Source organism: Peromyscus eremicus, chromosome 16_21 (genome assembly GCF_949786415.1).
Source record: "Peromyscus eremicus chromosome 16_21, PerEre_H2_v1, whole genome shotgun sequence".
Lineage (NCBI taxonomy): Eukaryota > Metazoa > Chordata > Mammalia > Rodentia > Cricetidae > Peromyscus > Peromyscus eremicus.
The window spans coordinates 53,849,691-53,904,803 of NC_081432.1; the positions used below are offsets into that span (position 1 = coordinate 53,849,691).

The following is a 55,113-nucleotide window of genomic DNA, read 5'->3' on the forward strand; positions in this document are numbered from 1 at the left end:
CACATGCTCCCATCCCTAACTCAGAAGCTATCTCCAATTGAGAACCACTTGCCAATGAAAATTTAGTTTCCTCCAAGGAAGTCTCACTAGGAAAACAAACAAGTCTTTGGGGTAGACTCTATGCCCAGCAGTAGATGGCCAACAGAAAATGAACTCAATGGTATTTTTAATCTCATAATGTTTCCAGATTTTTTTATTATTTTATTTTTACTTATTTTTTCTCATTTTTACCCTACAGTGCCTTTGTGTATAAATTATGCCTTCCAGTTTAATGTTTTTATAGTATCTTGAGTGTGCAAGTGAGTGGATCTCTGAGTCTGCGTCTGTTTCTTATTACAACAACAATAATAATTATGTTTTTATTATAGTAGTAACATAAATGTTCAATATATCAACATTATAAATCATACTCCTAGCTGTTTTATCCAATTTAAAAATTATATAACTAAACCAGGTATAATGCTGCATGCCTTTAATCCCAGCACTTAGGAGGCTGAGGTAGGTTAATCACTATGAATTCAAGACTAGCCTGGTACACATAGCCAGTTCTAGGACAGTCAAGGCTATATAGAGAGACCCTGTCTCAAAAACAAACAAACTAAACATTATAGAAGTGGGTTTGATAGCAGAGCATAGTGATAGAATATTTGCAGTGTGTATGCCAGGCCCTGGGTTTGATGCTCTCCACCACTGCAAAAACAAATAAATACATAAATGAGTAAATATGTGATTAAAAATAAAATATCACACAAGTAATATGTAGAATTATCTTTTCCTATATTTGAAAAAAATCACTTTTTCCATGTATTTATATGCTAATTTTGTTAATATGTGAGGTTTCAGAGAAACAAAGATTTCATCATGGAATAGTTATTAAAATGTTCAGTGCCCATTCTCTAATAACAATGTGGCAATATTTATAAAAATGAACTTGAACCACTCATTTATCTAGCTAACATGTATCTGAAGGCATCTATTCTTTACTAAAGCTGTTTGTTTGCTTTTGATGATACATAGATGTAACTAAATATACATCCTAAATACATACATCCTAAATAAGTGCTCTATCTCTGAGCTGTATTCCCAGCCCATATTAGGTAAGCATTAAGTGACTCACAAAATATATCTCACTTTTTTTTGGTAGAGACCCATTTGTACACTTTTGTAGGCAGCATCTCCTTCTTTAAAGAATTTCCAACACAGTGCAGAACCTTCTGTGTTAATGCTCAATAGGAAAGATTTTCTCCAAACAAAACAATTATTTCTGTATCTGTAAACCAGAAGAGGGACTTCTCTTGACTTCTAGTAAGTATTTGTGGAATTCAAGTAACATCAGTACGTGATACTCAACTTTGAAGACTCCTAATATTCAACTCTGGGACCTGTTGGGGACCCTGCAAGCCTTGTGGCCTGAATGGAGACGATCCATGCAAGGCAAAGAATGAAACTTGAGTTAGCATCACTTTTGCAGACACTGGGTCCAAATGCCCAGAGTTTGACCTTGTGGTTTATTTTTCTTACACATTGAAGCATAGTAAAATTTTGGGGAAAGGTTTCCTTGTGATAATGATGACAACTAAGCTTTAGGCATAGATACATAGGAACTCCCTAGCAAAGTAGTAAAGCACCTGTGACCTTCACAACAAGAATGAGTTTTATTGACTGATAAACAGTGCTCAGGCCAAGGCCTATGGAAGAAGGATTTGTAATAAGCATAAGGTTAGATTCTGTTGGTGGAGGATGCCAAGTACACGGGACCTCTTTCATGAGATGGGCTCTATTCACTAAGAGACTAAGCTCAGGTTTAGGGCCTAAACGATGTCCAGGACTGGGGGATTCAGGAAGGCTGGCTCCATAGAACAGTAAAAATATGACCAGATTGTCTGACAACATCCATTCCAGTCTTCAAAGTCACCAGACATCAGTCTATTTCTTTGAGGAAAATAGGCCCACATGTTTAAGAAGCCTGGTTCTTCCAATGCTTTCTTTAAGCTGTGCCTTGTACCTGTTCTTTCACTTTTATCTATGGCTTTCGCCATTATTTCAAGTGCTTCCAAGATTGCCTCTGACATAAATGCACACACACACACACACACACACACACACACACACACACACACACACAGAGTATCTCTGCTCCTTGTATCCATTTTTGTTTAACTTCCCATTAACTCCCAATTTCCTTTGTCTGCTTATTTGAGATACATTTTTATAAAGGAGAAGTGATTTATAACCACGTGTTTTACTACTACATATGAGTTTTACAAAATAGTAAGTTTTACTACATTGCTATATGTAGATGTATTTAAACCATAATCAACCCCTCGCTTACCTCCTATTACCTAACTTACAATAGTGCCCTTCTCTTACTCCCTAAGACCCTATTTATATTCACATCTTTTAAAAATCTGGATACCGCACATATAGAAAATATGCTCATTTTTTCTGTATATATCTGTTTTATTTATTTTAATATGTTGATCTCCAGTTCCATCCATTTCCCCCTGTGAATTATCAAGTTTCATCTTTCACATTTCATCCTTTTAAAGGGTACCCACACTTACTCCATGACTTCACTATTGTGAATAGAGTTTCCGTAAACATGGGTGTTTAGCAATCTCTATTGTAAGCTGATTTTGATTGCTTTATGTACATATCCAAGATTGGTATATCTAGGTCATATAATAATTCTAGTTTTGGCTTTCTGAGGACCATCTACACTGATTTCCACAATTTGGAAATGACAAGTTTACATACCCACCAACTCTGCAAAAGTGTTTCTTTACCTAAAAGTACACACAATCCACATAAGTGTATGTGCATACACACACAAATATACATATATGTGTATATATATATATACACATATATGTATACACACACACACATATATATTTATATATATGATCAGGGTAGTCCAAGTGATTCCCAAAACAATAAATACTATGGCAGTTGCCCTTGCCCTTGGTAACCACACAGTTTGAAGATAAACCCCTATTGCTGAAGACAACATACAATTAGGATGTAGAATTTTAATGATTTGAACTGGCTCTAACCTGAATGTCTTCTTACTGTGATCTGGCTTCCATAGTACCAGAAAATACTATGAAAGCTGCTAAAGGAAGGAAGCTATTAATAATCCTATCCAGCTATGACTCCTATGAACCACAATAATAACCAGCATTGCAAGATATCTGAAAGGTGGCTTGAGTGCCATTCAAATGTTGGTGGTAATCAACAGTTATCTAAATTGGAGTTAAGGCCCTCTCAATGGGAGGAAAAAAATCATACCTGGTGTGAGAAATCCAGCTAGCCTCTTGGGCAAATGAGTTTATGGATCTTAAAAGAGGATCCACTACTGCCATTTTGTTATACTAACAAAAATTAGTAACTGCATTTTAGACTTAGATCTTATCTTTATACCCATAGATAAGTGTAGAACCATTCCTCCTCAAAGAAGCTTGTTCATAACAAATGGAGATTATCACCAAGAACTTTAATTGCATACCATGCAGAGATCAGCAGATGATGGGGAGCCCATCCCCCATGGACCTATCTTCATCACAGTTCCTGCATCTATTGCTCAAGAAATATCACAGAAGAGAGGGCAGAAAGGTTGTAAAAGCAAGATACTAGGAAGACTGAAGGGGAAAAACTCTCATGGGGGTGCTGTTTGTCAATTCTTGCTTTATGGCTTGGGCTATTGGAAATCTGTTCAAAAGCCGTTGACAATCATTTATTATGACAGGGTTTTCCTCTTTTTCCCCTGATGGTTTCAAATTTTATATTAAGATCCTTGACTCATTTAAATTGACTTTTGTACAGTATAAGAAATACTGTGTGTATGTGAGTTTTGTACCATATAAGAAATAGTGTGTGTGAGTTTCTTGTGTTTTTTTTTTCTCTTTTTTGTTGTTTGTTCACCTGTTTGTTTTCTAAAAAAAGAGAAAGAAAGAACCTGCAGTTGGGTAGGTGGGGAAGTTAGGAGGGTCTAGAAGAACTTGGAGGAGGGAGAAAGCATGATCAGAATAAATATTATATGAAAACAATTTTAATTAGAAAAAGAAATAAGAATCTAGTTTTATTTCATTTGTGACTATCCAGTTTTCCTAACACCATTAATTGAAATACCTGGTCCTTTTTCAACCACATGGTTTTAATATCTTTGTCAAAAGCCATGTGACCATTTCAGTGTGGGTTTTTCTGAAATCTAATATTGTGATAACTTTAGTATTTCTGATAAATTTGGCTGTCCAGTGCTTTGAACTACTTCATGAATTAAAGAGGAATGTTTTCAACTTCTAAACCAAACTCACATCTAATTGCTAGAACAATCCCACATTTCCAAAAATACTAATGTTAGAATTATATTCCTTAATATAGTCCATCTTCCTATAACTAGGTCTATAAGCTGAAACAAATACTAACAAATTGTAGCTTGACTAGTGATAGTTATTACCTAGATCTTTATAGGGATGAGGGAGCTCTTACCAAAATCATAAGTTTAGTAGCTTACTGCCTGGAATGAGATTCTTTTTGACTGAAATCCACCAAAGGGAGTTTCTGCACACAGCACATTTGTTCTAGCCTACACTTCTGTATATTTACCATTAGAATCAGCTCATTAGCATAAATGGAGAATTGAAGACTTGCTTGCTTATGTGTTAATGAGAACTAGAGATTTGAGAGGGGTTTTCTAGCCTAAGTCAAGGTTAACAAGCCTTGTTGCCAAGTCTAGTTGGGAATACGACCTGCCACTGTGTCACCACCTCACATCTGCTAGATGCTGACAATAACCCATTTTGGGGCTGAGCATCCTGATGAACAGCACTTTCTTGTGATTTATTTTTGGCATGTCTTCAAGTATTCATGAGTACTGCCAGAAAAATATCATTTGTTCCTACAGGAATTCTTAGAATAAAAATTAATTACTTCCTTAGTTATGGTTATTGTGTATAGATATAAAGTAACGGAGAAAAAGATTTTGCAGGAAAATACACCCTTATTAATTGAGTAGTGTTGTAAAACACTAGCTATAAATTCATGGCGTTCTGTTCAAATCATCAGGCAATGAAAGCTCAGAAGAATTGCATTAATGAGAGATAAGGGAACAAGTGATTATGCATGACTGTATGTTAGACAAAGTTATAATTACTATTATAAGCAAACAGTGATTACTTCATTGTTCTTCATTTAACCTTGTATAACAAATTGTATAACCTTGTATAACAAAGATTCAGCTTCTATCTTGCTAATTTGTGACTAATGTGAACTTTATATCTGGCTCTCCTTTCTTAGATTAATTTTTTTATTAATTAAGTTTCCTTGAAAATTTTTCACATGTACATGATGCATGCTAACCACTCTCATCCCCAAACAGTCTCCCATTTCCCACCCACTGTCTCCTCCACCCACTTCCCAATTGCTCTCTAAATCTCTGTTTATACCCACATAAAAGCTATATCCATTCCTAATCAGAGAACTCTAATACTTAAAAAGAATAGGTAGAAACTTCAACTCTCTGAATTAGCCAATTGAGTTCATTTTTTTAAAGTCAGGGATGTCAAAACTCTTTATATTATGTGAAAGCAAATTAATTTACAGTTTTCTGTATAATATATGGATGTATAAATGATTTCTTTCTTTAAAAGTCTGTTGATGAGTACTATTTAGAAAGTAATAATCCATTAGAAAAATGAAGCTGGGGGAGAATTAAATCATATATATAGCCTAAAGTTTCTTAAAAGTTGGATTGAATTATTTTTCCCAACAAAAATCTTCCATAATTATATATACTTTTGACTCAACTTTTGGAATTGTACCAGGGATTTTTTTTCTCTTTTTAGTTCATTATTTTATTATTTTCTATGTGTACATATCTGTGTATGTACAACTGCACATGCATTTGAATGCCTGGGGGTGCCAAAAGGGAATCAGATCCCCTGCAACAGGAGTTACAGGTGTTAGCAGATGCCTGAAATTGATGTTGGGATGCTACTCTTGTAGATAACATGGCTCCTCACAGCCAAATCCGGGTCCCCTTCCTACAAAGGCAGTAAATGCCCTTAACATCTAACCCATATCTTCAGCCCAAGATTTTAAGTGTAATTTGTTTTTTGTTTTCTCTGTGTAGTTTTGGTGCCAGTCCTGGATCTTGCTCTGTAGATGAGGCTGGACTCGAACTCACAGAGATCAACCTGGCTCTGCCTTCTGAGTGCTGGGATTAAAGGCGTGTGCCACCGCCGCCACCACCACCCAGTGTAAGTGTAATTTTCTAATACTTATTTTTTCCATGTATGCACATGTGTCTGTCTGTGTTAAATATACATGTGTATGTCAGTGCCTGTGGAATCCAGAAGAGGGTGTCAGATCTCCTGGATCTGGAGTTGTAGGTGATTGTGAGCCACTAGGCATGAGTGCTGGGAACAGACCTAGTATCCTCTGCAAGAGATTCAAGTCCTCTAAATTGTGAAGCCATTTCTCCTGGTTCTGGGTAAAAATTTAACTTAAAATCATTTTTCTAAAGTCTAACACAATGTGAATTACATACAAACCGTTGTCAGACTGTATTGTGCAGGAGATAATGGTAAAAGAAAGGAGTCTGGACTTGTTCTGTCAGCTGTACTGTGTTTATTGAGAGTGTCTTCCATTTGAAGTTAGCTGAATCCGTAGTTGTGGAAACCATAATTGGTGCAGTTGGTGGCTTAAGGAGCCCCACTGTGACCTGTTTCAAATGGTCAGCACTGAACTTCTGGAGGTAGAACAAGGAAGAGGTGTGCAACAACAGGATTCCTTTAATCAAAGGCTCTTCCATTTGTAGCAGGATTACAGTTTTTTTTTTTTCATCACAAAGATGACCCCACCTTAGACTACTAGCAATAGTCGAGAGGGTGCCTGAACTGGTCTACACCGGTAATCAGATTTGTGAATACCCTGTCATCATAGAACCTTCATCCAATTACTGACGGAAGCAGATTCAGAGATCCATAGCTGGGAGCCAGGCTGAGCTCTGGGAGTCAAATCAATGAGAGAGAGGAGGGATTCTACAAGCAAGGGACATTGAGATCATGATTGGAGAATGTACTGAGACAGCCAAACTAGTGGAAACCAATGAACTGTGGACCAATAGCTGGGGATTACAGTTCTTAAAATGAAATGCTATAATGTGGAGCAGCATAGGGTAGAGAGAGAAACTCAAGGTTAATATAAGAAAGAAGCCAGTTGACAGAAAGCCTGGAGAATCTTTCCACCAGGACTGCATGAAAGGGACACAGCATTCTGGAAAAAAGAACTGAATTTACAAATAGGGAAGGAGATCAGTGCTGTGTAAATGATTCATTGAGGGTCAGGACACTACTAGTAGCTCAAGGTATTTGATCTTCTAACCTTCTCCAGTTCTCTGGCCAACATCCACTTTTGGAAGCATTTTCTTGATGAATTGTCTCTATTTTTACCATGAGCCCCTGGTCCAAACCTTTGTTTCAAATTGAATGTACATGGAATTTCCTACAGGTGTCCTCTTGACTCTAATCCACACATTTAAGGGTCAGTCAGAAATGCACTAAATGATTCCAATCTACAGAGGCTCCTCACTCAGCTGCACAGTCCACATGGCATATCAGATACTCATCCTCATGATAGCATGGTTGACTGGAGCCTTGTTCACTGCAGGTGAACTATAGCCCATCATCCTCACCGAGTATCATGAGGTAGCATGTTGATAGCCCAGGAAAGCATCAAAATTCAAAACTGGAAATGTAGCCTTTACTGGATGTATATCACTTTTATATTCTTCCAAACTTGAAAACCATAGTCAAACCATTGCAAATCAAGGACCATCCATATTGTAATTCTACCATATATCCTTGCTACCAATGGAAACAGTTTCAAGAGTTAATAGTGAAATGTCATAGGAAGCCACGAGTTTTGAGTTCATATTACTTTTCTTTCCAGACAAAATTGAAACAGTACACGTTGGTGTAAGCCTATAACCCAACACCAGGAGGAAGAGACAGAATAGTGAGTTCAAGGCTAGCCTGGAGAACTGTGAAGATCTTGTCTCAAAACAAACAGGAGATATGACCCTTGATTTAATTGCCAGTCCCACAAATCAAATGAACAAAAATTATAATAAAAAATAAACAACTAAAAATATAAATGAATCTATGGATTCACGTAAACTTAATGATTTTTATGATGGTACATTCTTTTCTCTTATTTGAGAATTTCATACATATATATATATATATATATATATATATATATATATATATATATATAGAGAGAGAGAGAGAGAGAGAGAGAATGAAGTTTGATCAAATTCACCACATTCCCTCCTCTTCAAATCCTCCCACCACTCTTCTCTCCCAACTTCATGTGCTCTTTCTGCAAACACAGAGTCCATGTAGCAATGCCTGTACATGCAAGGATACGGAGATGTCTGGAGCATGAGTAAGCCAAACAGGATCTGCATCCCTGAAGAAAACCGACTCTTCCCCATCCCACCCCCAAAGGCCACAATCTATGCTATGATTTTTGGCTAGTTTGACCTTGTGCAGGTTGTGCATGAAAAGCCACTGGTGCTGAGAGCTTATGTGACCAATGGCCCTGTCATGTCCAGACGTGACAGAAAGCACTGTTTCACAGCTGTCCTTTGTAGCTTCTGGCTCTTGTACTCATTCTCAACTAAGAACTACCTTCTAGACCTTCTAAAACTTAAACACTCAGTACAGTAAGCAGGTTCAGCAGGATCTAGCACACTACAATCAATTATCAAATGAAGATAGTAGCACATACTTACAGTCCCCGAATTTTGAAATCAGAGGTAAGAGGTTCACCACAAATTCAAGGACAAATTACATAGTGATTTCTAGGCTAGCCAGGTCTACACAGTAAAATAACATGATATGGGGTAACGATAAGTTTGGGGAGACCACAGAAAGGACGGAATCTATGAAAATACAAATTTCCTTTGGGGATATTTTAAAACATTTTTATAGAAATTTGCACTCCTAATTTATGTATAATTCACATCTCCATCAGCAGTACTGGGTGACTGTTATGGGTAGTGTTGCCAACATGACAGAATCTAGAACCACCTACGACAGATGGACCTCTAGTTGTGCCTATAGAGGAGTAGCTATGAAGATCTGACTACTGTGAGGGGAACCATTCCCTGGTCAAGGGATGCTGGGCTGTACAAAGTGGAAACGTATGATGAACACCAGCTTGCATTCATCTCTTTCCATTTTCTAATTGTGGGTGTGATCAGCTACTTCAAGCTCCCAATAACTTGACTTTCCCTCCATAATTGACTAGACTTTAAACTGTGAGATAAAATAAACCCTTTCTCTCTCTCTAAAATATCTGTAGTAAGTTGGGCAGTGGTGGAGCACACCTTTAATCCCAGCACTCGAGAGGCAGAGCCAGGTGGATCTCTGTGAATTCGAGGCCAGCCTGGTCTACAGAGCGAGATCCAGGACAGGCACCGAGACTACACAGAGAAACCCTGTCTTGATAAACAGAAACAAAAACAAAAACAAAATCTGTAGCAATAGATTCAATACCCATTGCATAGAAAATATTTTATTGTTTAGGCCCATCCCCACCACGGTCTTATTTAGTTATATCAAGGCTTGTTCTAGTTTCTAGATTGCCATGCTTACTCACTTCTTGGCCCATTATACTAGCTTCTTTATGAGGTCCTTCTCCATTGTAGTCCTGGAGATTCTTGTTTCCCAAGAGCAGCCAGGTAAAAACAGGGTCACTTTCAGAGACCACTAAAGATTTGTTTAGAGAATAAATCTTCCAGGTCTCTTGAGAGAGGTGAAGTAGATAGAAGCCACTGAGTAAGCACTCAAGAACCTGGACACTGCCATAGATGAAGCCCAAATCATATTGTCTGACTTCCCATATACAAAAGCAAAGAAAATACAATTTCTTTCACTTGTAATTAAAATGATTCATATTGATGTTATATTTTGTAAAATTTTCCTCAATTAAATTTAGGTGGGGACTCTAATCTAGTGTCTGTGGGTTCATAAATCATTTTGTCAATCACATATTTCTGACTTAAGTGCTTAGGGAGTAAGCTTAGGAACTGGTACTTCTTAGAAGACATTCAATAGTACAGTCATGTGTCTAAACATACCATAACAAAAACTGGGCAAAGGATTAAGATATTATATCTTTTGATAAAGCTTGACAGTATCATTGCTAATGCATGATGTAGCCCTTAGGTCTCCTTGTACTCTCTTCTACCTACAAGTTTACACACATTGAATAATACTTTACTAACCTAAATTACAGAAAATATAAAATCACTGTCTATTCTTACAAGGTATCCTCTTGCTCACTCAATAGTTATTGGTTGTTTTTGGCTAACACTGAGCACCAGTGCACACTAACAAATGATCATTGAAATTAATGACCTCATATTGTACTAGCTTCAGGACAGCTGTTCCAGAATCTTCTAACGTGAACTTATTATACTTCTTGCTGCTAAGGCTGACGTGGCCTGTGCCATTGCACCATCTGCTCAGCTCTCACTCACCAGCATCTGCTATTCTTGCCTTGGCACCATCTGCCTGGCTATCTCCATCCCCATCTGCACTGCTCAGTGGTACTTCAGAAACTACAACACATTTCACCTACTCCAAAACACAGGGATTCCTGAGTCCTGAGTCATTTCTCCTTTCAGAGTCAGGAAAGCCCTTTGTGAAATATCTATAAGGTTTGCTTTAAGAATCTCTTCACTCTCATGAACACAAATTTCATACTATTTGTGATTTTTTTAAAAAAAATTGGAGGGAGTTCTGTATGGTTGGCTATAGTAGGATACATGGAGTTTCATAATTACAATTATAAAAAATACTTGGCATACTTGGCATTCAGACAATGTCCTGTCTTTATATTCAGAAAAAGTAGAACAAATACAAATGGATTTCAGCAATATTAGGTGTATAAACATGTCTGATATGTTTGTTCATCATATAATTAGTCAAAAATCAAATGTAAGAAGCATGATGTGGAAAATATTAAACTTAAAAGACATTTTCATTCAAATTTGGTAGCAGACAAGTATCTGAATGATTGAAATAGGAGGCTTACAGTAATTTGTGGAAAGTCTGCATTTAAAGGTTTAAGCTGCTACTACCTTTTTTAGTGACTTTCTTTATATACATATACCAATGAACCCTGCCCCTGCAGAAAAAGGGATCTGATACTAGAAAAGCCTTTGAGTTCAGAAAAATGAAGCCCAGGACAATGAAAAGTTGGCAAGGAAAAACCAAAAGCAGTGAGACTGAATTGTATGACAATCTTTACACACTGGATCAGTATACTCAATTTTGGCTTTCTACGCTACTAGAAGACCATGTCAAGACTCATCTCTTCACTGACATTTTTTTCTGCAGTCAGAAAGAGGGGAAACTTCCATCAGTTTCCATTCGAAGTGTTTAGAATGTTCAAAGGGGAATAAATCATGATTTTACTACAGATAAAATATAAACTTGTATCACATGGTTTATGTCTGTAAAAAGAATTCAGGTTTAGTGGTTACACACTTTTACAGGAAGGATCATTAAAAGGAGAGAAAGGAGCCATAATAATAAGAAATAAAGACAAGAAAGATGCCTGAGCTCAGTTACACCAAAGCAGAGGGGGCTACAGGGCTACTAAAGGCTGCATGAAATAGTGCAGGACTTGAAAGCATTAGAAAAGAGCCAGTCAATGTCTGTCTTTATTCATTAGATTTTCCAAAACAAAATCAGATCCTCACATCTGTATGACAAAAGGCAATCAGAGCAAGAAGCACAGAATCTAGGAGCAGAGCTACTGTTTCCTTTAAAGTAGTCAGAAATAACTCTTGTGTAACGGAAACCTTTGCTATATAAGGACATTACCTAGAGTAAAAGGTAATCTTTCACATGGTGGGGAAGATATTGATTAATCGCTGGAGCAAGTCTACTGAGAAATATATATATATATATATATATATATATATATATATATAATGCATATATATATATCATGGCTAATAAGTAAGAGTTAGCTTGATTAAATAATTCTAATGCTACCTGTATACATTAAGTGATCGTCATAATTCTACAACAAATGACTACTTTAAGTTAATAAAAGCATTTTGCTTTCAGTGAAAATAAAGGACATAAATCTGTATTCCTGTCATTATTATTCTACCTAGAGATTCAATTTCAATAGTAACTGCTAATTTTAACTGAATCCAGCATAATGTCTCTTTCATAAAGAGCAGTGGGTAGATCATTCAGTAGCTGCTCAGAAGTGCTGTTGTTGGAGACCACAGTTCCAGGCATGAAATTAAAGTCCTGAAACCTTTCATGGTGAAGGAGGAAGACCTGGAGCAGAATGATACTGATATTCTGGAAATGCCTTTTAAAAACAAGCTTGCTTATGTTGGTGTTCTTTAACTAAAACATTTAAAATGCAAAATAAAACAAAATAAATCAATTAAATTAAAATAAATTGAGAAGGCATGTTGAATAAGGACATACAAAAAGAATTTTTTTCTTACAATTGTGAAATGTATGTGTGTTCTATTATTTTAAAAAGGTTTAAAATGTTCAAAAATCTTAAAATTATAAAGTAATACTAGAATCATAAGCTAAGGTCAATTTTTCTTTAAAGAAATAATTATGAATTTAGCATCTTCCAAATTTCACTGCTTATAAGTCTCCATTAGATACAGCCATGCCCTTGGCCTTCCCTGTCACTGATTAGTCACAGTCACCCTGAGAAATTTCCTGTTCTAAGAACTTCATTCTTAGTGTTCCTATCTTACAGGTGGAATTGTTTTCCATCTTTTACACAGCACTTTTCTATGTTGAACTAGGCAAACACATTGTGTTGATGTAGCATGAATCTTAACAGGTCTTATTAATGAAATAAAACCTGGGACCAGGTATTGGGGTGAATGCTGAAAGATCAAAGAAGCAGAACAAAACACAGCCACCTCACCTCACCAATCCCTCAGCTGATCTTGTTTCCTCAGACTGGAAGCCTCTGAGTCCTCATCCAAATGAATCTCAGCTGAAATGTGCTGCTCAAAAGCCTAAAAGCTTAACCAGCCAAAAGTTTAACCAACCTAGTTCCTGGTTTTCAAGCCATATATACTTTTCTGCTTTCTGCCCTCTCTTTCTAGGATTAAAGGCTCACTTCTTGGGATTAAAGACGTGAGTCACCATGCCTAGCTATTTCCAGTGTGGCCTTGACCTTACAGATGGATCTCTGTCTCTGGAATGCTAGGATTAAAGATGTGTGTGCCACCATTTTTTGTCCTCTGTATCTAGTGGCTGTTCTGTTCTCTGACCCCAGATAAGTTTATTAGGGTGCACAATATTTTGTGGAACACAATACCACCACATTTACAGTTGTCTACTATATTCAATACAATAGTGTACTGCTATGTAGCACAGAATAGGCTACCCTATAAAGTACAGGGTTGGGGTGGGAGGTGCAGGTTGCACTGTCATTATTGAAGTGTACTTTATCATGATCATACAAGAAAACCCCTTCATGATACATTTCTCAGAGGGACTCTCATTCACTAAGTAATACATGAGTGCATTTTGTTAATGTGATTATATCTTTTTGTATCTATGTGTTTACTCCTCTCCTCTGTGTTGTGTGTGTGTGTGTGTGTGTGTGTGTGTGTGTGTGTGTGTGTGTGTGTGTGTATGCATGTCTGTGTGTTGGCATGGCATGTGTGTAGAAATTACAGGACATCTTTCAGGAGTCAATTCTCTCTCCTTCCACCACATGTGTCAGTTTGATCCCTCCGGCTTGGTGGCACACACTTTTACACACTGAGACATCTAGTCAGCCCTAATGTAACTGCAGCTAACACACCAAGCATCATGGAACTGAGTTACTGTTGCTAATAATCCATACTATTTTATCTGTTTTTTTTTTTAATTGCAGATGAAAAAATCTTTTTTTAAAAAAAAATCTATACAAACTTGAAAAAAATTATTCATGGGTCCCTTCTTTATTCCTAGTGACTTATTTATAAATTAGTTAGACCTATTATCCACCACTAAAAATATGTGAGAGAAACATTATTTTCATTTATATTTTTTGTCTGAGTCTACCAGGTTGACCTCAGTCCGCGGGGGAGGCTTTGCCCTGGAGGAGGTGGGAATAGGGGGTGAGCTGGGAGGAAGGTGAGGGGGGTGGGAGGGGGAAGAACAAGGGAATCCGTGGCTGATATGTAGAACTGAACTGTATTGCAAAATAAAATAAATAAATAAATAAATAAATAAAATCATGTGGAGCCCTAGAGGATAATAGACCCTAAATTGTCTAAAATTAAAAGGCCTGCATTCCAGTTTATCTGCTTAAACTTTCTGAGATTTGAAGTTAGCTGTAAAATGTAGGTCATCCTAGCTACTATCATCCAAAAGTATTAGAACTTAGAACTAAATTCAGAAGGATTGAAAATAGGCTAGGAGCTGAGAAGACATGGCAGCATCGTAGAGTTTCTTCTTAAATATACAATTTCTATTCATTTATTAGTAATTTATGTTTTGGGGTTCTTGGAACTGAACACAGGCCTTTTTACATGCTAAGGAAGAACTTTCTCATCAAGCTACAGCTCCCAGCCTTAGAAATTTTTATCTTGTTTTGTAGGACTGAAGTCCTAGCTGGATTCTAACTCCTAGGTTCAAACATTTTTCTGCTTTATCTTTCTATTTTGAAGGATATACAGGTGTGTGCTGCCAGACTATGAGGTTTTCTTTTTCAGTATTTGCTGATATGTAGCATATCCTGGGAAATGCTTCATGTGTAATGAATCATACGAGCATTATGTGTGCATAGCTACACTACTACTGATCTATGAACGTTGACTATTATTTTGGTTAGTTTTTATTCCAGGTTGTGCTGAAGGAGATGATTTTAAGCTAATATTTTGCAGACTCTCTTCATTTGAATTAAAATTTGCTCCCAATGACCTTACATCTGCATTTACAGTGAAAACCTCACTCTAGACAGAATAACTTCTGAAACTACCAGAAGTTGAATGTCAGATGATCCACTCTTACAATTTGCCATCTCTGCTTCTGAGTTTGAAATTTTACCAGTTGGCCTATTGTAAGTAACAGAATCACACGCACACAACAGGAAAGTATAGTTATGCTAATTGTAAAGACCAAAACTTAAGGAATGAGTTTTAAAGAGATTTATTCAATTTATACCATTTCTAGGTATATACCCATAGGAGTCTAAGTGAGCATACCACAAAGATCCATGCATATCATGCTTACTATAGTACTACTCACAGTATCCAGGAACATAATGAGCCTAGGTACCCATCTAAAGACTATACATACACACATGTACAGACAGATAGGCAGATATAAAGAAGGATGGAATTATATTCTTTGCTGCTTAAAAAAAGAATGTAACCTGGGATCAATGTATTAAGTGAAATAAGTCAAAGTGAAAGACAGCAATAGTACAGGTTTTCTCTAATTTATGTATCACAGAGTCTTTACAGATACATAACAGTTTTCATTTATGGCATGAAATAGGACAGAGGCTAGAAGAGGGAAGAAGTTTCTACTACTGTAATAACTTCCTAAAATATACACATACATAAAAATAGTTTAAAATGGAGTTACCCTAAAACAGGGCAATGATGCCCCTTCTAGACACCGCAAGATAATAACTAAAAGATCTAGGGCCAACAATGGGTTTCCTTAGGTACTCACCTGGAAGCTTTACTGGCTGGCTTTTCATGGTGCTGGAAGGTTCTATGCACATTTCTGGAAAAGTATTAAACAAACTCCTAAGAACTTATCTGTGCACCCATAGATTAGGGCATCTCCAAATCCTCATCAGAGAAGCTTCTTTTGGCAGTAGATGATGATTAACACACAGATTCACAATCCATCAAGGTGCAGGAAACAAGAGACAGCAGAATGTTCAGCCCTAAACAGGACATCCATACCATAACCCTAACCGCCAAGTCTCAGGAGTCATTGTAGAAGAGGGTAGAATGAGAATAAGAGCCAGAAGTGGTCAATGACAAAAGGAAACAGTGTTTTTTAGATACAGGAAGTTTTGAAAATAAATTCACACCAGTTGAGAGAGCATTCATAAGACCTGTGCAAGCTCAAGCCAGATGAAATCCCAGTATGGAGAGGGGAGATGAGCATAAAGTCGCATGCCTAGCTGAGGAGGTACTGATTGACTACTGTTGGAAGAGAGTCCATTTTTCCTGAAGATGTCAGCCCCTGGTGGATTGATCAGGCTCCAGTGAACACACATTCAAGGGTATATGAACAGCACTGATCGTCCTCAATGAGCTTAATCTAAAGAAAAGAGAGAACACAAATTGGGCGGGAAGGGATGGGAAGCATGAGGACTTGAATATGACTAAACATGTTGTACAAAATTCTCAAAGAACTCATAAAACATAAAATAACAAATCTAGTATATGCACCTGCATTTTGATATTGATTTAAAGTTATATATCATATTGATAACCTAGCTATTTCAGTTCAGTTGCCATTCACTGAATTTTCAGATTCTCGTGTCCAAGAACAAGGAATTTGACAAAGACACATGGATAATAAGACAAGCAGATGCAGTTTATTACCAATACATATGTAAGGAAGGAAGTGAGCCAGACCTGGGAAGAGGGTTACATACTCAAAGGCAAAATGCAAAGGATAGGGCTCTTATGGGTCATTTGCTTTGCGTAGGTTTTCTCAAACATCGCTGTAACAGGCAGGAATGCTGGGGGTGTCCATTCTTTCTGCCAACTAGTCTCTTTCATATGATAATTTTGTAGTCCTTCAGACATTAACCTTCACCTCCAGAATCTTTAATAAAACTAAGAGGAAAAAGATGAAGGAAATTATCATGATTTTAAAACATGACTTTATTGATTTTGTTTCCGTTAACCAAACAAGGCAAAGCATCTTCTCCCTTTTTCATTTGAACAAATCTCTTTACCCAGGAGAATTCTAGTAACTGAGTTCATGTCGCTCTTTGAAAACATTATGGACCCTGGGAGGACAATTTAAATTGTGATGCAGATAGTGTTATATAAGAAGCCTTGGTTAGAATCACAACTTCAACACATAATAGCTGTGCTGTGTTAGACCAGCTATTTATTTCCTGAAGAACAATGGGGTTTGTCATTATAAAACTTTAGGTTCCAACGTCTCATGTTCTCATTAACTTCCTGGATGAACAACATTGATCTAAATCTACTGGTGTTTTCCTTCCTCTTTGTCATTGAATGAAAAAAAAAGGTATTAACACTCCACTATAGTTTCCGTGAAGACAGGACAAATGGATACATGGGAGTCACCTAAATCACACTGTGCCCTTATATTTCAATAGATAGTATTTGTAGGTTAATATCGGCATTTTCTTTTCTATATATTGATCAGGTAAGATGATGATTATTATTATCATATTATTATATCATTATTAAGGATAATTAAAAAATAATTTTCTATAATAAAAAATAATACATAAATAAATTTCTGGGATTCTTGTAACACCCTGAACTTGTGGGACATGTGCCCTGATGTGGTCTCTGGAGTATTTGGTCAAGTCATGGCCAGTTTTCTACAGTCAATAAATAGGGGTGTATGGCTATATGCTTTCTCATTTCAACCTCATTAAAAGCATGCCAACTAATTCTGTTCTTGGATCACTTGTTCAGGAATATATAGGTGTCATACATTAGGCTTTTCAATCTAGCTCTGTGGAGAGGTAAACATTTTTCTTTTCCACCAAAGTTTCTAATATCTTTATTTCAGTCTTCCTAATGCTACGAACATTAAAAACAATTTTAAATATTATATGATTTTACTATTGGGTATGTGTGTACACCATTTGAATGCTGGTGCTTGTGGAGACCAGAGGAGGGCATGAGGTGTCTAGGAGATGCAGTTACAGTGAGCCACTAGATGTGTGTTGTGGGAACAGATCTCAGGTCCTCTGGAAGAGCAGCAAGTACACTTAGCCACTGAGCCATCTCTCCAACCTCATGAAAAGGTGCTTTAAACTTTATCTGAACACAGAGATGTTTGTAGACTGCATTGTTTTTCAGTATTCAGGAGGCCAATCAGGAAAGTACCCCAAAACAAGGCAACCTTCATATCATGAATAAACCAACTTGGACACAAACCACAAAGTTGATAGATGTCTGTGTCCTGTACTGACACCTGGATGCTCTTGGTGAGACACCACACTCAAATCTGAGTTACTAAGACCCAGAAACTGTTGAGTATGCATATTGTTTTAAACTCTTAAAACCTTTGGATTATTTGTTACAGGAAGTAGGGAGAAAAAAACAATTAGACTAGAAAGATGAGTATACATTAACAAGATTATATAATAATAAATTGTAAGATAACTTGAGAGAAAAATTCTATTCAAATTAAATTATAAAAATGACTGACTTTATTCTCAAGGTGGGATATGTTTAGATTTGATGGAGTCTAAATTTCACATGTATGGAACCAATTTCACCATCTAGAGAGACTTTGAAGCATAAACAGACATTTTTTGAGTGGTAGTCAATTCCCAGTAAACTTTCATAAAAAAACAAAAGAGTTCAGATAGGGAGAAAAAAAAATTAGACACAGGGGTATCTCATCTTGGGACAAGGGAGCATGAGAACGGGGCCATGGTGGTGACAATTGGGGAGAAGAAAAAACTTTACAACTTTTTTGAGATTATAATTGAATTGCAATTCCTTTTCCATCCTCCAAATGCTCCCATACACCCTTGCCCACTCTTTCTTAAATTCGTGACCTCTTGCTTTACAAACTGTGATTCCATGCATATATGTATGTTTGTAAATATAACCTGTTCAGTCTGTACAGCACTACCTGCATGCATGATTTGACCATCTGGCACTGAACAAATGAACTGGTGTACTCTTCCCGAGGAAAGCCACCTCTCCCACCCCCAGCTTTCCAACATTGGCCACACTTCATTGTGCAGTATTGAAGCCTTGTGGACTCTTCTCCATCCAGTTTGCCATGTTCCCTGGTGTCATTCTTGTTCAGTACATGTTTGGGAAGACATGTTGTTGAGCCATTAGAAATATAGCTTCTGGTATTACTAAAGGACACAAGTTCACAGTAAATATCCCAATCCTCTGGCTCATAGAACCCTTCTAGTACCTCTTCCTCAGTGTTCTCTGAGTGTTAGGTATGGGAGTGGTTTTTAGATGTCTCTGTGGGGACTGGGCTCCATGAGTCTGTTTTTCGATTGGCTGTGGTTTTCTTTAGTGCTCTCCATCTGTTTCAAAGAGAAGTTTCCTTTATAAGGAGTGAATATATATCTGTGGATATAAGGGCAACTATTCATAGATAATTCTCAGGAATGATGATCTCTTAGTAAATTAGTATTGTAGATTCTCCTCCGATAACAACGACTTCACTAGCTTTGAATGGTTAGCTAGGTTTCCAGTATCAGTCATCTAACAGGAGTCAAGAGAAACAAAAGGAGATGCTTCCAATGTCAAATCCTGCACTATGAGATTTTCAGCTAGAATATATGTAAAATTCTTAGGAAAAAAATCCTATCATATTCAGCACAGAGATACTGGATCTTTGCTTCATTGTGTATTATACATTTATGCTTACTAAACTTTCGGTAGCTGACTTCTGAGTGAATGATTGATTTTAAAGTTTCTTTTAAATGCATTTATTTTAATGAACAGGATGTGTTCACAAACACATTAGTCTTTATTTATCTCCCAAGGGTTTTTTGGGATGGCTCCAATTTAAAATACTCTATCATGTTGTTACATCATATGTTAGACCAATGTGTCTTGATTCTTTGTTTCACGAGAAAAGTCGCTACAGATCATTTCCTACTCTGCTAAAAAGCTTAAGCAGAAAGAGAACAATTTATGGAAATAGGAGAGAGATGAGCAGAAGCAGCCAACTGGCACCATGTTTGGGGCTTGCATGCAAATCAAGTTCCTCTGTGCTTTCCAACACGTCCCAAATTCTTTTGAAACCATATTTAAAGCTGGATAGCAACTCTATATGAAGTCATCAGTGATATAAATACAGACAGCACTGTGTTGGGTAGAGCAATGCCAGGGATTGACAGGACCAACAGATAAAACCAAAGCAATTAAGTTTCCATAAACAGTTGACTTGGTGTTGAGTCAACATTTTTCTTTGTAAACAGCAGTGTAGCAAGAAATAAATGACAATCATACATTTCCAATATTCAAACCAGGCTGGTTTCTTGAAGAAACAGAATTATTTTCCAGTTTTCTTCTTTCAACATGGACAAATAAATTCCTCAGTAATATGTACACAAGTAGTTAGGCAAAGTTCCTTGTCCACAAAGGTTCAAACAACTTTTAGATAACTTTTGATACTTTAACAACTTATTATCATTTCCCCAAACTCATCTGGCTACAGGTTAGGAAGCTTTGCTAAATACCTAGTTTTCATTTCTTGCAGGCTGTTTTCTAGGGATTCATTACAAATTCCTTATCAAGGACAGAAAATTCTGTTCTATAAGCCTCAGTTTTTCTCTTAACTTTTATTTAACTCTCATGTGAGCACAGAATAACTCTTTACTACCTGCTTTTTATTTGCTTCCCTTCTAGAAACTCAAGTGACCTTTCTTTTAAAAAGATAGGAGGAAATATTTTTATTAAATAATGTTTTCAAATCCACAATGGAAATTATATTAAAAAACCATGGGAGAAAGCCTTCAATATAATTTTACACAGAGGTGTGTGGATATATATATATATATATATATATATATATATATATATATGGACAAATATATATTTGTGTATCTATCTATAAGTATGAAAAATTATACTTAATAGATATTAGATATTAGGTAAAATTGTAGGTATTAGAAAGAGGATGGATAGATAGATGATCTATAGATAGATAAATAGATAGATAGATAGATAGATAGATAGATAGATAGATAGATAGATAGATAGATATAGATAGAAAAGTAAGGTCATATAATCATTATTCTGATTTCTATGTCCATTTCCAAAGTGTCTCTGATTTTAATCACATGCATGTCAAATTATGCATTGGCAAAAGAGAGTAAATGGGAGAATCTACCTAAAAATTCACTTGAGAACACTTTTATTTTGTACGCACTTAGAACCAGCTCAAACAACTCCTAACCCCCTCCTTTGATGTTTCTGAAATAATAAGATAAATGAAAAGCAACTGTAAGAGAAATTTAAAGCATTAGTCCTAGAGTGAGTTTTCTATTTTCATATGTGGTTTCTGTCTGTTGGCATGAATTGTCATTCTTTGCTTTACAAAGCTCTGTTTATTTCTTCCCACAAACTCTAGCAATATCTGGACACTTGGTGTTCATTTATTTAACATTCAGTACAAACCTCCTTAATATTTCCAGAGTTCTCAAGGAGGTTTGTTATTTCTATATACTTCTGATTGTATCTCTGTCAAAATCTTATCTTCTTGTATTTTTTTTTCTGTAATCACTGAGATTCTTATGAGTGTGGACTAGCTTTCTTTACATTCTTGGAACCTCTCAACCTGCCTGGAATAATATAGTATCATCACATAAATGCACTGCAAGCATTATACACAAGACACTAAAGAACAATGCCTGTAAATTCCATAGTTTGTGTATTTTTTATTCTAAGCAACCAGACATGCAGAAAAGAGACACTTCATTTTAATATTTTAATACAAGACTGGAGAAATGACTCAGTAGGTAAAGTCCTTGCCAGACACAGCAGGAGCATAGTTCAATCTGATTCCCAACACCCAAATAAAAACCTGGAACAGCAGGCACACTCTTTTAGTCCTTGCTCTGGGGATATGGAGAAAAGAGGACTCCTAGAAATTGCTGGCCAGATAGTATAGACAGTGAGAAAACCCATCCAAAAAATGAGGTTTTGAGTGGTTGAGGAAGATGTCCTACACTGACTATTGACCTCTGGCCTCCACACACAAGTAAACATAAATGCACACATGTGCACACATACATGAGCATACATATTCATACAACACACACATATATACACACATCTCAATAAATAATTTTTGTTTTGTTTTTTTTTGAAACAGGGTTTCACTGTGTAGCTTTGGAACCTGTATAAATAAATTTTGAGTTAGAGAATTAAATAAAACGGACAAAGTACTTTCATTTTCATTACCACTACTGAACCGTTCAGGAATCTTGCTATTCGTCTTTGATTCTACCAAGTCCTGTAGCTAAGTTTTACAAATTGTTCTCAGTATAAGAACTTAACACTGGCAAAATAGCTTGGTAATGTTATCTAGGTTACTGCATATTATAGAAACATAGCCATAATCATGATTTGTAAATCTACAGATTTAATCTAATTTGCTCTGAACATGCTGTATTCATAAAGTACTTGTGCTTGCTGTTCCTTGATCTGCTGAATTCCTTCCGCTCTTACCAACTGCCTCATTGAGCAGATCTTTGTGAAGTATCAGCTCAAGCCTTTGTATACAATCCAGAGAGAGACCTGGTTCTTAGCAGCACACGGTTTTAAGAGCCTTGTGGACGTGGGTAAGTTATACGTCATATTTTTAGTCCATTTAATTGTAAAGGAAATGTGTATGTAGCAATTCAGCAGCACTGTTATAAAATAGACCACATGCAAAGTCTACTAAGGCTGATGTGATCTAAAAGCAAGACCCACCATTTCCACAATTCTAAGAGTATTTATGATCAATACATTCTTTACAAGATAATGTTACTTGATGAGTTCATTCTCATGAACTATTGGAGGAAGAGATTAGAAGAATGACTTGTCACATGGGACCAATTACTGTAAGTTATTAAAATCTGATAGTGCCAATTTGGACATCTTTACTTAAGTTTTAAGTTTTGCACACACACACACACACACACACACACACACACACACACACACACATATAGTATGTTGAATATATTCCCCTCACACCTCCATTCCGTTCCCCTTCTCTCTCTTTTCTCCTTCAATTAGTCTCTTTTGTCACAATAGGCATTTTATTCCTACCTATGTGTCATATATCCCTATATGATTTTATATTTATATTAAATCAAAGCATCACAAGTGAGAGAAAATATGTGACTTTTTTTTTTTTTGGTTTTTTGAGACAGGGTTTCTCTGTGTAGCTTTGTGCCTTTCCTGGGACTCACTTGGTAGCCCAGGCTGGCCTCGAACTCACAGAGATCCGCCTGGCTATGCTTCCCAAGTGCTGGGATTAAAGGCGTGACATTTGTCTTATGGGATTGTCTTAACTCACTTAAAATGATTATCTCCAGTTGAATCTATTGAAATCCATTGAATCCATGTGAAAGAAATGACTACGTTCATCTTTATGAATAAAAAAGATTTATTATAAACTTTTCTTTCTATATGTGTGCAGATAGAAGACATCATATTTTTAAATATTACTCTGTTGTTAGACATTAAAGTTGATTCCATAATACAGCTGTTGTGAATAACGCTGCAATAAACACTGTTTTGCATGTGTCTCTGTGATGTGTTAACTTGGAGTTTGGGGGGGTGTAAATACTTAGAAGTGGTACAGTTGTGTCATATGGTAAAACTCTTGTTAGATTTTTGAGACCCTTCTCGACTGACTTCCACAGAGACTGGACTAGTTTGCATTCCCACCAGCAGTGTAAAGCATCCAACTATGGATTAGTGGAGTCTGGACACCTTTTACTTCATCTGAATCTGTTTGAAGCTGCTGTCAAAACAACCAGTGAGCAAAAGAGCATAACACTCCAACCGATAGTCCAGCATTTCTTTTCTATCTGCAGTTTACCTTGGGAACTCCCTAGGCATTGTGTGGATGATAAAGGGACCTACAGAAGAAATTGTGGGCTCAGGGGAGGAGGGCTGTTTTTCACTGTTCACACTCCTCTCGGCGGCTCTTTTGGTTGCCAGTCTCTGAACTTTCCTCAAGTCTTCAGTGTCTTCATGTGGGATCTGGTATTCTATGAAATGACACCACTGTGTGATGCACTTGCCTCCACCCTTTCTCAGCAGTGTCTCTCCTCTGGTGTCCTTCCTCCTTCCTCAGTCCCCTCGTGATTTTCCTCTGTTCTACTTATGTCTCCTGTTCTGTGCGCCGTTCTCCTGGGCTCTTGTTTTGTAAAGTATTACCTTCAGTATATATCCCAGTGTATGTGAGTGCAAGTACATTTTTCCAGTGATCTTTAGTACAGAATATAATGAAATCTATCTAATGCAAAAATTAAAAAAGGAAAAGCAGTAAGACAATAATTCATTTTAAAAGTTACGACTGGATACTCATATACCAAAATAAGTTTGGATTTATGTCAAACAAAAGTAATCTATAATAAGTCATGCAGTATTCACTTTTAAATATATGGCACATAAAACATAATTTTTGTTTAACACGTGAGATGGAATTCAAATTCCTTATTTTGTATTATATACTCCAGTGATTTTTTCCTTATTCAATTTAATTTTGGGCTTTGTTATAAATCAGATGATAATATCTGTAAATTTATTTTTGTATCCTCTAATATTCCCTTGATCATTTCTTTCTAAACTCATGTCACCAATCCTCTCCATGCCTCAGTATTTTAATAAATTTTAATAACTAGAAGTATGAATTTTCAAGCTTTGCTATTCTTCAATATTTTATCAAGTTTGGCTCAATCTTCAGAAGAAAAGTACTTTCATGATTTGTCTATTCAGATAACCAGCAATTATCGAACATGCATGTACACAGAGACACACAAGCACAGCATTAGCTATGGTAAGTGAAAATAAAACCAGACACATGTTTTAAAAACTTTTGTTAAATAAACTATACAACTTAAAATGGGGCATTTAGCCACATGCCCTCCTAAGGTTTAGAGATCACTGGAGAAGAGGGTGAAATAATCATAAGAACTAAGGGTATTAGGTGAATACAAGAATATTGTTTTCTGGATACAGCAGGGCAATTATAGATATGAACTTACAATGATTGTGACAGAATCCACTGTTGAGTCCTGCTTGACCTGTTGAATGGTTCTGAAGTAGGGAATGTGTGGAATTTAGAAATGATAGCTATGAAATATAAAGAGATGAAAAAAATAAAAACAAAAAAGATAGAGACATGGAACAGCTTTGGGAGGGCTCTGGGTCAATACCACAGACGCCTGAGTTTATTACTCATAGCTTTCATATACCCAAAGCAAGGAGGTCTAAAAGACCTCCCCCTTTCAAGAACGTAACAATTCAAGGTACAAAGTATAGGCAAGTGTAAACACCTCCTTAGTACTCAAGACATCTGGTAACCACGCCTTATGGCAAAACATCCTGTAATGAGGCCATGAGGTGTAAGATACCTGGTAACCTGGACTTTAACCAAAACATCTATTGTTCAGCCTTGCAGGGAAAACAAGCTTGGACTCTCTAACGTTGAGTCAAGATGAAAACATGCCACAAACTGGGGTATCTGTGTGCCCATACAGTGCATAAGACCTAGGTATTAGCAGCAAGTTCGAGCCAGAAAAAATCCCAGCATGGAGAAGGAAAGTGAGCACATAGTCCAAGCCATTGTTGAGCTGTTGGCAAATGACTGCTGCTGGAAAAGGGAGAGGCAGTTTTCCTTAAGGATGTGATCCCTGGTGGGTTGATACACCTTCGTGGAAGACCCCATATCCAAGAGGATATGGCAACACAAATAGTACTTTATGAGGTTAGAATACAAATAGACAAAAACCAAACAAACAAACAAAAAAACAAACAAAAAAAACAGGGCACAGAGTTGGGTAGTTAGGGAAGAGAATGTGTGAATCTGGGAAGTTGAGGAAGGAGGTAAATATGATTGAAATATCTTGTATGAAATCCTCAGAGAACTAATAAAATTAGAAAAAGGAGAACAAGAATAAACCACAAACTACTAAAAAAACCCCTCTGATCTATTTTTGCAAACTTATCAAAACTATAGATAATTCACACAAAACATTAAGAAAAGTAATTATAACAACAGACAAAACATTGAGCAAAGACTATAACAAAGATGGTATCTGGTGTCTGATAAAAACATTAAAATGTACTCAGTATTATTAGTGATGGGACAAATATGTTAAAATAGTAATGACACAACATTATGTACAAACATAAAAGATAACAATGTTTTAAAGAAGCAAGAACAAATAGTCGGTGAGGACAAAGACATGAATTGCCTTTTAAAAAGCATGTATTTACTAAAAGAAGAAGAAGAAGAAGAAGAAGAAGAAGAAGAAGAAGAAGAAGAAGAAGAAGAAGAAGAAGAAGGAGAAGAAGAAGAAGAAGAAGAATTTTTACTCTGGAAAATCATTTGTTAAAATCTACTAGAGGAAAACAAAATATTTATAAACCCCAATATTTCCACTCTAGGGTATACAGTACACCCCCCAAAAAAGGGAATATATAAATAGTTTATACCAAAAGATATATGGATATAAAATGTTCACAAATCTATTTCTAAAATTCTAACAAAAAAAATTAAAGTATCTATGAATGATAAAATGGATACATTATATGATAGATACATTATAAACTGCTACATAGCTATTAACAAACATAAACTTCCTCATATGCACCATGAATGATTCATCTAGGCATAGTAGTTAGTAGAGAAGGTAGCACTGAAATTACATATACCAGCTGTAGGGAGGTTAAGTATTGATGAACACAACTCACAGCCATAAAAATCAAGATGCTGTTTTCTTTAGGGGCTGTAGACATAATGGAGCATGAGGAGGAACCTACATGGGTATGGGAAAGACTCGGTGTGTGTATTGATTGTTGTAGAGGTAATATGGGTGTACACATATGTACAAAGTGATCAAGCTGGGCCCCTGAGATTTGACTGTTTTCCTGTAGTCTGCTGAATGTAAGGGTTAACATATTTGCCCAGGCAAAGAAGATCAAATGTGGAAAGTAGGCTTCTGGTACAGTCCGTTCTTACCGGTTGAGTCAAGGCAAGGAAGAGCCTGTTCTTCATTTAAGTTGATTATGAGAAGTTGTGGTCTAACAATTCCTGGCTGAGAAAGTGTTCCCAAAGCCTTGCCACAAGGCACTGCTTGATCCTTATCAACCTTTTCCCACATCCTTGATCTTTCCTCCCACTAGATATTAACTTTTTGTTTATGGCTCGTCTTTCCAAGTTTAAAGTTAGGATAATAAGTTATACAGTCAGTTTCTCAAGTTTGGAGCATTATTATCTATTCTTTTTAAAAGTATCGACTGAAAATTGCATGGTTTGGGTAAAATAATTGTGTTCAAAAGGAAATGATGAGTTTGTTCTCCTTTGTCTCTGTTTTAACTGAGTCCAGACAACTAGTTGGCATCGCAGATAAAAGGTTAACTTTATTTTGAGATTTTCAGCCTGTGGTCAATGGAAAATCATGCAACATACCCTGGATGCTCAGCCATGGCTGGTCCCTGGGGTGCATTGTGTCCCAGTGATCCAGGGAACAAGGCTCAGACTGGAGGCACAAAGGCCTCTAATCTGGAAACATTTCCTGCTCAAAGCCTCATTCAGCTTCTGAGTCGTGCTCTCTAATTTCTTTAGGCCAGCATCCTTGCTAATGCCAGGCTTTGCTTCCTGCAGAAACCTCAAGCTTTTGTCTGCTTCTTTCCATTCCTTCACTCCATCCTTGGACTCCTGATTTTGAGTTGTGTATACAAGCACAACTCAAGAGATCACAGACTGTAATCCCATATACTCATACCTGGACTAACAGCAATTGTCTCATGATTACATGGATTTCATTTTCATCCTAAAATCCTTAATTCATTCCTGATGTTTGCATAATAAACAGTATCTTCCTGTTTGAACTTGGTCGTTCCAAGCGCTAGATGAACTTTAAGCAATCTAAGGTGATCCACTACTTTCTTTGTACTTTCCATTTTCTAAGGAACATTAGTATGAATGGACATATTCTATCTATCCGCAGCCCCCAAAGCTAAAGCAGATTTTAAGATTTTAAGATTTCCTTCTTAGCAAATTTCCTTCCTTCTGTCCAGTTACCCTAATCCTTGCTAAATCAAAGTTTTTGGTATGATTCAAATGTAGTAAAGTAACCATAACCTATCAGAAACTAGTTGTCCCATGGTTACTTTCCAGAGTTCAGGATAAGTGTTTTTGTGGTTTATGTCTGTTTTTTCACAAATACTAAACACAGGCTTATCCCATAGTGTTCAATCCCTTATTGTGTTGCCTAAAACAATGATTTTTTTCATTCATTTGTGACAGTTATCTTTGCATCTAAACATGCGTGTTTCAGTTAATCTTTATGTGAAAATATATGTTTTCCAACACTATCTCATTATTAATTAAAGACCATTTATAGAATATGATATGCCTTCACATTTGGGTTAAATGACAAGTTAGCAGATTGTAGCATTCTGTGCTAGAATATGCCCATCTGGGTTAGATGTCAGTTAAGGATTTTGGTTGTTTCTTTTGATTCAGGCTGCTCCTCTTAGCTGAGTGGATGTATTTGCAGTTTTCAGTAGACCTTGGTTGTAGTAAAGTTGTCGTGTTGTTTTTTTATCTTTTCAACTAGTATTCTAGACACCAGGTTCTATCTCCAGTCTGTCTCTGCGGGCTGAGCACAGCAACAGTTACTAGCTAGATATTAGTACCTTCTGATAATAGACTAGCAGATAACTATGAAACAGATACTTGTTAAGTATTGATTGATTTAAGGAATAAAGGGCTCTTGTGTATACTATCAGGTTAGTTATTGTAGGCATGAGTAGAAAAGCAAAGAAGAATAGGTGGGCAGTCATGGTGAGACTAGTCATTAGTGTCACATTGTCAGATGGGAAGCAAAGCAAAGGGGCATACATGGGAATAAGAATAATAAAAGGAAAGTAAAAAATGGGGGTTGGGTTAATAACAAACTAAAAGGAGGAGAGAAAGATAGGTATTTGATATCAGAAACCAAGTCTGTTTTTAGGCTTTGGGGGATGTAACAGTAACAGGACTGGGCATGGGAAAGGGGAAACAAAAAAAAAAAAAAAGAAAGAAAGAAAGAAAGAAAGAAAGAAAGAAAGAAAGAAAGAAAGAAAGAAAAAGAAAAGGAGAAAGAACCAGAGCTAGAGTGAGAATGAGAGTGAGCATGAAACAGTAAAGATGTAAAGAGTTCAAGACAGTGTTGTCATGCTTCATTGACCAATGGTACTATATAGATAAGAAGCAGCTGTTTGGGGCAGAGCTGGGTAGGACTATAAGATAATAAAATGACTGGCCTGGATGTTGTTCCTCTTCTTACAAGCTCTGTTACTGGCCTGGTCTGAGCTATCCTCTGAGCTGACTGCTACTGGCCCTCCTTTTGTCTTATGGACCCCCAGCTCTTCTTATGTGTGATAACTATTGTACGTGATTGATTGTGAGGATGTGTTAAACACTGGAGAAAATGGAGATGAAGGGAGTGGAGTTGATGAAAAAGGCAGAACAAGGTTAGACATTTGGATTTATAAAGCATCCCTCACATTAGGCATGCTTTCAGTGGACATGGGACATCTGAGAGCAATGACTGAACAGCCACATGGCTGTGGAAGTAAGCAAGAATGATCCTCTTTACCCTTTAATTCTTCAAAGAGTGTTTAAGTTTTCAAAAATAGAAACCTCTGTAAAAGATAACTAGTATATTTTCAGAAATATACTTAATAGGTTGTTAGAAAAAAAGGGCCACCACACTTTAAAAAGCATATATTCATTAATATCTTATAATTAACTGGCTGTATCAAATAAGAGTAGATATCCATTAGTACTGATTTAAGACACAAAGACAATTATCCTTATAAAGGCAACAGAACTATACAGAATATCTTTAAATTACACACATACATTAATAGGAGCAGGATCACCTCCCTTCTGTGTAGTCTGCCAAAAAAGGTATGGCTGATGGACTCATCTTGTGCTATGTGACTGAAGTTGTCTCTTGACTTGTTTTCTTTTACAATTAAGCACCCCTGGGATTAATTTAATCCAATGAAGGTAACATGCGATAATCTCCTTTAGCTTCAGTCTATTGGTTAGCAACTTAAATTCCATCTACAACCATAATTTCCTATGAACATACACAGTTGGGCATATTCAGACTCTGGGAGTCAAGAAATTTACAATTTTTGAGTGCATATCATTTGAACCAGTTGTATTATTTTCTGAGTCCCTTTAGCTAAGATATGATATTAAGTTTTATTCTCAGGTCTCACTTTACAAAAAAAGAAAGAAAGAAAAAAAAGAAAAAGCAAGCAATGTAAGAGTGGATCAAGGTTTCTTAGAAAATACTGTTCTACACCTTAAGACTCATCTAAACTTCTGTTACTTGTCTTTCCAGGAATGGCGGTGAAATACTTCTTGTTATTTGCTGTTGCTGCTGCTGCTACTGTCTTTGTTCCTGTTCTGGCTGTCAGAGTATGTGGAGATTATGTGTTTCAGAACTATGTTTTAGATAAGGATACCAAACAATCCTTTGATGTAATAGTGTCATGTGTGCTTATGAGAAGGTTGTATCAGTTTCTCATCTACTTCACATAATAATGCAGCTAAAAAAAATGTCCTGTTCTTAATAGTGCAAGGATTGAACTGAAAAACAGAACTAAGTGAAATGTCAAAGTTAGATGATAGGGGATTAAAGTTAGACTTTCACCTTAACTCCTTGGGCCCAAGTCTACATTCTTTTTCTAAATAATAACAAGAAAAAAAAAGAATAAAGACAGGCAGTCAGCAAAGAAAGAGAGAAAGAAAAAGAGCAATGGAGGGAGGGAAATATTGAAAGCATAGACAAGAACTATTTTACAATTTACCCATGTTTTCATGACTGAATGGAAGAAAATAAACCAAGAAACACTGTTATTGTCATGCTTCCTCCCAACTCACCATGTCTTCCATGGAGATATATTATTTGTGATTCTGAAAATGTTACACATCAAAATTAAATATGAAATAGAAAGGTACAACTACGAAGATGTGTAAGAGACTCATCCACAGAATATGATGCCTGGATCTGATTGTTTATAAAAATAAAACCTTTGTACTAGTGATATAGCTCAGTGATAAAAACACTTGCCTGTATTTGTGAAGTCCAGAATTTAATCCACAGAACCACAAAAGGATGACAATGATGGTAATGAAAAATGATATAAATTAATGATTACTTCAATAACCACAGAACAAAAACAAAATCCTCAGTGGTATAAGAAGTGAAACAGTCTTACAGTTTGTAATCAGTGAATGATATACAAGTCATCTTTAGCAATCAAAATAACACAAGAAAAACAATATTTACCTTTATTTACTTTATCTAATTATGATGAGTTGAAATTAGTAGTTTTTATTTTAGAACTAGAATGTGCACTCATATGCTTGCGCGTGCGACACAGGGAGAGACACGTGAGACACAGGGAGATGTTAAAAGTGGAAAAAATCACTTAATATTATTGTTGAAAGAATATCATCTTCAGCTACTGGAGTAGTGGAATGATATTAGTATGATGTCACTTCCTACATGATGTCCATGACCCAATGACCCTCTAGAAAGCTGAACGCTGAGCTTCAAAGGCTTCTTCCTTCTTCCCTCTCATTCTCTGCACATTTCCCTCTCCCTCTGTGGAAGGATATCTCACCATCTAAATCAGAGGTAGCACAAAGCAAAGTCTATGTTACAAAGAAACAAAGAAAGATGCATAGTCAGAAAACCGTGTTTGCTTTTGTGATCTGGCAGTGTAGGATACATCACCTGGATCTGGAACACAGTGGCAAGAAAGTATCCATATGACCTGATAAGATCCAAAGCACAATTCTCAAGCACCTAAGACTTTAGAGGTTTTCAGGAAGATACATGGGTAATATAGACCCCTGAATTAATTAAAGAAATCTGAGGAAACAGGATAAATTTGCTTCAGGAGGCTATCTTAGTTAGGGTTTCTATTGCTGTGAAGAGACACCATGACCACAGTATAGCTGAAGTTTTTCTGTGTCCTGCCTGGCCTGTGGTCAGGACAAATCTCTCACCCACAGTCCCACAGCCTTTTATAAAATAATCACCGCAGAGGCTTATATTAAGTAAAACTGCTTGGCCATTAGCTCAGGCCTGCCACTGACTAGCTTTTACACTTAAACTAACCCATTTATGTTAATCTGTATGTCACCACATGTTCCATGGCTTTAACTGTGTGCCATTACATTAGGGCTGGCATCTCCTGACTCAGCCTTCCTCTCCCCAGAATTCTCCTTGTTTGTGTATCCCACCTACACTTTCTGCCTGGCTACTGGCCAATCAGCATTTAATTTACCAACCAATCAGAGCAACACATTCACAGCATACAGATCATCCCACAGCAACTCTTATGAAGGAAAACATTTGACTGAGGTGGCTTTACAGTTTCAGAGGTTTAGTCTGTTATTATTCTGGTGGGACATGGTGACATGCAGGAAGACATGGTGCTGGAGAGTTCCACATCTTGATCTTCAGGCAACAATAAGTGAACTGTGTCACTGGGCATAACTTGAGCATAGGAGACCTCAAAGCCCACTCCTACAGTGGCACACTTCCTCCAACAATACCATACCTACTCCAACAAAGCCACACCACAACTCCTAATAGTGCCACTAGCTATGGACTTAGGGAGGCCAATTACATTTAAAATACCGTAGAGGATCAATTTTCATAGAAGTAAGTAAAACAAAATATCAGGAGAAAACGACAATGCTTTGTTGTTTTTCTTATAGAAGTTGGAAATGTCTGGAGATGAACTAAAAGAGGCAAATGTTATATGTTTCACTAAAATAAAATGATCAAGGGAATAAGGAGTCCTTGAAAGGAGTCTGTGGATTCCTGGGAGTCTCCAAACTTTTCTTCGGTACAGACCAGAGCTGACTGCAATGATAGAAGAACACGTCCTCTGAGCATGCTCCTGAGAAAGGAGGCAGTGTCTGTATAGATCTGGACTGCACAGAAATGCCTTCTCTTGACCAAATGACATCTGTTTGGCCAAGGCGCATTCTGGATTCTGACCACTCCTAAATTGATCTCAAAATTCCTGTGGTATCCCAGAAAGAAACATACACCATTCAAATTATACAATGTTATTTTTGATAACTGATAAAAAAAAACTTCTGAAGTATGTGTATTATAAACCACACGTGTAATAAGATACCCTTTATGAAAACAAATCGTGACATAGACTATTTTGGAAAATATTTTTTTCTTTCTTAATTAGTTACAAAATAAAATGGGACAGTTTCATTTTTAAAAAGGAGTATTGTATTATTAAACTGCAAGCTGAGTTTGAATTCCACGTATGCTTTTCAATGCATGTACTTCATGTACTTGCAGACGTTGGTGATTTTACATATAAACAAAGAAAGATAGAGAGCTGGAAGTTGAAAAGAACACTTAGTCACACTCTCAATACCCACTCTTAATTTGAATTCTTGCACACATGCACACTTTGACAAGGACTGAAGTGCACGTGGTTTATCTGGGAAGTAAAGGTACTGCTTTCAGTTGCTGTGTGGAGAACGAACTAAGGCAGATAGTAAGTGGACAGATGATGTCAAACCACGACCCATAACAAGAACTTCTACTTCACTCTAAGTGTGGATCATACATTTGAAAAATCTCTAAAAACAACATAATTGATGTACTGTTTTCAAGACTAGAATTTAGAAATCCTTAAAAATATTAATAGTTCCTGAAAGCCAAACATTATTGTTTATTCATTGTAAGTTCTAATTTCACATTACCTATAGATCTATATGTAATATACTTCATGTGAGAAAAGTGCCACTTGGAAGACATACTATTAATTAATAATTTTCTGATAGCACTCCAGGCGACACAGAGCCCTCTATAATAAGCTGGTCACAGAATCACAAACCGACCCACAAGAAGAAATTGTCAATGCACACAATGCTTTCAGGAGAAAAGTTTCTCCGCCAGCCAAGAACATGCTGAAGATGGTAAGTCCAAAGAACGTCAGCACCTCCATGGCAGGGACACTGATGGTGCTCCCCACCTTGTTATTTAGTCCTGTGAACCATGATTATGCTGGATGTTTACTCATCACAACAAATCTATGATTTAATTGAATCCAAGCTGATGTAAATAACTTTCCCAGAGTAATGCTTCATACATGGTAAAGCCACAGTTCTGACTCAGCCCAGCTGTACCCTCAGGTGTCTTCTGACATGTGACATTTATTTGAGAATCAGGATGTCTAAATTCAAAGCTAGTTGAGGAAACCCCCACCCCGAGATAAACAAATATTGGGAAAAAATCTAGTAGTGAATCCACTGAATTCCATGGAAATTTAGGACCTGGCCTTTTCAATGCAAATCTGGTGGGTTTTATCACAAGACTAATTTAGGGACCTTAGCCACCTTCCATGGGCCCAGGATAGTCAAGAGTAATGAAGTTCAGATATAGTGAAGGCCCTGGAAAATCAGTTCCCAACCTGTGGGAAGTACATCAGATATCATCCATACCAGATATTTACATCATGATTCATCACAGTAGCAAAAATGCAGTAGTAACAAAATAATTTTATGTTGGGGGTCACCACAACACAAAGAACAGTATTAAAGTGTCACAGCATTAGGAAGGGTGAGAACCACTGCCTTAGAAGATGCTCCTAATTGACAGTATCCTCTTGTAAATGATGAAAGGAAGCAATAAGAGAAAAAGGGAAATGTGGTCTTTGAAAATTTATTTCTGGACCACCTCCAAAAATCAACAATATTATTTGAGAAACAGAACGTAAAAAGCATCAGTTGTCACAGGTATCCACGTTGGTGTTACTGTTAACAAATGTTCTTCAGCCAATCATGATGGTTTATACCTGGAATCACAGCATTCGAGTAGATTCCCAGGAAGAGACAAGAAGATCATTGTGAGTTCAAATCGAACCTAGGATACATAGTGCGCTCCAGAAAAGTGATTCTTATAATTCCCAAAATCAATTTAATATATTTAATTCCCTAGTACAATTGTCTACATTTTAAAGAGCCTCAATAATATAATCTATTTTATTCCAATTCCTTAATGCAATAGGGACATCCCCAGGGACCCTGATCTTAATTATCTTAAGTTATATTATCCAAACTCCTTTCTACCAAATGAGCAAACAAGTACAGCTAAGGCTGCCTCTGGATTGAGAACTCTTACTGCAGACAGAAAGTTATTTTTGTTCTTCTCAAGTTCCTTAGTTATACACAGATATAAAAATTATCAAAAAATAAAAAAATAAAAAAAATTTTAAAAAATTATCTTTCTTACTTGAAGTATGCAAAACCATAATCATGCTTTAAATCTTTAGTCAACCCAGAGCGTAATTCTCTGAAAAAACCACTAGATGGCAGTATACACACACAGTAATTATTTCTTCCTAACCTTGACACAGATTGACTTCCATTCAAAAGAGCGATGGCAATAATGCTTTCTCTCTACCTTGTTATTAAGTCCCATGGACTTTGTGTATTCTAAAAATTTGCCCATCACAACAAACTCAAAACACAGAAGTAGAAGAAATTGCCATTACATTTTTAGAGAAGTTATCCAAAAGTCTTTGATTAAAATGAATACACGCCGTAATTGTAGTTGACAATGTGTCACATGTGGTGTGAGCAGACTGTGAAGACGCGGGTTGGGGGATTTTCAGGATGTCACAGATACTCCCACCCAGCTGTTTCCGAGCTGTATATAATAAAATGCTTCAACTCAGCACATACTACCCTTACCCCACCCACATGAAGAGTTCAGAGAACACTGGATAAATAGATTCAAGTTCTCTATTGTGTGATCCTTAAAAGCTTTTAAAGCCCTCTACTCCCTCTTATCTCACATACAGAGAAAATATTACTGCCCCTTTTCAATTGCTGTGAGACTCACAATATCACAAGTTTGTTGCAAACATCATCTCACGAAGTCTGTTGAATAAAGCTTTCGGCATGATTTAGACATCATCTACACAACAACGGAGACTCAATAAGCAAAAATGACATGCCTAAGGTTGTTCTTATTTGCTTCTCTGTTGCTGTGATAAACACTGACCAAAAGGAACTTGTGGAGGAAAGGGTTTATCTGGCCTACAACTCTGGATCACAATACATCATTGAGGAAAGTCAGGGCAGGGACTGAAGCAGAGGCCATGGAAGAACGCCTCTTACTGGCCTACCCAGCCTGCTTTCTCATGCCACCCAGGGCCGTGTATTAAGGGTCATCAGTCATTAATCAAGAAAGGCTCCCGAATGACATGCTCACAGGCCAATATGATGGAGACAATTCCTCAGGTAAGATTTCCTCTTGACAGGTGACTCATCTTGACACAAACTAACTAGATAATGGCAAAGCAGCTGACAAATTATTGGGATAGCTTTCTAAGGTTTACCTGCTTTCTTGAAATTATTTAGTTACATTCCAAGAAATAAGCCATGGTCTGATTATGACTTGATTGTGAATTTATAATTTCCCAGGAATGTAAAAGGAATTGCACATTTATCTCCTTTTTGATCCTACTAGAATGTTTAAGAAAAATGGAATTTGTAGAAGTTCAGTTTCCCCAAGAAAAGATGTCACAAATCATGTTTTTTTTTTTTTTTTTTTTTTTACAAGCAGCAAGAATCTTAGTTTGTGAATGCTAACTTCATTTTGTTTCTGGACTTATTTTCTTTCTTACCTCATAGAGCTGGAGTTCAGCTGCTGCAGGAAATGCTAGAATCCAGGCAAGATACTGTGACACGTCACACAGTGACCCACTAGAAAGGAGACTTAACAGTATGTATGTGTCAATATGGCATGACTTGTATTAAACAGCCTTTCCAACACTAGGAAACACCTGAAGAAAATACTTACAGTGAGGAGGTTTGTTTTTATTTCATGACTTCCAAATGTTCAGCACATGGTTTTTAGTTAGAACAAATTTGGGACTGTACTGAGGACAAATAACATGATGGATGTTATATTAGAGAAAGCTGCTCACCTCAGTTAGAAAAAAAGCATGATAGAGAGAGAAAGAATTTAGGTAGGAAGTATACTCTTTACATGAGTGCCTTCAAAGACCCAACTCTGCCAGGTAGGCTTCATTTCTCAAAGCTTCTGTAACCTCACAGAACTATAAGCATCCAGAGAACAAGTCTCCAATACACGACTTTGTGGTACATGTTAGATACAAACTACCTTTAAGCAAACAAACAAAAGTTTAAATGAATAAATACATCTCAAAAACTCATAGATGCAAGCAACTTGACAATAGTAAGTCAACAGACTCAGTCTGTACTGACATCTATACTTGGTGACAGACTATAGCCTGATATACTGTATCGTTGTTTTTAATTTTTAAAATTTGGGGATTCTTGGTTTGGGAGTCTATGTTCTGATCAAGAGGAGTAAGTAATCGTGACCAGCATTATTAAAGGATTGAGTGCATCTATGTACCTAGGAGGTTTCCATTCAAAGTTATCTCACTTGTCCACAACATCAGAGTGGGGGTTTCCTCAGCCTCAGGACACTAACACAGCTAAGAACTGGGTTATAAGCAACTGTAGAACCACCCAGATGAACAGTTTTTGGATGCTCAAAAGTGAGCTTGGTTTTGTGAAATAATTTAAATAATTACTATACAATTTTTAGTGCATCCTACGGAATTAGGTAACACTTTAAGCAATGCTTCCTTCCAAACTAATTTTAAAAATTACAAATACAACTTTATGTCTATAGATTATCGAGACTCTTATGCCAAGATGTTGAGCAGTGTATTAGCAATGGGGGATCTTTATATTCTAGAGAAAGGCAGTTTATTTCTCAGTACTGTAACCCACCTAGAGAATGCATGACAAATGGATCCATCATCTTTTGAGAATGTGTGCCCTCTTTGTAACTGCTTTCAATTCCAGAATTCAGTTACAGCTTCTAAGTGCTCTTGCAGATTTTTGTCACCCTCCTTTACCTGACAAGAGGCAGAGATTGAGGTATCTGTAGTCCCCAGGTACTGGTAGTACATGCCTCTAATCCCAGCACTTGGGAGGCAGAGGCAATCTGATCTCTGTGAGTTTGAGGCCAGCCTGGTCTACAAAAGAGTTCAATGACAATCAGGATTGCTACATAGAGAATCCCCATCTCAAACAAGCCAAGAGAGAGAACAGAGACAGGAGGAGAGAGAGAGAGAGAGAGAGAGAGAGAGAGAGAGAGAGAGAGAGAGAGAGAGAGAGAGTTATCATTTCAAAGCTATCTCATCATCTGTCCTTGCCAATTTCTCCTGAGCACCACATGCTCATTCAACAAGAAGGAAGATTAGATTTTTCAGCAGAGAAACAACTATATTACCTATTATAAATTGATGCCTAGATGATCATTTAGCATTTGTGAAAGAAAATGAGGAGAACATCTGTGTTTTATTTTTTAAAGAATATTATTAGCTGTGTGTGGTGGTGCATGCCTTTAATCTCAGCACTCAGGAGACAGAGGCAGGTGGATCTCTGTCAGTTCACTCTGGGACAACCAGAGCTACACAGAGAAACCCCATCTCCAAAAAAAGGAAGAAAAAGAATAATATAAAGTAATTTTCCTTTGTTTTCAGATACATTTTGTGGAGAAAATATTCATTTGGAACATTACCCCTACTCCTGGACAAAGATAATTGAAATATGGTACAATGAATCCAAACACTTCACATATGGAGAATGGCCATCCTCAGATGATGACTTCGAAACAGACCATTACACTCAGGTAATCTATATCCTTCCAGGTACACACATGACTGGATTTATGTACGGGTCAAAGATAATTACTGGTTCTCCTCTTAGGCTAAGGAAAATGACCCATGAAGTCCCAACAATACAGTTGCCTGAGTGTAACCAGGACAATGATAACACCACTTAATGTGCTAATTCAGATAGGGGAAATTCCATTGGTCCTATTTCTTAAATGAGAGGAGCAGGTGGTCACTGGCTACTGAGAAAAAGACAGTGTCATACCTGACCACATTTATATATGAGCGAAGCTAAATGAACTCAGTAGGTTGAATATTCAATGTGTACAAATCAATGTGTACAAATCTATATGTAATGATAATGATTATCAAAGAATATGTTACAATCATTATTAACAGAGAAGGAATGAGGGATTCATGGAGGGATTTGAAGTGGGGTTAGAGTTTATATGGACATGGAGCTCATATATGGTGTTTTCAGCAAACAGGTTTTCTCTTTGTTTTTTTTTTATGGGTTACATAAAAATGTTTAGAATTACAAATGGATGACACACATACTGGAGTCTAGATGGGTTCTGGAGAGAGAAACTCTGATCTTCACATGGAAAGGGCAAATGTTTTGTCAACTGAGCCATTTCCTAGCCCACTTAGCTTAGCTCTTTGGTTTGTTTTCTTTGTTGTTGTTTGGATTGGTTTGGTTTGGTCTTTGGAGACAGGTTTTCTTTGTGCTGTCCTGGAACTAACTCTGTAGACCAGGCTAGTCTTGAACTCAGCAAGATCCACCTGCCTCTGCCTCCCAAGTGCTGGGATTAAGGGTGTGCACTACCACCACCTGGCTCCCCACTTAGTTATTTTATTAGTGTATACTAATTGTACAAAATAAATTTTATGTTTCCATTTGCATACATGCAATACATGCTCTGACCGTACTCCCTCCCTGTATTTACCATTTCTTTTTTCTCCACCTTTCTTAATTTCATCATCCTAACAGTCCCTCTATTGTTCTGTCTTTTTTAACCTATGGACTTCATATATGAGGGATACTTGACTTCATGAGACTGTCTTGGTTCATTCAATATCAAGATCCATAGCTCTCTCTATTTTCCTAAAAATGGCATACTTTATTGTTTTTTACGGCTGAACAAAACTCTCTTTTATATCTATCTAACACATTCATCTGTCAACAGGTACCTGTGATGACTTGGCTATGGCAAAAGGTACCATAGTAAAGCCAAGTGTACACATGACTGTGTTTCATGCTAACCTTGATTTCTTCATATATACACCCAGAAAAGATAGAACAGGTTCCTATGGAAGATCTACTTCAAATACTTTAGGTAACTACATACTGATTTCCACAGGGAAGGCTCAGTTTATGTTTCCACCAGCACCATGTAAGAGTCTTCTCTTCCCACATTATCAATTTTTGTCCTGTTAATTTTCCTGAAGGTCAGTCATTCTGACAGCAGTGACAGTGATGTAGCATCTTATTAAAATGTCGATTGAATTTCTCTAACAGCTAAATATGTTGAACATTTTTTTCATAGATCTACATTCCTACTTCTTCCCAAGTACAGCTATCCAATGGTCAAAATGTTTAACACCTGACACTGTGGGGAACAATATCTATTTTCAAACCACATAAGATTTTCTCTAAATTTTTTAATAATGTGCTGCAAATCTCACCTTAAAATATTTAAGGCTCTTTGCCGAAGAATCTAGGTAGTTTATTATTATTATTATTATTATTATTATTATTATTATTATTTCTTCTAAACAGAATAATTTTCTTAACTTGATTTTCTTTTTATTCATTCATTCTTAGTCTTACAGAAAACTAGAGAGTGATTAATAGGAATATGGAAGATATTCAGAACAGAAACAAAGTGATAACATATGAGTAAAGACTTTAACTATTATAAAATCTACATTTATTTTAAATGCAGAGGAATCAGTAAAGGACAGTAGACAAGGACTGACTTCATTTAATTAAAAAAATTTAAATAATCATTTGTCTGCCATGGAAAGACTAAGTTAATTTTGAGGAACAAACTTGAATCTCTAAATGTAAAGTAAAAGAATGTACACTAGAAGACAGAGAATATTTAAATATTTGAAATGGAAAACATTAGAAAATAGTTATTGTCCACAAAGAAGAAGACTCGGGAGTATCCATTGGTAAGTTTCATAAGTTACATAAATTAAATCCTAGTTAATATTGACATTTAAAGTTCCCCAAAATAAAACACAAAATAAGCAGTCATTGATGTCTATGCAGAATTATTAAACAAACATCAGCAAATAATATTTTCTTTCAAATTCAATACTGTTGAACACTAATGATGTGTGCCAAGAACCCAAGATGCCTTCATATTTAACAACTGAATCATGTGATTTATGATGCCAAAGGATGAGAGGACATCAACAGAATAGGAACCTAAGAAAGAAAACCAGTTGAAAACATTATGGCATCAAACCCAGCCTTATAATCCATTTACACAAAAGCCAACTCAATCCTTTTCTTCTATCATAAATGTTCAGTTCTCTCAGTCTTGTGCAGCAACTTATTCTGTCAACTTCAATAATCCTTTTTTCATTTGTCAAAAGAATTCAACGGCATGCCAAATGAATTCATAAGAATGACTTCTCCAATTTGCCAAGTTTCTAGGAAATGTAGAAAAAAGTCATATACATGTAAGAATAGCAATTAATGAAAAGAGAGGTCACGAATCTGAAAAGAAGCAGGAAGGCTACCTAAGAAGGTTTGGAGAAAGGAAGAGAAAGAGGGAAATGATGCAATTATATAATCTCAAAAAGTAAATGATTTTAAAAAGCAAAAAATTGGTCCTTATTTTCTTAAATTTTAGGGGGAAAATACTATCATTATCTGTAGAACCATGTGAATGCGTTAGTGTGGTCATAGAATTATTTAATAAAATAATTTATTTCTTTCACATTATTTGTGCTTTTTCTTGGATATGTATAAAATGAATAAATGGAAGAATTACAACCACTGCTCTACTAGTAATCAATATATAATGTGAAAATGACAAAACAGATATTCTAATGTATTTTCATTACAATTTTTCTAAGTGTATATTCTATAACATTCTGAGTTCAACAAAATTTCATAAGGCAAATGCACATTTGTGAAAAACAATGAGAGGAGAAACTTGCAAACATCAAGAGGCATCATCTGATGTTTGCATAGTAGGCGGAGCCCCGGATTGAGTGAAAGCATATCCTCCCTCATCAGAGATACTAAGATTGATGTGGAGGGAGACTGACACCCAGGAGAGCTTCCATCTGTGAAGAGAAAGTCATACTTTACAGAGTCAGTCAGAGAAAACTACTATGATTAAAAATAATAATAATCAGGAAACAGTAGCAAAGAGTCCAGTGCAGGCTGAGAGAAACTCTAGCCAGATTCCTGCAGAGGTCACAAAGACAATGGGCTCCATTGCACACACCTTCACTTCCTCCTCCAGCCTCTTAAACATTTTATTATTTAACCCTCACCATACACATGCATGTAGAAGCTGGCATTATTATATCCATCTTACGGATGAGAAAATGAAACTCTCACCAAGAAACTGCAAAACAAACAAAGAACAAAACCTTAACAAATTTAGAAGTACAGAGATGGAGTTTAAACTTGGCTCACTTGCACTGAAAGTCATTTAAGTATTACCCTATGTCTGACCAGTAAGGAAACATCTTCCTTGGTTTGAGTCTTATACAAACTATTTTTATCCTACTATCTTATTCACCACATAGGTTTGACATGAAGAGAATAAGCAGAATGGATCAGGTTACTCTTTGTTTTTGGTGGGATTAATATAACAGGTTTCTCATTCCAGTAAGATGAGCTAAACACATGAGTTTTTCATCTGTGTCCTTCTGAGCAGGTTTTCATCTGTGTGCCTTCTGAGCAGGCCATGCTGAATGCAAACTGAAGATTATTTTTTATTTTTATGTTCCTGTATGTGTGTGTGTATTTGTGCACACATGCAGTCAAAGCGTGCCCACAGAGTTAAGAAGAGGGCCTTGGATACTCTGGATCTGGATTTAGAGGTGGCTGAGGGCAGTCCAGGTGGATGCAGGAATCAAAACTAAATCTTTCAGAAAAGCAGCAAGTTCTTATAAGCACTGAGCTATCGCTCTACCCCCTGCATGTTTCCATTTAATCACAATTATAGTGCTGATATTGTAGTCATTTTGTGAGCATGCAAATCCAGAATAAAGTCATCTAGGTTTTGTTTGTTTGTTTGTTTGTTTGTTTGGTTTTTTGAGACAGGTTTCTCTGTGTAACAGCCCTAGCTGTCCTGGAACTAGCTCTATAGACCAAGATGGCCTCAAACTCACAGAGATCTGCCTGCCCCTGACTCCTGAGTGCTGGGAATAAAGACATGCACCACCACCACCAAGCATAAAGTCATCTCTTATCTTTGCAGATGGTCTGGGCGGTTTCTTACCTCATTGGCTGTGATGTTGCATCATGTCGCAGACACAAGGCAGCTATATATCTCTATGTGTGTCACTATTGTCATGAGTATGTAATACCTGTTCATTATTCTTTCTAAATATATTAACTTCCTAAAAATCTTGTCTAATGTTTCAAACATTATAAATAAATATTCTGGGATTTTTTCTCTGTTAGGTTGTTAGCAAAATATACCCACAATCATTCGTTTTTCATCATGTTTTTACTAAATAAGCTTATTAAGAGATATAAACGTTTAGGCAATTTATCAGTATTCACTGGAGAGTTATGCCACAGGGAGTGGATTTGAACTGTCTTAGCAAAGAAAGGATATTTAGAGGCGCGCAGATCCCTATGCTCCACTTTCTGGTCCCAATGTTGACCTATGTATTTTCCTTAGAAATGAAATTTACAGGGCACTGGAGAAATGGCTCAGGGATTAAGAGAGCTTGCTACTCATGCAGCACCCAAGAACTGAAGTCTCAGGACTGCCCCTAATCTAGCTTCAGGGCAGGCTGTGCCCTCTTCAGGCCTCTACTGACAACTACACACATCTGTACATACAGATAAACAAACAAAAAACATTGCATGCATACATCACATACACACAAACATTATACACACACATACATGCACATACAAACACAAAACTAAAATAAATTATCTTTTAAAATAAGTTAAATTTACATATTCTAAATGCTGCCATCACAGGTACTAGTCACAAATTCTAGAACATACAACCCCGTTACTTCAGTGAGGAGCAGATGTACATCCTTGTTTTATCAAATGCAGTTATGCAGAAGGGTCCAGTAAGGTAAAGATGACTATGAAGGTCTACTTCTGTGACTCTAGGGAAAAACAATAGGAGAAGGAGGTTCTTCAAGTATGGGCAGTCACCTAGGATATTTGACTCTGATTACTAGTTTGAAATGACTTTTACTGATAACAATTGATGACAGCTCCTCATGTTTCTTTTATCTGTATGTATTATCTAAGTTAACACTGTGGTATCTAAGCAGAGTGTGTATGTGGACAGAACAGTAGGATACCTAGTACGTCCTTGAGCATGAGTCTTAAAATGTGGGCTTAAATAGGGCTTACTGTACCATGGTATATTCAAAGATTATAAAGTACTTCTACAACACTTACTTAAGTGACCACCTGTTGTCATCATGTCTTGATATAAAAGTGGCACTAATTAAGAACTGCATATTATCTAAACAACATTTAGATATTAATAAGCAAGAAGTTTTTGTAGTTTCTGGAATTTCAAATATTCCACAACTATGGATTTTCTTCTATACTCTTTCCCACATCCAATCCCTCCTTTGGTTTTATCTGTGTTTAGTGCGTTTGTGATTTATATCGATAGTGCACCTGCAAGACCAATAACAAGTATCATGCTTTTCATCATTGGTGTAAAATGAGATTAAAAAAAAGATCCAATGCAAATGAATTGTGCACTATTTTTTTTAGCACTAATAAGAACTGTACATTTTTCCATAACACTTTCCCAAGTTATTGTGAAGATTATAAAAAAAGAAAAGGCACCACAAGGCCCCACTTTCAGGACTTGATTGTACATATGTCCAGAGTCCTGTTAGCACATGACTGTTCAGAGACAGGCAGCAATGACTAGAAGTGTACTTAAACGGAATTGTTGGTGGTTGAGTGCCAAGACAATACTCATCCATGAATCTAGATCACGTATCTATTGTAAATACTGTTTGTTTACAAACATGCTTAAAGGATTTATCTTTTGAATTATCTGTTAACAGTGAAGATAAGTTTATAAATATTTTCCAGTGACAGTTTTCATTATACCTCCACTTCTTTTTCTTTTTTAAAGGGGAAATAATCCTGACTCACTCAATAAGCCTTATAAGCAGGGCTCACCATGTGGAGACTGTCCACAACACTGTGAAGACGGACTATGCAGTGAGTTGTTTTTGTTGTTTAATTTGTGTTGCTTAAAGTTGGCATATTAATCATAATGATATGAAGACCACATATCCTTTAGGATAAGCATTAATCCATGTTCTACATTTCTACAGTTTTCATCTCAATAGTACCACATGATATATCTACATTAGTTCTGTTTCCCTTCCCTTCATACCCAGGGTAAGCACAACTCTTTGACTTCACTATTGGAAGGAGAAATGAGAATATCTAGGTATGAAACTCAGGTTCCCATCCAAAAGTTTAAAATTATGAATTAGAGTCAGTATAGGTAAAATATTAATGTGACTGCTGTCACTAGACAATTTCTGGGATACCTTATTGTTGACCACAAATTAGACGTATTGCTTTCAGTTTACTAGTCTCTATAAAATGCTTGCTGCCCTCAACTTGGCTGAACACATATCAGTGTGGATTTTTTTTCTAGTCTGATCTTTATTCTTCTTCACTAGCTCAGGAGCTATCTGATACAGGGTTCCATAAAAATGTGTCCTTCCATACTTAAGTAAATTCTGATTTTTTTCCAATTAACACATAAAAGTTGTATATGTGAAAGTTAAGGTTATATTCTGACAGGTAAATATTATATAGCTTTGAGATCAGCGTAATCATATCTGTTTTTTTTTCAAACATTTGTAATTTTGGAACAGTGTTCAAAATTCCACTTTTTAAAAGTATGCAGTACATTATTATTATGTATAAACACTAATAAAACACTTGCTACTCTCAATTCTATCTAGATGCTACTTTACACCCACTGATCAGCATGTCTTTCCACTCTCAAGGTGATAACCTCTTTTCTTGGACTATTATTGCTAAATACGTCCACAAATATAAAAATACAACCTCAAGTCCATTTCTGTAGTTTGTGTGTTTTCAAGGCTGACCACTCTTCACTGAACACTCAGTAAAACATCTCATCCCCGGGAGAGACTAATTCCCCTTTTCTGAGCAGTTCTTAGCTGTCTATAGTTCTTTGTCTAGTAGTGGGACCCTAAGAATGACATTTTATAAATACTGATTCTTCCAGTACAATGGCATGGATTATGTTCCTGTATTGGTGCACCATCTACAATGATTTATAATTTTCATATTAGAGATGCCACTACTTTGAATGAATTAATTGCTGTGTAATTTTATGTGTATTATGAATGAAATTGTTTTCTTAATTTCTTTTTCACATACTGCTATTGCATACACCAATGCTCCATATTTTAAACGTTGCTTTGATGTACTGCAACCAACTTGAACTAATTTATTTTTTCTTAATTTTGGCAGTCTCCCTGTCCTTTTCTATGTATGAGACCATGTCATCTTCTGACCATGGCAATTTGGCTACCTATTTTTCCAGTTTAGAAAAGCCATTCATTGATTATCTTGCTTCACAGCTTCAGCTAGGATTTCTGCTACTGTGTTCGATAAAAAATCACAACAGAGAACATCCCTGTGTTCTTCCACATCTTAGAGAGAAATCATCCAGCTTTGATATTCACCATGATGTTAGCTACCGGCTCATTGTAAGTGGCTTTATCATAGAAAGAGATTATTTCTTTCTATATATTATTCACTCAGTGTTTCAGTCATGAAAAAAAGATTGGACATAGATGCCAAAAATGCATAGATGCATAGAGAAAAGACAGCATTTCCAACAAACAGTGCTAGGAAAATTGGATGCTCATATGTAAAATAATGAAATTAGATTCACATCTATCACCCTACACACAAAAAAAAAAAAACTCCAAATGGATCAAATACATCAAGGTGAGATCTAAAACACTTGGAGGGTAGACAATACCCTCCAAGATGTAGGTGTGAGAAAATACTGTGACTAAGACCCTTCACTCATGAAATAAGGTCAACAATTGACAAATGTTGAGAGAACTGAGTAGTTTCTGTACAGCAAAGGCTACAATGGAGTGGTCTACATCATGGAGTTGTCACCACAGCCACCTCACAGAATCAACCCAATGAACAGGAAACTCACAAAGTAAGAGAGAATCTTTGTCATCTGTACATCGGATAGAGCTTGACTACCCAGAATATACAAAGAATGCAAAAAAAAGGAAGAAAGAAAGAAAAAAACAAAAAACAAAAATCAAGAGTCAAGTAAACAAATGGCTCAATTAAAAATAGGCTATGGAGCTGAAAAGAGAATTGCTGAAAGAATAAATAAAGAAGGGCAAGAGATAGCTTTTGAAAGGTTCAAAACCATTAGAAATTAATGAAATGCAAATAAGAGGTATACCAAGATCTCATCTTACCACAGTCAGAGTGGTAAGATCAAGAAAACAAGTGATATAAATGTTGATGAAGGTGAGGGGCAATGAGAATCCCCATTTATTTTTAGTGGTTGTGGAAACTGTTATAGTCATTATGGAGATTGGTGTGGAGAATTCTCAAAAAAAAAAAAAAATAAAGCAGATCTACCTTGCCATCCAGCTCTTATACTCAATAGCATATGCCTAGAGGCGTTGCCATCCTTCTCCACATATATACTTACTCAGCAACAGTCATTTCTACTCTATTCACAGTAAGTAGGAAATGAGAACAACATAAATGTTCTTCAGCAGATTAATGGAAAATGAAAATATGGTACATGTGTACACAACGCAATTCTGTTCAAATGGGGAAAACATGAAAATAAGACATTTTCACGGAAATTGATAAAACTGGAAAATATTATATTGACTGAGGTAGCCCAGGCCCAGCAAACAAATGCCACATGTTCTCTTCTATTTGTGGGTCTTAGCTCCAAATCTTTGGATGTAAGTATATAACCTGGAGTAACCTGCAGAAGGCAGGAAAATAAAAAAGGACCATGGTGTAGGGGTGGGCTCTAGAAAAGGGAATAGTAGGTAGGACACAGATGCTCTGAAAGGGAAAATGGGAAAAAAACAGAAAGGAAACTATAACTGGGGATAGAGGAGGAAAAGAAATGCATAAGGAGAAGGAGGAATGAGGGATATAGAACACTAAGAATGTCTGAAAACACAATAAGGAAAGATATTATTTTATGTTTATTTTTACAAAACATATGTGATTGTATTACATATACATATATATGTGTATATATACACACATATATAGTATTAATGAAGTTTAAACTACCACTTGGCGTAACAATGTTTAATACTTCCCTCAAAAATGTTCCTCCCAAAGTCATAGACTATCTAACAAAATCCTCAATACCGGCATGGGAAGCTCCCCTTCCAATTGCTGGTCTGGGGAGTCTAAGACACTCTTTAGTAATATAGGCTATTGTCATTGCCCTTGGTTGCCAGCAAGAAACTGAAGTCAAGACCCTATTGATGAAGATACTACAGTCTTTGGACATAGGACTTGGAGGAATTGAGTTTGAATTGAGCTGGGAGCTTGCCTCTCCTAGTGTGTAAGTGTGATATGCAAACTACCAAAGAAGAAGAAATCAATTGTCCCTCCAAGATGCTGTAAAGCCTGCAAACTTCAACAAAGACCAGCATGACAAGATATCTCCAAGTATTGGGGGAGGCTAACAGCTAACTAGGTGAACTAAATCCCCCCCGCCCAATAGGAGGAAATTCATGCACGATACTGTAAACCAAAAATCACCCATGGATTTTGGTCACTGGCCCTAGAAGATAACCTACTACTGTCACTTTCCTAAACTAGTATAGTTTCTAACTGGATTCTAAGCACTGGTCATTATTCTTACAGATAAGTTTTACTTTCACTTCTCATCTAAGAAGCTTCTTTTTGCAGGAGATGAAGACTGCTACAGAAACCCAAAACTGGTCAAAATGCAGACAACAACTTATCTTTGGGTGTGCAACTCCACTTGGTGCATCTCCAATGGAATCCCTACACTTAATGTTAAGAAAACTTCACAGAGGAGGGGGTCAAAAAATAAGTGTAAGAGCCAGAGGACCAGGACATCTGCTGTGAGATAATGTTTTTTTTTTTTTTTTTTTTTTTTTTTTTTTTTTTTTTTGTGGGTCATTGCAAAGCTACACACCCATGATATATCAACAATCAAGTCACCTAAACAAGGCGTGCACAGTGACAACACCAGCTGACATGTCAATGTGGACGTCAAAATCTCACAAGGCCCCACCTCTAAACAAAGAGCTCAGACAATTACTGGTTGCTGAAAAAGGGAGAATCAGTTTTCTTCAGGAATGAGCCCTTTGATAGGTTATCCAAACCTTGACACGGATTTAAGATATATGTCTTAAATAAGATGTTATCAATTAACCATTGAGATGGAGAAGCACTTGATGGGATTAGACAAGGAAGAGAGAAGTGTGGAAATGATATAAATACAGTACTCATGTATAAAATTTTAAAACATTTTAAGTTACAAAATTTGGTTCATGCCAAATTGTGAAACTAGTATTAGTAAAATGAGTCCTTAATTTCTTTCTCATTCAACTGGTTATTCATAAATAATTTGCATAATTTCCACATACTTCCGTAACATCCAAAGCATTGTTACTGATTTCTAGTTTTATGAGACTGTGATGAGAAGAATTATTAAATACAATTCCAGTGTTTTGAAATTGTTATAACCTGAGTGTTAGCTTCTCAAGTGATCTATCCTGGGAGATTTGCCACATACTGGTGCAAGAATGTGTGCTTTGTACTTGTTAGTTGGAGTATTCTGTAGATTCTGTTCAGTCTGTTTGGTATACATCATAAATAACTCTTGTGTTTGTTGAGTTTCTTTATGGACAATGTGTCTATTGCTGTAAATGGAGTGCTAAAGTACTCAAGCATTACTTCTCAGAAGCTGACTAATGCTTGGTTTTTATATCTAGACCCTTTTGTGCACATGTGCTTAGAATTTTTATTGTTAACCCGCTTATTGTTAATCATTTTATAATGATATTTGATTTTATAGATTTTGCCTAAAGTTCATTTTATCTGCTATTAACATAGTTACTCTTGCTTTCTTCTGAATTTTATTGACATGACATATCTTGATGGGTCCATATACTGTCTGTTTACGTGTGTCCTCAGAGATTTTCTTGCAAACAATATATCCTTGAGTATTGTTAATTTTTTCTGTCTAATCATTTACTATATCTTTTAAGTGGAAAGTGGAATCAATTTACCTACATTAAAAGTCATCAATGATAGATAAGGTATTATAGCAAGCATGTTTAAATTTGCTTTTTATTGTGAAGCCTTCTTGTAGTTATATTTCTTAGTATAGTAGTACATTTTGATTTCTTGCTTACTATTTTTGTTTTGTCTATTATAGATTTTTTTATCAATAGGTTGCCAGATGGGAGATACTCCTCACTTTTTTATAACAGTTTAGAAGTGATAGAAACTTAATATTATAATAAAGATAATGGAAACAAAAAGTAAAATATGTTGATAATGAAACCTATATTTGATGTCCTTATTCTGTTACGTTAGTTTATTTTGAAATGTCCAACTTTATATCTTTCTATGTCTCTTACTTCAGTGTATTCATGAATCTGTTATTAATCTTAATTATTTTAGCTTTAGTATTTATACTAAAGGGGACAACAGTTTATTCATCACATTTCTAATATTGAGGCACCCTGAATTTGTGTGTAGAATTACTCTTCTGAGTAATTCTGAATTTCATGTTTCCCATGTTTTCCCCTGTTAATTTTTTTCTTATATTTGTTTAGCACAAAGAATCATCTTATGTATTTTTTTTGTAGGACAGGCATGGTAAAACCTGCCTTTGACATATTTTTCTGATATTTATCTTTTCTTCATTTCTAAAATACAACATTGTTGAGTACAGAATTTCTGGTTGACAGTTTCTTTCCTTCTACACTGAAAAAAAAATCTTACATGTCTTTCTTCTCCTGAGGAGTACATCGTGAAATGAATCAGGATGCTGTTGAGAATTTCCTTTTTAACTTTCAATTTTGAGTCCCTGATTGCATAGTCTATTAGGATGTATTTTGAGTTAAATATAGAGAGTGAACTTGACTTTCCTGTACTTGGATATTATTACTTTATCTAGATTAAGAGTGAATGATGTCTTTTTCCACATCAGAGGGCTGGTGGGGAAGGTCATAATGACCAAGCTAACACAGAACTAGAGGCTCAGCTCATGAGCAGTGATACAGAGGTAGGGGCTGGATTCTCTCTGATATTGAATTTCTCTGTGTTGAGTTTCATATAGGGTTCCAAGTCTAAGACCTGGACTTACAGAGGGTCTCTTTATGCTGTATTTCTTCGTGCTGAGCAAGGAGTTATGATGGCAATTCTTTCATTAATTTGATATTCTTTTCCTATTAATCAATAAACCAGGTACTAAGATCTCTCAACCAATGAATTTTTTGTGAGGACAGTTTCATGCCTGATTAGCCACTGGAACTGACTTGGCTGGAAGGCCTTTTTTGCTTCCTCTTAAGATGATCTATATCCTTCAAAGATAAACTTCAAATAATTTTAAATGACTGAAACTTTGTTGCTTTATTGTTATTATAATGGAATTATTATTCTCAAAATTACTAAGTAATTGAAAAGATTATTCATCTCCAGTCTGTTGAGGTGTAGTGTCACCAACTAAAAAATTGAGATTAAATGAAAGTGCTTTTTATCATGACAAAATTTTTTTCCATTATTTGAAAGAATCCGATTCAACTCATCAATTGTTTTCCATACATACCTAATCAACTCACCTTAACTGTGGGAGTCTGTCAGAGTTGAGCCCCGACCCACTCCTATCTATTGAAGGGTTCTTGGGGTGGAGGAGAGAGGAATGAAGAAATATTAGATAGAAAGATAGAAGGAGACAATAAGAAAGACAGAAACACAGGATAGCTTTGGGAGGGCTCAGAGTCAATACCCAGTCACCTCAAGGTTTATTCCAAAGGGCTTTTTGTACAATGACAAGGAGTGAGGCAAAAAACATTCCCCTTTCAAGATCAAAGCACACCGTACTGCCAAGTGTAGACCCTTCAAAACACCTGGTAAACATGCCCATGGCCAATAATCATCCCATTATGCAGCCCTACTGGATAAAGCAAGGTCAGATTCTCTGACCTTGAGTAATTTGAGCCCCCACACTTAACCAAATTAATCCTCTGTTATATAGGACTTTTGTCTTTGCCTGTTAGGAAGATGTCTTTCCTTGATGGTTGCAACTGTTTTAAGCACAATGTCATTTACTAGTCTATTTTTTTTTTCAGCTAATCCCTGCCTTTACTATGATGAATACAACAACTGTGATAAACAAGTGAAACGTACGGGATGCTCACATCCATCAGTTCAACAATTCTGCAAGGCTTCTTGTCTGTGTAAAACCGAAATAAAATAATCTTCCACTACTTACTATTCTGCTATGAAGACAAAGGATGTTTTCAGGATCACTTATTTCACATTGATAAAATCTGCTAATGAATTTCATTTGTTTTTTATTATGCTCAAGAAGGTAATTTTTAATCATCATGTATAGACATCAATGTATATTCATCAAGACCGGGCCCTCCTTTCCTGACCCATCTTATAGTAACACAGTTTTAAACTTCCTTGTTGTATTAATGAAAGTACAAGTCAAATACTTGCCCCAAATTTAAAGCACATGATTTTTGGTATTTAGATTGACATAATCCAATTAATAACTTAATTGAATTTCTTCCATTTTAAATTAAGAATTAAAGATATTCACCAACCAAACAAGAGTCAGGCCTCAACTCGAAGTGTAGATGTTACTCAACTATGAATGCTTTAAATGCTTTACTGACTCATTCCTGTTTCTGCATGCATGTTGTGAAGTGGGAAAAATGAGAGCTGGTCTACCTTTGAGTACCTTTCCCTTCACTGCTACTTCTCCAATGTTCTCCTATTTCCTCCCCTCACCCTGAACATCCCATTCCCAGATTTTTGTGTTTCTTACAACATAACTGAGTAGATACAACACCATTCTGTCAAAGTATTTGAAATACCTAATTCTTTTATTTGACCTTATTACATTATTTCACTAGAAAAAAAGAACTGTATCCTATATTTTGTTCTTTACATAAACAGTTTTAAACAAGGAAAACTGAAAATGGAACACAATAAATAATGATGTTGCAATATGTTCTTCATGTATTTACTTATTTAGAAGTCACATACCTTGCTATTTTCAAATAGAATATAAAAATTTGTGAGTCTGAATATCAAAGAAACACCACAAGTAACACAGCTGCATACAAAGTCTGATACTTGGTAATTTTAGTTTTGGGAGGATTTTTTTTTCTTTCAAAAATTTACTTTTTTCTTCTGAAAATGTTTTTAAATCAAAGTTCCTCAAGCCCCTGTTTTTTCCAAACACTTTGTAAGTGGAAGTGAATAGAAACCATGTTTAGCTTCAAAGATGGAAGTTTTATGTAATCCAAAATGTGCTTTATTGGCTAAATATTCCCACAAAAATGTGAGGCAAACAGTAGAGTACTTTTCTACACACTTCTAGGGTCACAGTCCATGCAGGGCTCTGATGTCCTCGGCAGTATACTAGAGCATTTACACCAGTAAATGCTATGGGGTGTTTCAGGAGAAGACTATCATCCTGTGTTTCCAGCATCCAACACTTGTGGGTATTTATGAACACATGTATGTGTATTAATGAAAGTCAGGAGAAATATAAAGCAATATGGAAAACAATGACATTCAGGATAAAGACCCAGTAGGAGGTGTGTTTCATCACAGCAAAGAAGAGGGAGGCAGCAGCAGGGGAGAGGAGAGGATGCAGAAGACAGAAATTACAGAAAAGATCCAAAAAATGTCCTGTGTCACTTACTTTATTTACTGCAGTTCAGTAGCACACTCTCCACACTTTATGTGGAGGCAAGAACAATGGGATCTTTCATATGTCTGGAGGGAATAATGATTCACAGTGATGTTAATTAATTCTACAATTTCACATTTTGTTTTATTTATTTGTTTTAACATAGAAGGTCACTACTACATCTCTGCAAAGGGACCATTTCTAAGATCTCATATAATTCTGAGATCATTCATCCAAAGCCACTATTATAATGTGGATGTAGCACAACTCCAACTCTTAAATGAGCCCTTAGTGTTTGCATATTTTTATGGGAGAGGGGAGGAGAAAACAGCATGGGAAGTTTATTACTATGAAGCCCGTAGCCTTATAGAGGGAAGGGTTCTGACCTCTTAAACCACAACAATCTTCCAGGCCAGTTAATGCACAGGACCACTAGGTGGCAGACTATATACGGTGCATTCAGGAATCCTTCCAAAAGGCTTCATCTGTCTAGATTTTATTTATTTTGTGTGCTATCTGATGGTGATTTTGGTCGTTCATGTATCTAAAAGCCTCTTATTTTTCATAAGATTTTGCAAATATCAGAGTTTCTTTAAACAGATAAAATGAATTTATGTAAAAAAAACTGAGAAATTATTTAATAGAAAAATCTCAAAGCAGTTTGTGTATTCTACAAATAAATAAAGCCGAGCAATGTGTGAAATGGGCACAGAAGTTATTTTGATTCAAAAGTCAATTGCATTGGCATTGCAAGCTTGATATCGTTCATCTGAGACTCACTCTTCCATAGCAGCATTTGATTTCTTTCATAGAAGCATTTGATTCCTTACAAGATACTTGGAGTATTTTAGGCGACACATTATTTGTAGTACACAAAAGACTGGAGATGAAGTTTATCTCCATGGTTTATCTCCACCATGAAGGCAGAGACGCATGGATTTTAAAGGGCTTCTTCAAGTCGACACCAGAACAAACCTTATCTTAAAGCAAAACCATCCACTTTGGAAATTTAGAAGCATTGATGTAATGCACCAGTAGAGGGCTCTGTCACGTTTCTTAAGCCGTTTTTTAAGCAGGAGCCTGAACTTTGGGTCCCAGACTTATTTTCATTTCTTTTTTAACTCTATATAGACAGGACTATTGTGGACTTTTTCTCTCTGAGAAACACATTGAGCTCGGAGCACACTGCCTGTGGTT

The 55,113-nt window shown here is 36.3% G+C and overlaps 1 protein-coding gene across 1 annotated transcript; it reads left to right on the top strand.

Moving 5' to 3' along the window:
- Positions 1-22,342: 22,342 nt before the first annotated feature.
- On the top strand, positions 22,343-52,774 carry Crisp1 (cysteine rich secretory protein 1). Its single transcript, XM_059281666.1, has 8 exons — positions 22,343-22,575; positions 30,364-30,440; positions 33,855-33,989; positions 36,711-36,801; positions 38,603-38,751; positions 43,189-43,286; positions 45,067-45,155; positions 52,337-52,774. Exons 2-8 carry the CDS (start codon positions 30,366-30,368, stop codon positions 52,462-52,464), a joined length of 765 nt encoding a protein of 254 aa, XP_059137649.1. The 5' UTR covers positions 22,343-22,575; positions 30,364-30,365; the 3' UTR covers positions 52,465-52,774.
- The last annotated feature ends 2,339 nt before the right edge of the window (positions 52,775-55,113 follow it).

Excerpts from the sequence above, each read along its gene's own strand:
- Crisp1 (XM_059281666.1), top strand. The coding sequence starts at position 30,366 with ATGGCGGTGAAATACTTCTTGTTATTTGCTGTTGCTGCTGCTGCTACT. Across the intron at positions 30,441-33,854 it reads TTCCTGTTCTGGCTGTCAGA|CACTCCAGGCGACACAGAGC; the intron begins GTATGTGGAGAT and ends ATTTTCTGATAG. Across the intron at positions 33,990-36,710 it reads CCAAGAACATGCTGAAGATG|AGCTGGAGTTCAGCTGCTGC; the intron begins GTAAGTCCAAAG and ends CTTACCTCATAG.